This window comes from Emericellopsis cladophorae (assembly GCF_022114955.1).
Source record: "Emericellopsis cladophorae strain MUM 19.33 chromosome Unknown NODE_34_length_249702_cov_121_792324, whole genome shotgun sequence".
Classification (NCBI taxonomy): Eukaryota; Fungi; Ascomycota; class Sordariomycetes; order Hypocreales; family Bionectriaceae; genus Emericellopsis; species Emericellopsis cladophorae.
This window is the reverse complement of record NW_026250959.1, coordinates 1-66,080: the sequence shown is the minus strand read 5'-3', so window position 1 is coordinate 66,080 and position 66,080 is coordinate 1. Positions and strand designations below refer to the sequence as shown.

The following is a 66,080-nucleotide window of genomic DNA, read 5'->3' as shown; positions in this document are numbered from 1 at the left end:
GGATGCACACGCGGCCTGACACGTCGCCGACAAGCATCATGCTGGCGTTGCGCTGCTCCGTGTACTTGATGGGACGTCGTTCCTGGCGTTCATGTGAGCAGGGCGATCATGGTGGTGGGCTACAGGCCAAACGTACCTTGTGAATCAGAGCGAAATCAATGTCCAAGCTATCGCGGATGAGCGAGGCTCGCTTGGCACCTCCAGCGTCGGGAGAGACCACCACAGCGTCTCGATAGTCGGGAATGTACTGCTGGATATAGTTCTGGATCAGGGGCTTGCCGTACAGGTTGTCCACGGGAATGTCGAAGAAGCCCTGGTACTGCGGGTCGTGGAGATCCATGGTGATGATGTGGTCGGCACCGGCGCAGGTCAGGAGGTCGGCGACGAGCGTGCCGGCCAGCGCCACCCACTGCTTGTAGCCGGGTTTCGCCTGGAAGCCAACGCTGTGGGCAGGCTTCTCATAGTCGTGCGTCGTGAAGCTGGGTTGCGACGAGAGCGAGCCGTCGGGCTGGTGTCGGCTCGTGTTGGAGCTGAGACTCGAGGCAGTATCAGAGCGCTTGGGAGGATGTTGCTCGTTGCCATTGGGCTGTCTGTCCACGGTCGCTGTCTTGGCCAGCTTCTCGGCAAGGCCGTTGACACCATTCAACAGGCCACTGCTGCGAGGGCCGCCTGGCCGGGGAGTGGCCGGCACGCTCTCAAAGGTGTAGTCCTTCTTCTGCGCGTGGCCGTTGGACGAGCCGGACAAGGGCGCACCAGACTTGTTGTAGGGGAAGTCGGGTTGTCGGGAGTATGGGAAGAGCGGGACGACGGCGGTAACACGTTTCGCAGAGCCGGTCTTGCACGCTGAAATCATGATGCATAGCTCCATGAGGTTGTCGTTGACGCTGCCGGAGCCCGATTGGATAATGTAGACATCCTTGCCGCGGACCGAGTCCTTGATCTCGCAGCGGCTCTCACCTCCGGAGAACTTGCTCAGGATGCGATTGCACGGCGGGATGCCGAGGATGTTGCAGACACTGTCGGTCAGCTGCGGGTGGGAGTTCCCACCCAGCAGGCAGATGTTGCGAACCATGATGTGGTTGGTGTTTGTTTGTTGATGCCTCGGTGCTCGAGTTGTCCTTGACACACAAAGAAGGGCCGGTTCTTTTTCTTTGCGTTCACCCCACCCTGGCTGGAGGAAGGATTTGTAGCCGTCTTCTTCGTGACCGTCGTCGTCGTCGTCGCTCCGTCCTCGACTGAGCCTTGCGCCAATTGTCAGCGTCGCAGTTCAGCCAGCCTGGACTACTGGAACATACCTCTCAAAGTGACAAGCTATGCGACGACGCAATGGCGATTGTGTGGCCGGAAAAGGGCTCAAGAGCCGAGAACGATGGTGGGGGAGGTCGATGCGGACCTTGAAGCGACGTCAGGCGCCGTGCGCGTCGAACTTTTTTTTGTTGGAGATAGACCCGATGCCGGCGTGTCGAGATCGAGCCGGTCGGGGCAGGGATGTGCGTACAGTTACGATGAAGGACGTTTCTCACACCTTGTTCATGATGCAGGAAATTAATTGCGGTCTAGAAGAAGGTATCCAGATTGATGGTAGCAGAAGACGTTTTTGTCGCAACGGACTGAAACAAACTCCAAGACGGTGTGCTTGTTGATTGAACTGACGGCTGCTGCCGGGCCTGTAAGAAAAAGTCGGTCGGTTCGGCTCCAAAAGGGTTCCAGCCATTCTCTGTTTTTGGAGGAAGAAACAGCCTAAGAAGGGCAATAGCGACCATCTGATTCGCCCAGGCTGACCACTCAGACCCGTCAATTCCAGCATGCCACCGCCTGTCGCACAGCTGCAGGGAAACTGCGAACGCTGTGCTACAGTGGCTTGCGCGACGACTATCGACGTTAACCACTGACAAGCCGCCATCAGAGCCCTGTGGTGGCAGGTGCGGTCCCTGCAGCGTGATGCCATTTGGGAAAGGCCCGCCGATGATTGGGTACTGGAGCCTGCATTAATGGGTCCGAGCCGAAAGTGTCTGGTCCGTCAGACTCACTTCAATGCTGCCATGGTCACACTCGAGGAAAACTTGCTTCATTGAAACGGGGTGTGATCATTATCGCAAACTCAGCAGCAGCAGCAGCAGCAGCAGCAGCCTGCCATTAAACCACAATGAAGGTTCTCGAAGCCCAGTCTGCAGTACTCTCTAACTTTGAGGTCCATCAGCATGTCCTGCAACAGAGAGAGCAGTACAAGAAAAGTCGCCATCGTGGCCCACCCAACTACGAAACTGTCGTCAAAGAGGTGTGTTCCCTTGAGCGCGCGTCTTCGATCCTAGTAGCATACTAATGATACCCTGCTAGCTCAGCAGCTGGCTCGAGGCATCGCCCAGTCCCATGAGCCAAAAGCCCTCTCCATATACAGTTCAGTCCATCCCCACGCTACTGGAACGCCTGCGGCCCTATGATCTGTCCAAGGGAGAGGTGGTCATGATCCTCAACCTCCGGCCTGCCAATGTGGTTGCACTCAATGTCATTGTAGAGGACATGGCCGATCGTTTCGATGAGACCCAGCAGGAGGAGCTTGTCACCATCATCACCGAGGTGCTGGGCGCCTTTGAACCAGCCAAAGAGGCTCCGCAGGAGAATGGCGAAGGCGACGTTGCCATGGACGACGCGGGCCAGGCCGCTTGATGGGTGCCCGTGAGGCGTGTCAATCACAGTATTGTACAGCCACCTTCAGTCTGGCCGCCGGCTGCTGTCGATGTGTTGATGGCCGTCTTGCATATGTCCTCAAAAGCCGGCTTGATCAACTCCCCTGTCACCGCGGAGCACTCGACATATCGATCAGCTCGCAGCTCCTGCGCGGCTGCGTATGCCTCGTGTGGGTAGATGATGCCGTTGGGGTCGTCTTCTGATCGCAGGTCCCTCTTCAGCCCTACAATCACAATGGGCAGCGAGTCTATGCGCTCAAATGTCCGCTTGACCTCGTCAATCCACTGGTACTGTCAGCAGGTGCTAATGTCACGTCTGAGTGATGGCGCATGTACAAAGCGCTTCATATTGATGAGGCTGAGACGCTGGCTGATATCGTAGCAAATGATCACAACATCGGGGTCAAGCAGCCGCCAGCTGTCCGGTGACGACGTGTCGGAGAACTCGAGTCTATACTCTTTGACGCCGAGCTTGATTTCGAAGACAAAGGGCTGGTCAATGTTGCGTAGCAGTGGGATCGGGTTGGTGTGCTCTCCTGCGCTGAGGCGCCTGTGATGTTGGGTCAGCCAGTTTTCGTCGAGGAAGCGTACATCGCAGGCCGATACGTACGAAAGAAAGGTTGTCTTGCCGCATTTCTCGTCTCCTACTAGCAATAATCTGATGGTTTCGTGTTCCATTGTGTCTTGCTTGTTTGTAAGATATGTGATGAGAGTATCTGACAATGAACCAAACAGCGGACAGATTCCGTGGTACGTGTAGTATCAATTGTTACCCCACGATACAGCCTTTCCGGGACAAAGATAACGCCGTAATAGAGTTGTGTCACACTGCCAATTACCATCAAACAGGTGCAGGTGTGGTTATCAGTGCCACTCACTGCTACAATATTATTCATTGCTTATATGAATCATGGAGATATGCCAATGAGGTCCCCCAGAGACGACGAGGCTGCTGGTTTCATTAGAGTGTGACGACGGTGGTTTAGGGTAGTCACCCGTCAGCGAGCTTGGCGTGTGGCTGTCAGCCACACGCGCCACACCTCGAATTCTCAACCGCCACTCACTCACACACTGAAGGAGAGAGAGTCTCCCAAGGCGAGCAGGTGTATGAGGTGAAAGGCCCACCAGAAAAGCCTCTGTCACATATGCACCTTCCAAGCGGCAGCCTGCAGAGCTGTGCCAAACTGTTGACACCCAAGGTCCTTATTCGTCACTACGCGCGGCGATCTGTGCCTGCCATCATCACCACGATGGAGGCCACAAAACTGCCTGACGATTACGACAAGTGGACAAAGGATAGCCTCATCAAGCGGCTGCGCGAGATCGACGCCTATGCGAAGCGCCAAGGATCGAGTCTGCCCGAGGCGCCGCCGACGAAGAAGAGAAAGGATGCGCCGAAGCTTGACGCTGCCAACTACAACACGCGGTACATTGCCTTGAAGCTGGCCTACCTGGGACGCAATTATGGGGCGTTTGAGTACGCAGCGAGCACCGCTACGCCGTCCATCGAGGAGGAACTCTTCAAGGCCCTGACAAAGGCTTGCCTCATCTTCCCCAAGGATCCAAACGTGGTGGACTTTAGTGGCTGCGAGTACTCCAAGTGCGGCCGGACAGATCGCGGCGTGAGCGCATTCGGCCAGGTCATCGCCCTCCGCGTCCGCAGCGCACGGCCGGTGCCTGGAAAGAAGCCGAGAAAGGAGAAGAAGAAGAAGGCGGCCGAGCAGGAGGCGGCGTCGTCGCCTTTGGATGTGAGCCGGCCCGAGCCCGAACCCGAGCCTGAGCCTGTCGAGCGACCGCCCTTTGATCCCATCAAGCACGAGATTGCGTATGCCAGGGTTCTCAACCGTATCCTGCCGGCGGACATCCGCGTCATGGCCTGGTGCCCTTCACCACCTGAAGGTTTCTCGGCGCGGTTCTCCTGTCAGGAACGAGAGTATCGGTATTTCTTCACGCAGCCGGCATACAACCCGCCCATGACAGTGCCTCGCAAACAGAAACACCCCGGGTGGCTAGACATCGAAGCAATGAAAGACGCGGCGAAGCGGTTCGAAGGCGATCGGGATTTTCGGAACTTCTGCAAGGTTGATCCGGCCAAGAACATTACAAACTACAGGAGGTTCATCATGGAAGCGGCAATATACGAGGCGGACGACATGTCGTCGCATTTCCCCTTGCCCGGTCGCGAGATCCCCATAGACGTCGCCCCCGGCTTGCAAAAGTTACCAAAGGTGTACTACTTCAAGGTTCGAGGCACGGCGTTCTTATGGCACCAGATTCGTCATATGATTGCCATTCTCTTCAATGTCGGACAAGGTCTCGAGACACCAGACATTGTGGACAGACTTCTTGATGTCGAGAACAACCCTCGTCGACCCACCTACACCATGGCGGACGAGGTGCCGCTGGTGCTGTGGGACTGCAAGTTTGTCGGCGAGGGCGCGGCGCGGGATCCGCAGGCGAGTGAGAAGAACCTCGATTGGTTACACGCTGACGACGAGGTCGACAGCAGCAAGAACGCTCTGTCGGTGACGCTCGGCGACTCAGCGTGGCGGGTATGGAGGGACAGGAAGATGGACGAGATTCTAGCCAACGGCTTCCTGCAGATGCTCTCACGGAAGCCAGAAACAACCACCGTCCAGATCCCGGACGTAGCCGTGTCCAAGACGAAGCCCAAACCCTGGTCGACGCAGCGCTTTGAGGGCGGCAACGGCGCGCGGCTGATGGGCACGTACATCCCCGTCATGGACATGCTCAAGATGGAGACGCCGCAGGAGCAGTCAGATCGCTACGCGAAGCGAAAGGGGTACAGTTCCATGGCGGAGCTCAACGAGGCCAAGTATGGTAGCAAGCAGGACAAGATGGACCAAGACACGGGCGAGTAGACTCCCTCGATACCGCACAGCAGCGTAAATCAAGACGTAGTACAACAAAGGCCGCGCGTTTTCACCCCTTTTCCTCCGTCGTGTCGCCGCACCGACCTTCGTATAAGCACGCCCGTGCGCATCGCCAGACCGTTTCCACAATGGCCCTGCGCGGCAACAGCCGGGGGAACACGACGACGACATTCTCCTCCCCCTCGACGACGACAATCAGGTAGTACCGCACCTCGAACCCCCTAAAGGCCTCATTGACGAAAACGTCCCGTATCTTCTCCGTCGGTATGAAGCGCGAGGTGGCGCTGGCGAGGTACGTCGCGGGCGAACTGCTCGTCTGCATGCCGAGACCGCGCATCACGAGGAGAGACTCGGTCGTGTGCACCCGCAATGCCAGCAGGTAGCAGAGCGCCGCGGCCACGGGGAGGAGGACGACGAGCGGCACGTTTTCTACCAGCCCTCCCACGAGCTGTCCCAGGCCTGACTTGTGGAGCGTGTCGAGCGCGTACCAGACGGCCTCCAGGCTGAACCAGCCGTCACCCGTGGGGCACGTCGTGGACAAGGAATGCTGGGCGTAGGGGCTGCTGAGCCATCGCGCGTGGAGGGCGAGCGCCGTGAGCAGGACGAGGGCGACGCGCAGCGCGAGCAGGAGGACGCGTAGAATGCGCAAGGGGATCGTTGGTGGGGGCAGGGTGGTGACGGTGAACTCGGCCGTGGTGGGCGACGGTCGACGCGTGTAGAGGCGAGGCATCGTCGTGAGCATGGTTAGGAGCGCGGCAATCGAGTGTCGAATGTCAGATCATGATCGTGCCATCCATGCTAGAGAAGCTGAAGGTGAAGCTGTGATGGAGACAAGCGTGGGCGAGGTCATGGGGGTGTGTAGCTGCAGTGAGGAAGGTCGTGAGTGGTTCAATTGGAGGTGCTGGCTTTAGGTATATAGTCGGTTGTTGCAGGGTTTACTGTTGGCTGTCATGGTCTAATGGTAGGAGGCTCACAATTGCCTTCTCCGCTCAACCCCATTTCCATTTAGATCCCCCCCGACGGCGCCCAGCCCGAACGCTGCGGTGGCCGCCCACTCGCATGGGCAACCTGCGATGCTGGCGCGTGCCCTAAGCAGCTGGAGATGACCCTTCAGGGAGGTTTCACTCTGCAGAGACTTCTCCCCCGTCGCGTGGCGGGTTGGATTACGCACGCGGGGGGCTTGGGGTGAGTGGACTAGGTTGGTGATGCCGACTCCTTTTTTGCCCTTTCGCACGTTGGGACTGGTAATCTTCCTTGGAAATGCCACGGGGTCTTTGTTGGGCGATGCGCATTCTTTTGATGTATTGGTCGCATTCTTAAAAGACCGTGTGGCGTTGCAATGGCTGAGTCGAACGCTGACGGCTGCTACTGAGCGTGTTCGCGAGTGCCTCTTGATGTACGTACTCGCAGCACCACCCTCTTGAAGAATAGTCCTTGGACACACTTGTTACACTGTATTTCAATGTTCGATTCCACTATCTACACTAGTCCTGATCCCCCAAATATCTCAACAAGGTGCCGCGAGGCAGCATTGTAGTCGAAAAAAAGCCATAGGAGTCACGTTCTCCTGGGATGCTGCGAGCACATCGCCGCTCGCCCGCCCTCCCTCCTTTTTGCAATCATGAATCATAAAGTAAAAAGTAAATAGCAAAATGCAGTCGTCGCCAGGCATGCCTATGAAGGCATTGTACCGATGCCGAGAACCCCCTTTCATGGAACAAATCCTGTCCTTCATGCCCCCCATCCATCCACGCTGTGCACACAGATTCTGGGCAAAATTGCACTATAGAAGTAAAAAGAAGGGGGGAAAAAAGACAAACAGAGCAGAGCGAAAAGAAAAAGGCAACATGGTATCGTTTGTGAATAACCAAATCAAAACATTTCGCTCTTGTGAAGGCCCGTCGACATGTGCGACATCCTCGGTCCCTCCACAGGCGACCGGATCACATCAGGATCGTAGTGCACGGGCGGCGGCCCCGGGGTCTTGACGTGGAATGGCATCGGGACACTTTCGTACGGTGCCTCCGTGGGGGGAGACTTCATGCCACGATCCTTGCGTCCGCGACTAGCAGAGCGAAGGCGCTCGGTTGCCTTGGAAAATCGACCGGAAAGACTGCCCGTCTCGCTGCGACCTCGGCTGTGGCCCTTGAAGCTGGGAGCGGGCGGTGCAGGACCGGAAGCCACGCCGTCGTCCGGTGCGGAGGTCTCGTCCTCGTCCATGACGATCTCGATCGTGCCCGCCGGTAAAGCTGCCCCTGATCCTGGCGCCCTCTTGGCATGGGGCAACGGCGCAGGAGGTGGAGGCGGAGGCGACGCGAGATGTTGCAGCTCCCTCAGCATGGGAGGCGGGGGCCCTGAAGGCGCGGGAGGCGGCGGCGGCGGTACCAGAGCCTCCTCCTGCGATCTCCGGCGGCCTGGCACGCCAATCACCTCGTCAATGCCGCGCAGCTCGCCTACGCTGCCCTTGCGCCCATGTTTCGTCGACGGAGGATCGTCGGGGATAGGAGCAGACATGCTCCGGGGAATGAACGGCCTGGTCGGGGGCTGGTACACGGTCGAGGGCAACAGAGTCAGAAGCGACTCCTCCTTCTCCTTCTCCTTCCCCTTTTCCTTGTCGGGAGAGTTGCTAGGAGAGGCCTTGGGTGTGCGCCTCTGGGCGAACGTGGCCGGGATGGGAGGCACCGCGGGTTCAGACTCAGTAGCGGCTGGCTGCTGTTGCGCCCCCTGCTGGTGCCGGTTGCCATTTTCATGGCCGCTGCTATGGTCGGACTCGACAACGAGGCGCATGGCCTTTGGTGTCGCTGGCAGGCCGATATGAGGCCCGCGTGCGTACATACTCTTGGGGGGCTCCGTGGCACACCGAGGTGGTAGATGTTCCTCGTTCGGCTCCGACATCTCCACGCCCACCCGTGGGAAAGCAGGCGAGTACTGGCTGGGATGAGGAATCGAAGGTGTCCGCGACCGCTGCGCGAGAGACTTGCGGCGTTCCTCCAGCTCCTTTGCCGCCTGCTCCTTCTTCCGCTGTCTCTCCTCCTTCATGCGGCGCAGGTCGCCGGCGTGCTCCGTCGAGTTGGCTCGGACCGTCTGAAGAGGCGGAAGGATGTCGCGAGCCTCCGAGGCATCGCGCTGGCGTGCATCGGCGTTCTCACGACGCGACACGGCAGGCGACATGGGCCCGCGGCTTCCATTGTGCCTCGCGCGGAACTCCTCCTGCGCCTTGATGGCCTTCTTGTAGTCCTCCTCGTCCTCGGACCCTTGGTAGTGGCTGGCGGCCGTGGCGGACATGGGGACGGGCGAAGACGGTGAACGTGGCCGGGACAGGGAACCATCGCGGCCCTTGCTCCGGCCCCGTGTGTCAATGGCAAGCTGAGGTCGCTGTCTGCCTTCCGGGCTCTGCCGGCGGCTGCGGCTGCCGCCTCGGCTCGAGTTACGGCTCTTGGTGGCCTTGGGCTTGAAGCTGATACTGTTGCTCGCCTTGCGCACAGTCATGGGGTCACCAGCCTCGGACACTCGAGGCGTGCTCAAGATCGCCAGGTCCTCGGGCGACATGGGGATCGGGGATGTGGGCGATCTCTTTGGCTTGGCCCACGTCTGGATGGCTCCGCGACCACGGTCTTCCGACTGATCACGAGACACGGGCATCCTCTCACGACTGTGACTCCCATGACGGCCCCGGGAGGCATTACGTTCCTTGCTGTGAGCGCCTCTCTTCTTGGGGTAGCGCTGTGCGGCATCTAGGCTGTGGATGTAGTCATCTCGCTGGCGAGCACCGTGGCGCAGACTGCGCCCAGCGCTCGAGTTGGATGTCACAGAGCTAGCAACCGAGCCCGCTCCGCGACGACGCGTAGGCCAGTGGTAGCGTGTGGACGAGGCGGCAGAGTGATCGGGCGAGGTTACCTCTTGCTCGTACTGGTTGACAGCCGGCGCATGGAGCTCCAGGTTCAGGCCCAGTGGAATGCGGTCCCGCGAACCATTGCGGCGGTTAGCCCGAATGTCACGCACCTTGGCCATGAAGTCCTGATTGGGCGGTGGGGGACGCTCTCCATGGTCCTGCATCATCCCTTTCGAGCGCTCCCGCATCATCATGGGGCTTGCAGTGGCAGCGCGGTGCAGTGCCTTGCCTGTGGCAAGGTTGTCCTGCCCAGACGAAGCGCGACGCATGTGGCCGTGTACGTCGGCTGGGGCTGGCGGGGGAGGTGGCGGCACGTTGGCTCGCAGCTCGTCTCTGTTGAGGTTTGACGGCATCTCGCCAATGGAAGGGAGGCGGTTGCGCGGCCGAGCAGACGTTGGTGTGTTGAACCGACTGTTGTTGGAGGGTCGGAGGACGGCCGTCGCCGCCTCGTGCGTACCGCCAGGCGACACGGCGGACTCGGCAATAGGAGTCTGGGCCGCAGCGATGGGGGTCTGCACATCGTCGCCGTGCAGGTAGAACTTGGACTTCTTGGGCTGGTCGCCAAAAGTCGTAATGAGCTTCAAGGCAGACGTCTTTGCAATGCTGCGCTGAGGCCCACGCTGAACCCCTGGAGGGGACAGGGGCGGGCTCAGCACCTCGGGGATGCTGGGGTTCATGCTTTGAAAGTTTAGCTGGGTCGCAGATGGCGACGTCCACATCTCAGTCGGCTCTTGGTCGGTGCAGGCGAAGCAACGGATGGCTAGCTGCTGCTGGCGATGTTGAACTGCCCACTCGCCCCATTTACGGATGATGGCCGCCTGTCGCTCCCAAACGCTCGGGAAGATCAGGCACGCGAGGATCAGCGCCTCCATGTATCGTCTGTGGGAGACGTAGACTTCAATGGCGTCGTTGTGGTCGCCCATGCCCAGCATAATCGTCACGGCCACATGCACGTCACCGCTCTCGAGAAGCTTCTGCACGTAGGTACGGCCAAGCTTGTGCTGCGATGAGTGACCTCCAAAACCGCTGAGAGCGAGCAGCATCCAGTCTGACGAGGTCATGTTCTCGGTGCTGGCAGCGAGTATGTCCGTGTCCATATCCCCGAGCCACTTGGCCAGGAGAATGCGGCTTGGTGAGCCCGTGGGGTGTCTCGCCATCTCATCGCGAATCAGGGCATCCGCAGTGTCGTGCCAGCCAAAAATCGTACTGAGCATCTGCCGGCTCAGGTTATCGTTTGTGAGGCGCGACTTGTCCAACTGGGTAGGATGTTTGTAGGCCAGATCACTCAAGCGCGCCCGGGTGAATTTGAACAGGTCGTGCACCTTGCTGGCGTCTGGGCTCCTCGGCACCTCATTCCGAAGTCGTGAAGGGCGCTGCCTGGATCGCGTCGAGGACCCGGTGGCAATGCTGGTGCTGGTGGTCCCCATGGAGTATCCCATGGAGTAAGAATCAATGTCCGCCTCTGGCTGGTTGCGCCCAATGGTCGAGGACTTGAGCGAGGTGCCTGCTGAGATATACGTCCTCTCACTCATCCCGCGTGAGCGCAGAGATCCTGGGTAGCGTCGCGGCGTGCCGGATCCTGCCGAGGACATGGAGTTGGAAGTCAGTCCACTACGATTCGATACGGGACTCGCTGCCCCGTATGGTGTCTCGCTACCGGAGTCATGGGCGAGCTGGCGCTGGAAGCGAGCCATTGGTGGCATCTGGTCCTCGTCGCTCTCCGATACGCCCATCTCCAGGGGGATGCTGCTGCTCTCAGACTCAGACGTGTGGATAGTGGTGGTGGAATGTGCTGATTTGTCGGTAGGCTCCTCGATGGAGTTTGGAGGCGAGGGTGGCAGCAGATTGGCGGGATGTTGCACGTTGGCCACCATGATGGAAGGTGAGTTGAGGTCAAATTGCTGGACGGTGTTATTGGGGCCCAGGGTGAACAGGCTGGCACCGGGACCCCAGACAGCCAGACCCTTGACATGCTCCAATGTCGGGATGTCGTCTGAGGTGACATGTTTTGTTCGCACGTCCCAGGATAGTGTTTGACTGCAAGTAGTTTGTGTCAGCGAGTCGAAGCATGCCCGACACACGCGCACAGTTGGAGAAGAAGAAGAAAACTCACGAGTCCGAGTATTGGATAATACGCCCGTTCTTGGACCACCCCATCCAGTTTGGGCCTTCTGACATGTTCTCAGACCTTTTCAAGATGCGGACGACTTTGGCCGGATCATCGGCATTGTACGACTTTGCCACACTCCACACACGCAAATCACCATTGTACGTTTGCGTGGACAGCATGTCCGATTTTTGGCGAGATGACGATGCATGCCATGATAATGTGACGATGGGGGAGGGGGAACGAGACGTTGTGAGGTTGTGGAGAATCGTGAAGCGAGGCTGCAGTGTGGCGATGAGTAGAGACCCGTTTTGATAGCTGGCCACTGGTTAGCCTCGTCTTGCATCCCGTCCCGGACTTCGTAAAGCATACCCAATGGCAAACGTCCTGCAATCGGCGGACGGTGCCAGTGCGGTGACGGCGATCTGATCCAACGTCCTCGTCGAGATATGCTCCGATGTTTGTGGTTCAAACAGCACAATGCTGCCCTGCGAATTACCTACCATGACGATTAGCGATACGTTGCCCATAGAATTCCCCGACAAAACCACTCACCGAATGCGATGTTGCCGTTGCGCATCCATGCTACGGCTGTTAGATAACCGTACGAGGCAAACCGTGTGATCTCGTCCCCTGTCATCAGGTCCCAGACAATGGCAGTTTGCCCGGCATCATAACTGACGACATAGCGCCCGCTGCCATGTTCGCTCTGGTTGTCCACAGCCAGCAACAAAACCTCTTCCGAATGCCTGGAGAACCGCCTCTCGATTGATAGGGTGTCGTGATGGCAGCATACGATTGAGGTTCCCTGAGCGTATAGGAACATGGACCCCGTAGCGGCACAGGGATCGAAGCATCGGAGCTCCTGCGTGGACGGCATCGTACTGAACTCCTGCGCCTGAGCCTGTCGCGAGCCATTCGACCTACCAGAGCTCATCGAGACGGCGCGTTTCCTTGGTGCGGCGGGTGCAGACATGCTGGGCTTAATGTGGTACTGGCCTGCCCTCTATCGTTGACTGGGGTCTTATCCCAACAAGTATCGCTCAGTCGCTTAGTCGGGAAGCGGCAGAACCAAGGTGCACTGCGATGAGCCTCCCCTTGATACCGTCGTTCGCAACGAGCCGTGAGTGCAGATTCTGGTGTCCAGGCTTGTGAAACCGTCGCTGCCGGTTCGTTGCACTTGGCTGCCGGTGCGCTGCTGCCCGTCGCTCGGTCGGTACGCGATCTGAGTGTTGCTCAGATTCCGGATGCCGACTTGAACATGGAACCGCAGCTTTGCCCGCGCCTCCGAGCGTCTCCCAGCCGTCCAAGTGTTTCGACAACCCGAATCGGCGGGAAAATTCCTCGACGTTGACCCTTCAGCCAGTGTCGAATGTGTCAATTCTGCAGTTTTCGATGTTGTTGATATTATTGTCGAGCTGTCTCGACTGTTGAAGCTGTCTTGGTTGTGCGTTTGAGGTGTATCAGTCCAACAGCAACTGTCGTTGCCCACGGTCCGATGCACAGGTTGTCTCGGTGAATGTGCACTGGAAAAGAAGGTATGGCCGCAGCATGGAGGAGCTGGAAGAGTAAGGAGAGGCCAGCGACCGGCCAGGTGTGGGCTTCGTGGCGGTTTTGCAGGAGGAGTGACAAGCACAGCGCAAGACCAGACACGACGATTGCCCGATCGGGAGAGGTAGGGGTGGGTCGGGCGCTTGTAGATGCAGCAAGCTGGGGACTTGGAGGTGACCCTCGCGGCAAGGGTAGTGTGATGGGTTCCGTACCTAGTCAGTGACTGATGTGACTGTCGAGCCTCGACAGCAAGGCTGAGTTGTCGCACTTGATCGCTTGGTGGTGGGCGGAGAGCGGGGGGGAAGTGAAGGGGAGAGAAAGGCACGGCAAAGGCAGGAAGAGCAATAGTTAACTGTCAATACCATATTTCGAGGGCACTGCTGCATCCATGTCATGAGGAGGAAGGAGGAAGAGCAAGGCGCCTAGACGATGGCGAGGTGGCCTGCCAGTGGACGGAGGACATAAATTAGAGCTCTGTCTGCGGACGCCAACTCGTCAAGTCCAACTTGGACCAAGCCAGGGCGGATACAGTCCGGGAGCCAAGACTAGAAGGACGATGCATGGTCATGCATGACCAAGGGTCCCCCTCGCGAATCACTTTCGTCCATAGCAGATGGCTAAGACTGGAGAGCTTTGGGGGAGCAAATGTTTCGACGACGCACATCTGGCTATCCACGCCTCGAATTAGACCATAGCAGGCAGTGCCACCTCGCATATTGTAATGCCCTCGTGCTATTAGCGTCACCGTTCCCAGACATGTCACGTTGACTGCAGTAGCTGGGCTGGGCGCCGTATGTAATAATGGATGTTGTTGGCTGGTGCTGTGTTGCACTGCACTGCAACTCCGGACTCATGGCTCTGGCGGCGCACAACATGGCTTCATGCTCCACCATGGCACGCAGTAACAAAGTCGGCGTTTTCGCGGAGTAGCAGTCGCACAGCAGCATGCGCGGTCGAGCGAGCCGGCAACGTAAAGCAGTCCCTGGCATGACGGGTATCCTCTCGTGTCCAGTCCCAGCGATGCTCTACATGTGCTATCGCGGTGAACAGCAGTACCTTGGGCCATTGATAGAGAGGCTCGGTTCAGGCGCAATCGCCGCCCCAAGAGCCGAGTCCGCGCCGAGTCTACCGTCTGGGGCCTCTTCGGGGCCTCTTCGAGTCCTCGAGTCAGCGTTCAGGAGCAGCTCGAGGCGAGAGAGCCACAGAGCGAAGAAGCGCGAGAGCAGGCACAATGGCGTGTGGTTGGGCTGAGGTTGAGAGGGCGAGCGGGGCTGTCGAGGGACGACGTTCAATCGAAGCGGTTGTCGAAGCGCCGACCCCAGCTGGCGCCTGCCATTGGCCACGGCTCATGCAGGTGTGCCTGTTCCTGCCGCCAATCAGCTGCTCTATCACAGCTTTTGACAGGGGATCTCCCATCGCCCCGCTCCCGTCCCCGGCCCATCCTTTTTCCCGCCCGTTTTAGCTTCCAACCTTCCAGGGGTTCGATCGCCAGTCTCTCGACTCCAGTCTGGACTCTCTAATAAGTCGAGTCTCAAGTCCCTCACTCCATTCTCGACAGTCCTAGGTGCCTAGCACTGGCTCTCATTCAACCACTGTCAAGAATGTCCTTTCGTGCACTAAGTAATCAACTAGCGTGAGGAACCCACTGTCAACGACTAGCATGTTGCTTGCTTCGCGTCGAAAGCATACGTACGCTTCGCACGACGGTCTAATAACTAGGGCTAAATATGTGTAGTACAATTCATCACAGTTGTGACAGAGAGCGGCCGAACAGCTCTGGGAAGACCTTCAGGGTTCCACTTACCAGGCTACGGTTCATTGGCTTGCTCTGTTTATGTTAACGACATGATGTCTTTTCTGTCTCATCAACAGCATAGCACCCGGCCCTACTGTCATGGTTGACCATAGTAGTCATCGCGACTGTCCCGCTATAGTTGCACAGGAGGTATATTCGTCGAATCGTCCTCCATAAACATCGCGCATGTTTATGTTCCCGTCTAACCACGCCACACGTCCGCATGGCCAGACGCCCTCGCCTCATCGGCAGCAGTCTGGTCCTCATTGTTTTGTTGGAGGAGAAATTTTAACTCCCCGATTCACATTACAAATCGCATTTTCGGCGTCGTCGTCGCGATAGGGCCGGCTCCCCAGTCCTCCCTCGGCTATTCGTGGCAGAATGGGAGCGTCGGAATCTTCATGACTTCGCAGTGTGATTGAAACTCTGGAGACACTCGCATTGCAGGCGACCGACGGCGAGCAATCGAGAGGATGCAATATCGGTCCCAAGATCACATACAATAAGAACACATAGTATGTTGGCATGTCCAGGTGGCGGACGTCAGCTCCAAACCCAACGCAGCCCCTGAGTGGACGTATCTGGCTTTCAGAAGATCAGCTGACATCGAACACTGACCGCCCCGGCAGCCAGCAACAGCCAACGATATCCAAACGGCCTGGGTTTGCCTCATCTTGCGGTCTCTTTGAAACGACCGACCGCTTAGCTACTGCATTATGCTCAGTTCCCGCGACCTTCACGACTCCACATGTCACACAGCAGAACTCCTGGTGAATACGGGCGAGCAAAAGCTCTTTTGCCGCGAGGTGCGACGCTCTAGGTCTACCAGAATGTGCCAGCTCCCTACGTGGCTGTTTGGATCTGTCGAGGTGGTCGTGCATGTGATTGTGGGCAGAGTGAGGCAAGTTTCTCTTCATTATGGGGCACAAATCTCGCGATAACAGCCGCTTGCTTGGAAGCCAGACTTACTTATCCGAACAAGAAACTTCCCGCATCTATAATGCGGCCGTGCACCTTTAGTCTAGAACCGCCGGAGTCATGTGGCTAGCTCAATCACAGGTCTCACAGGTTGCTGGTCCTCGGTCACACATGGAGCCCCCGTGCACTCAACAATATTTCCGCATGATCGGGGGGGTCGCAGGAAGTGCGGCCTCATACAGATGTGAGATCACTCGTGTAGAACTTCGGCAACGTAGGTACCCGTCCGCATGCACAGGAAGCTGTAGCAGGCAAGTGCTGGGCATGAGGGACGGTGGAAGCACTCAAACCATACGCTTTGAAGATTAAGTTACTACAGGGTTTAGAATTGCTTACTGTTGGCTTCGCTAGTATGAAACTACAATCATCGAAGCAGCCGATGGCTGTGAAGCCAACGTGTCTAAGCATTCCACAGTTATCGGACACACGACTCCAACATGGAGCGTTGGCACTTCTGATAAGGTAGTACATTGAAGGTCTCGACTTTTCCTGGGCGTATCTTGCGCTTCTCTTTAGATTGATTTGGCCAGATACGAAATCAATGGTACAGGTAGAGGCATGGCACATGTGCCAGTGCTTGTATGTTTGTAGGCCCCCTGTTGTTTGCATGTGGACAACACCCATGAGGTTGAGACGCATGCCCGTCTTGCTTTTATGCCTTGATTGCGGTCTCGTCGTCGATGCGCAGTCAAGAATACAACGCCCTGAGCTGTATCGTCGGTTGGATTGTGGCTTCGATACTACCAGATGCCATTGATACTCTGTTTTGATGAAACTGAACCAGGTGGCCGGCTCACGGTTCAGTCCAGATGAGATTTAGATATTTGCACTACAGCAAATGCCAGTTTGAAGACGGATTGCAGTGTATAATTGAATTCGTTCAATCGACTTTTGAATTTACACCAACTTACACGCTTTGTAGAACAAATTACCGCCATGGCCACGTCTGGCTTCAAGTCGTAAAGTTTGACATTAAATTGAAGGCGCCATTGAGTTCTGTATGTATTTCACAATGCCTCGAAGCCATCGGGATATATGGTCTTTCTCTGCTTTCCTGATGGGCAAGGTCTGAGGGATGACGTTGTGTAGAGTCGACAGTATAGGGTAGGCGGGGCGAGACTCGTTCAGAAGTGGCATCATGACATCTACATGTATCAAGAACAACAGACTTGATCACCGAGTGTCTTACCATGGTTGAAACGATGAATGCCTACCAACAGGAAGCGAACAGCGCATTAGTCAATCCACTTCATGGGGTGGTCCCTAATTTGCTTCTTCTGGGTCCATTGATGCTGTTCAAGCGACAGATCATGGCCTCCTCGGCCATTTTCACGTTCCATGTTGTCTTGGGACGTGGTGGGTGACGTTCAGTGTTGAATAAACATTGTAAGGCATGATAGGTTCGGACCGGCTGCATAGACGACTCGTGACGCCACGCAATTACCTGAGTCGCATTGAGGCGAGAAGTTAGAACGTGTTAGCTTGTTTCCAGCGTGGACAAAGACCAATTAATCCCCATGATCCCGGATTCGGGTGCCCCGGAAACAAGCAAGCAATCGAATAAGCAACGAACAAACTTGCACATGTCAGTAATGTGTCGAAACTCAAAAGCAGACATGACAGTTGGTGATTCGGCTGAAAAGGCGCGGGCCTAGCGTGACCGCACAAAGTTGCATCGACCCCTGCGCTGTTCCCTCCCCAACCACCGGGGACGCTCCCGCCGGATCTCGCTGGCGTCGTCTGGATGCAGGCATGGGCATCCGCGAGATTTGACAGGGCTCGCAGGGATATCTAGGAAGTGATGCCGAAACTCTAGCCTCGCATGCTATGTACCGTCCTGGCTTCTTCACTTTAAACAGAGATTATCCGTACGGAGTACACCTGGGGCTATGGGTGTGATGAAGGGGAGTGAAACGACCATGAGACTGTTCGCGGGAAATCATACCGAGAATGCATTGGTGCGGTTGTTGCTATTGCTGCTACCCGGCGGCAATGCGGAGTAATAGGGCACGAGGCGACAGTGACACGTTGCTACGGAGTAATGGATGCACGTGGAGATGGAGAATGCCTGATGTGGAGAACAATAAGATTCGGGTATCATAATCAAAAAGGTATCTATCTATCCAATGTCCGGCGCTGATGAGTAGTATGAAAAATGACAATGCAAAAAAAGAAGCCACTGAGCGCCGCGTGTCCATGCATATGCGTATGCCTACCAACCGAGGAAGACCAACAATGAACCGAACATTAATGATGTTTGTGACTGTAGCACGAGGAGTGATCATCTTGAAAGGATCGCGGAGTGAAAGACTGTGATGACTGGATTGAGGCGAGAGAAGCCGATCGGCACGACTGACCGCCTCGGCTAAAGGGCCTTTGGGAGTTTCGACTCAGAGTCTCAATGGGGAAGTTCGGAGTTGCGTCCGCGAGACCGCAACCTCGGGTCTTGACTCCCTGTCGGGCCGGTGTTGCCCCGCAGAAAGAGTCAAGGCTCCACATCGGCGACCAGAAAGTGGTGCCGAGGGCTCGGTCTGTGTGCGGAATGACTCGAGAATTCGGCCATACTCCGAGGTCTCCCTCGGTGAAACTTAGCCCGAAAAGGCAATTTGCTTGCCCAGGCTTCTCGAAGGGTTCTGCTCTCGGTCGCCCGCGCGAGTGCTGGGTAAAGTTTGACGGGCGAGATAGATGCGTCATTCGTATCGAGTGACAGCCGCCCAGGAGTCATGGTGGTGGGCAACCATGAATGACGGCGTGGCAATCTATCATCTCGTTGTTGGCGGCTTGCTTGATTCAAACAACATGACACGTCGATCATTCCGTGATTGTCGTCATGTTGTTGAGCTTGGTTCTGTGACTGGTTTTCTTGGGACTACTCTTGCGCTGGTTGCTGTGCAGGGCAGCGGCAGCTTTCCTTGCTTGTTGGCGTTTGCGCTCCTTCTCGGTGACCATGTGCTGAATGTACTGCTTCTGTGCAAGAGCGCGCTCACGCTGCTGCTGGAACAGCTCGTCGGCAGTGGGTTCTTGGCGTGGTGAGGCATCAGCGGAACTGCTCGTACTGCTGATCGACTGTGTATCAGAGTCCTCAAAGGGGTCGCCAAGAAGTTCCTCGTCTGAGAGAAACGAGGAGGGACGCTCATTCTCCTCTCTGTCCAAAGAACTCCTCCGAGGCCATGAGGGAAAGGCGCATGAGGCACCGTACGATGATGAAGCCGGCGACGGTGAAATGTCCATAGCTGAGATGGAGGAGAGAGTCGAGCTCAGTGAGCCGTAGGACCCATATGAGGATCCCCACGATGAGTACATGATGGCGATGTGTTGTTTTGGTTGTGTTGAGTTGTGAGTATGTCGAGCTCGGGTCGAGCAAGGTCGATGTCGAAGCAAGAAGAGATGCCAGTAGTCTTTAGGGGTCTTTGTGTGGAACAGGCACAGGAATCTGGGGAGGTGGACTTGATATATGTTTTGAAGATGCGAGGCGGATCCAGCAGAGTGGGCGGATGGCTGCTCCGTCGGGCGTGTCGCGTTTTGGGCTCGGCAGGCAGGCGCAGGCGGGTAAGACAGGGCGACTGGAGTCAGACCCTGGAAGCCGGAGCGCTCAAGCGGGTGGACTTGACTAGGATTGGAGGCTAGCGTTGGGGGTGCGGATGAATGGAGGCGCAGAGTGGGTGGGGGGTGGGATGACTCGTCCTCGGGGGGGTTTCTTTCGTGGGTGACAGGCGTCCGTGAGAGCTCGGTGCGCCTCGGGAAAGTCAGATGCTCGGCTAGTTTGTACGAACCGACAAGTCAAGGTCGTGATGGTTCGTTGCAGTGAACCTTGGGGAGGTGCTCTTGCTCAAGTACCTGGAGATGGAGAGGCAGACGATGCTTCTGGTCAGGGGGCTTTCAGGTTGTTTGAGCAAACACCAGCTCGGTGTCGATAAAAAGCAGGGAAAGGGAGGAAACGAGACAAGATGATAGGAGCCTGTCTGGACCACCACGAAGATCATATACGAGTATCCGTACCTATTACAGTACATATCACAAGCAAGTCACAGCCGCTGGTTAATAAGAGTCATCCTGCCCACACCCGTGACAATGAGACCGAAACATGATGGATGGATGGCCAGTGGGATTCCGGTTGGGGGTTCGTATGCAGGGATGAGAATCATCTGAATGGAATTACTATCGGGGTGGCACCTTCCCGACGCCTGTGAGATGCTAACGTCAATACAAATAGCTGAGGTGGGCGCGCAACAGGCAGCAATACTCCGATTGCGAGGTAGGGCAGGCGGTGAAATGCCTGAGCAGTGGCTGGCAGGGCTTGCTCTGCGGTCCTTACACAAGCCTGACCGCCTATGTGTCCTGCCTCGTCGCACTGATTGGCCGAAGCCGGGCGCTGAATGGCGCTCGGACAGCTGCTGTCACAGGCGATGCTGCGCTGCATCACGCTCTGATTGCTTCTGACCGCCTCCCTTCACCGCCCAAAGAGAAGCAACATGCCATCCATCAACAATTGCAACCGCAAACCACTGCGCGCCACCACGAACAAAGCAGGAATCTCCTGCAACCACCACCGATTGGAGCTGAGGCATGTGAGTGCTCGCGACAACGTGTTTGTGCCTTTTGCAGACCGCTGTTGTCTTCCTTTTGACGCGTTTTGCATGCTGCGGCCCTTTTTAGACTATTCCCCGTGTCCTGTTCTTGCATTCACACTGTCGCGTTCGTCCTGCATCATCGATGTGTTTGTTTGCTCGTGCTGCTGTGCTGGATGGTTGCGAGCAATCAACATGCCAAACTCGACACGTCGCGTCGCCTTCTGAGTTGTGATTGTGACAAACCATGCGTACAATGACATTGGGTGACCGTTGGGTCCTCGTGCCGCCTGGCGAAGCTGACATTCAGCCACTTTGAAACCCGCGAGGCCTATTAATACATGTCTACAACAATCTCGTGCCAGTCATTGCTTCTCGGTCGTCCAATACGATAGCTGATGGCACACTTACCCTACGCAGCCTGGACGCCACTGCCACTCCTCTCTCCGGTCGCTGATGAATCACCACCACCAATGCATTATCCGCATAAGCATGCAGTACGTATTGTGACTCCTCGGTATTTGTTTGCAGCAACCCGTCTTTGTCATCTATTTGCTGCTGCTGTCGGTGCTCCGTGGCACGTCATTCTCATTTCAGCGCCTACCCGACGTGTCCCTGCAATTGTTTGACACCAGCCTAACGTTAGCCCAACTTCCCTGGCCTCCCGACAGATCGACTCCAACGGATCAAAGAGTGGCACCCTCGTCCCACGGCTGCACACAGCCTGAGTCATAGAGCTTGCTCTCCAACGGCGATGAGTTGGGAGAAACCACTCTCCAGCGAAGTGTTCGGCAGCAACTGCCATAAACCTTCTAGCTTGTTCTAAATCGCTTCTGGTTTCCGTCCGTGCGCTTCCCGAGCCACGATTTTCACTTACACTTACGTACTACAAGACCGAGCCACGGGAGGTGGATAAATCATCTTCGGTCCTTTCTCCCCACTGCCCTCGTTGCAGACTTCACATTTCGGTTGCTGATGTCGGCCTTCGAAATCTGCGTCGGGCTAGACGCTGCCAAGTCTCAAATCTTGCTGTACAGGTATGGAGTCTGCATGCCCGATGAAGAGTCAGAAAGGCGGTATGCCGTGTACGGCACCTGTCGAGGACACGATCTATGCATGCTACCCGTTGACCGCTTCGTGGCATATGCAAGCAGCAAGAGTGCCACGCCGGCACAACCATTCTGTTATGTCGCGCAGTGATTTTGTCTGATATCGATCTTGCCCGAGTTTAAAGCTACGGTCTGCTGAGAATTCCCATCGACTGCCACTGGCCAGTGGTAGCAAGCCAGTACCAGGCGCGGATCTAGTATCCGGACCAGACACTCATATTCGTTGTGACACCGCAATACCTGCTGTTTGTGGCAGCATAGTGTCCCTCCGTCCTTTGGTGCGGCTAATTAATTTACCTGTCAAAGCCTCTAGACCCCTGGTGGAGATCATCGACGGGCAGTCCGGTTGGAGAAGTCCGGAAGTGCCCCGATAATTAACCAATATCTGGCACCAAGCTCGGCGGAATTGTCTTGCCATTTCGCCATTAGTTATCCCCACGAGCCGAGTCAAGAAGTGTAGCACTGGCGCCGGACTACCTCCGTAGAGAAGAAGAGTCTGCTCCTCGCAAGCTACTATCTTTTACCCGCGGAGTTTGCTTCCTTCTTGGCGAGAACATCTCGGAGGGACATCGTCCCCCCTCAAGATAATTAGTCTCGGAACGATATGTAGCGCAGGAGGGGTTCCGTTAGTGTCCCCTCTCCCCCGTGCAACCCCACGCTCGCAATCATGCCCATCTGTCAGATGAGGACGACGTTTATCCGGCGGGTTGTCGAATTTGTCTTGGTCTGTGAGGCGGTGGTTGTTCATTCACGTCAGCTGCGGCGCTGTCAGATGCTACACAATGCTCATGTGCAAAGCTGACTCCTCCTAATATGTCGTCACAATCTCAAGCCGGGAGAGCGAAGCGACGGTCTATAGGACAAGAGTAATGGAAATCATGGGCATTCGGCGCGTTCCAAGACTTCCCTTCGTCATACTCTGCCGCTGCCTTACCCTATTCCCGGAAATACACGGCGATGGATTGGGGCCGCCCCCGAGGAGGGGCGTCTGTAGGATCTCCGTGGATGTGCTCGTCACTTGGCTCCCCACGAAGGATCTGAGCCAAGGAGGCCACTGGAATGGTGACCTCCTTCTGCGATGTTTCTATTGCGTCATTCTCTAAGCCTTCAAATGTGACATGTATCAACATGTATCAAGGCGTAGTTGAAAGACATGCACATAGGACTCGAGTGTCGAGCGGCGTGAAAGGCCCGACACACAACCAAGATTCCACGAAGACTTCGTTGGAAGATGCCACTCACTTGCCTAAACTCGGGATTTCGACGGCAGGCCGTAATCGGCTGGATGAGAATACTTGAAATCAAATAGCAAGGACATGTGTATCTGTGAGTCGTGAACAACTGCAGACAACTTTATAAGAGGAGGCATCGCATCATGACGCCTAAATCGGAAGAATCCAACACCAAAACGCCGCAAATGTGCATCGTAGCCTCATAAACACCTCAACTCCTGAGGGCCTGCAGTCGATCTCTCATCTGGTCCATCATGGCATCTGTATCCTCCTCCTCTTCCTCCTCCACCTGAGCGACCGCCGGCTTCTGCGGTTCGGGGACTGGTGCCGCAGGCAACTTGGCCGCCGGCTCTGTCTGTTTCTTGTCCTTGAGGATCTCTCCAAGAACCTTGTCCACCTCGCCCTCGCCCTCCTCACCCTCCAGCTCCATGTCAGCATCCTCGGGCATCACGTCTTCGAGCATCTCTTCCATGATACCGGCCTTTGTCAACTCCACGCTCAGCTCGCGCATCGTCCCAGCCAGCTCGGGCAGTTTTATCAGGGCGTTCACGTCCTTCATAATCCCCACACTTGCTTTGATCGAACCCTCAATCTTGCGCACGGCAAATGCCTCGTTGACCTGCATCTGGACGCTGTTGAGTTGCGCCTTGCTCGTGATCAGGCGGGCTGTCGTGCGCCGGGCACGGATGAGTTCGCGGGCAAAGTCGCGCACCTCCTTCTGTGCTTGCGCCGAGCGCGTCGGGTCACGCTGAGCCCGACGATCGGCTTGCTGTATGAGCTGCTTGGTCTTCGTTTCGACATTGCGGACCTGGACAATGTCGCGGTCGAGTTTGCGGAGGTTGGAGCGAAGGATTTGGTTACATTTTCGAAACTGCCAGTCCACTGTCAGTGACTCGTGCCGGAATAGCATTGCATGGCCGTACCTGCGCATTGGGGTCTGGTTTGGCGAACAGAGCTCTGACGGTTTCCATGGTGGGCCAACAGACTCCTGGCGATAACACTCGTATCGAGGGGCACAATTAGACAATCCAAGTGACCTCCAGAAACACTGGGTGTCTGATTCGACGTTCGATTAGACTCGACTGCTTGTGTCGAGCCGTGGTCGCGTGGAGAGATATGAGGCCAAGCGCGATGCTGGAAGCCTGGCAGTGACGTTGATTGGCAAAGTACAGCGACATTGGGGTCTAGCCACTCATTCTCCTGTGGCGCGGTGGTGGCTTGTCCATTACCCCGCCATCTATCCGTACAGCTTCCAACAAACCATAGAATTGAGTGAGTTCTCACGCTGCAAGCAAGCCAGAAATTGCTCTGTGGTAATTGGAAATGCGGGCAGAGTATAGTGGAAGCTTCTGCACCTCAAACAATCCAGTTCTCGTGAAGTTTGGCTCTGCTGTGCTAGGTGAGGTAGAGCTTGCTCTCTTGTGGGGGTTCGCTACGTCAAGCGTGGAGAGGGCGAGTGGCAATAGGGAGATACTCGCATCACCGCACAAATAGGGTGATGCACAGAGTCGCCCTCTATCGCATCTTTCTGGTTCTGAAATCTTCCATGCCCACTCTGGTGTCTTCGCCAGCCTTGTTAAATCGTCAGGTCACGACAACAGACCCTGCATCCTCAACACCGCTTTAAAATCTGCACCCTTCATCTACAGACCGTTCTAATCCACAATCACTGTCAATTACCTTCTCATCAGTCCCTTATTACACGGAACAACATGTCTGAGACCGCGACTCCTGAAGGTATGCGATAGATGCCCTCAAAGGCGCACAGCTCGCCGAACCTGTCATATTGCCACAACGAACCTGGTCACTAATGTGCAATTAGTTCTCTGGGCTCAGCGCTCCTCCGACTCGGACCCCGAGAAGAACTTCATCTACCTGACAATCTCTGTTCCCGATGTTCCCAATGAAGGCCTCACGCTAGACCTGAAGTCCACTGGCCTAAATTTCACTGGCACCTCGGGCACCCTCAAGCGCAAGTACCACGTCGAGCTCGAGTTTTACGCCGAGATCGACCCTGAGCAGAGCAAAATCAACCACACAGCCAAGAACATTGAGTTCAAGTTGCAGAAGAAGGATCTCAAGGAAGAGTACTGGCCCCGCCTGCTCAAGGACTCGAAGCGGTTGCACTTCCTCAAGACCGACTTCGACAAGTGGGTCGACGAGGACGAGCAGGAAGAGGCGCCTGAGCAAGACTTCAACCAATTTGGCGGCATGGGTAAGTTCTATCCGCACTATTGATGAATGGCATGTGCTAAGACGGTGACAGGTGGCATGCCCGGCATGGGTGGTATGGGCGGTATGGGCGGCGAGGGCGGCGATTTTGGCGGCATTGACTTCTCCAAGCTCGGTGCTGGAGGCATGCCCGATCTTGGTGGTCTTGGAGCTGGTGTCAACCCTGATGACGTTGGTGATGATGATGACGAGGACGATATGCCCGCGCTCGAAGGCGACAAGAAAGGAGCCGCCGCAGCGCCAGCTGATGCTACGAAGGCATAGGGGATCTTTCCAAGACCCTGGGGTCATGGCTTAGAAGGAACATTATTGATTCTACCTACTTGCGGTGTATGCCACTACACTGGCAATAATGACAGGCTTGAACAGGGTTGAAAATGAATTTACGATATCACAGGCATGCATTGCCTGGCTCAATAATTGTGCAAAAAGGACTCATGTTGCAAAAACAGGCACGATATTCTCTCGCTTGTGATTTGGTAGTATTGGTATCGACATTCTCATCCTCCTTCTGTTCCGGTAACGCCTGGGGCAATTTCCTCAATTATTTGAAATGCAAACCATCCCCCGTGTGCTGATCCGATTAAGCTAGGTTTACTGCGTAATGGTTAGCCGTAATACTTGTCCGTTTGGGGACATCACTACGCACCATGATCTCCTCCATAGCCTCGCCGTTGCCAGTAGCCGCAGGGGCTGGAGCCGCAGCAGTGTTGCCGGCGTTCTCGTTGCCAACAAAGTAATCGGCCATCTCGAGATCGAGCTCCTCGGCAGTCTTCTTAGTTGGGCGTCCGCTGCTGGCACGTCCCTTCTTAGCCTTGCCGGCCTTAGCCTTGCCGGCAGCGCCCTTCTTGTCGGCCGCGGCAGACTTGGGCTGGGATTTGGGTTGAGCCTTGGGCTGACTACTTCAGGTTAGCGACAGGACGTGAGTCAGAAAGTAGGTTACTTGCGTAGTGCGCTCAGCCAGAGTCTTGGCAGTAGGGAGAATCTTGTCTGCCTGCGCGGCACCAACGACAATCTCGATCTTGATTGGCCGTCCGTCAACGAGCAGGCCATTCAATTTCTGGAAAGCATTGCTGGCGCCGTTGACATCACGGAAGGATACGTTGGCGATACCGCGGCTCTGCGAATTTGGCCCGTAGACCAGTTCAACCCTCTTGATGGGTCCAACGGATTGAACAAAGTACTCCTGTTAGGAAGAATGGTTAGTGACGGTCAGTTTGTTGAGCTGATAATCGTTCGGCCAGTCGTCATAGTCGTTCCTTCAGCCGTTCTGCCGCATTCGCCGAGACTCGCTCTCGCGATCAAGATGTGACTTGGGTGAGCAGAACAGTGAGCTTTGCCGCAAGCCCCGCGACAAGCATGCGCCCAGCAGCCATGGTGTGCATTCGCCTCTCCCACTGATCCCATGTATTGCCAGACATGCCGTACCAGACCATTCTGTCACCAAATGGTGGCACCGAAGCATCGGAGTCCCCCAGTGCGAGCAATAGGATACACGGGGCATGTCGCTCACTGTTCTACTCGCTTGGGTCGTTCTCTCGAAAAGCCGACCATGACAGACGTGAGCAGAGTTCTGACCCAGCGAGCCTCCTGTGTATAGCATCCTCTAAGCTGTCTGCGAGCTCTGTCGAGTGCTGACCAGGCATGCTTGAGTGGCTTTCCGCGACAAGGATATCTCGACCTCTCGAAACGATGTAGTATTTCAAACAATCGCTCGTTTTCCAGAGAGGGTGGCTATAGGAGGACGTCTCGAATCGAAAGAATCTGAGCAACTCTCGCTCGTACTCGCTGCATCGGAATCCAAAGGTACACGCGAGGAATGATCGAATAAAGTCCGCAGGCGAAAGATGCCTCAGCGGAAACATACCTTGATCTGCTGCTCAGTGACATCCCTAGGCTGATTTTGTTAATAATGGGCCTTGCGTAAAGGAAAGAAAGCGCTTACCAGGTTGCTCACGATAACCTTGCTTTCGCCTTTGGCAGGCGCAATCTGGGCAGGCGCAACCTTAGCACCGGCCTTGTGGGCGGGCTTGCTAGTTTTCTTGACACCTCCAGTTGGGGCAGCAATGGCGACCTTGGCACGAGCGGCGGCGTTGCGCTGGGTGCGACGACGGCTACCGGCACGGCGCTGAGTCTTCTCGATCTCGCCGAGAGCCTTGTCGAGGTTGCTAGACATTGTGGTGATGGTGAGGGTGGTTTGTGAGGATTAAAATGTGGGTTGTCGTTGTTGAACGAAGGCTTCGAGAAAAGAAGCGGTATGAAGCTTGCAAAAGAGGAATGCCGCGATGGTCAGAAAGCGACGAGAGTGCAGGAGCGTTCGTCGCGATTGCGCAGCTGAAGAAGCAGTATGGTTTTTGGTGTGAAGGAATGTTCAAGTCCGTGAGCTTTAAATGAGACTTGCTGGAAAGAAGAGCGCAGCTTTGGAGTGCGCGATAGTGAAGTGAAGACTTTGTCGCTTTGCTTGGTTGCTTGGATGGGGTATGGTTGATGAACCAAGAGAGTTGAAAGGAGCACGGTGTTGTGAGGGAGGATGAAGGGTCTGTTCAGGAAAGGAACCTGTTCCTACGCGGGAGGGGCGACCGTGTTTGGCCCGCGACGGGACAAGCTTCGCTCTGAAAGCACTGTGAGGCGCGCCAAATTATGCCTGAGGCGCCAGCTGAAGTGTGAGTGCTGGACGTTGCCAGCCAATGATCCAGCCACACTGCCCCCGTCCGAGGCTCAAGCAGCTACGGTACGTGCCTTACATGCCAACTAATTCATCGGAAGTGCGCCTCACAGGATCGCGATTAAGGCGCAGGGAGCTATCTATACTATTTCCTATTATTGTGTTAGAACTGCCCAAATGAGACGGCCTCAGAAATGTATGACAGTCCTTCACATTGAGCTCAGTCGTTCCCAAGGACGTTGCAGAAGCCCCTGCTTGGCTCTCTGTCTCCGCGCTGAATATTGAAGCTTGAGTTGCCGCGCCCGACCATGGGAACTCAGACATAATTGTCACTAAGGTCAATTATTGCAAAAATTTCACCCATAGAACACACCCGCCACCGTCTCCGCTTTCCATCCAGACGACGAAATCATAGCGTTGAACAAATGGTAAGCATGATGGCGGGAAGAAGCTGCCACGCCCATCCCACTGGTTGCGTTGGGTTCAGCATGCGCCGTGAGGCAATCGAACATCGCATGTCAAGACTCCTATTCGAAAGCTCCTCACTGTGCTGGAGAAAGGTTGGGCAGGGCTAGATTTCTGAGTGACAGGGGTACTTTGTATATTTTCTTGGAGGGATTGCGGAATTTGATATGGTATAAGGCGCGGAAGAGGCCTTATGCCTGATAGTGTGACTGCTCTTCCCATCCATGTGGCCAGTGACATGCCAACATATACAGAAGATGCACGTTGCTAGCCATCGCTGTGCGATCGTTCAGCTAGAGCTTCGTTGGACCTTGTCGATGTCGTTGGTTCCGTCACTGGCTGTCTTCCACTTCTCAGGTGCCCCATGTTGCATAGGCGATACGCCGACGTTGGTGTCAGATAATCCTCCTTTTTCCTGGCATCTGTAGCACCGCCTTCTGTCGTATATGTCTCGCTGGGTGTGGGTGTCCTAGCTAGATCTTGCTTTCGCGAATTCGGGTATCAAAATCATCCGCCATTGGCGCTCGTACTCGCCGCTCATTGTGTCTTCCGCGAAGCATCTGGAACAGCGTCGGGGGCGTTTACTTCGAGATAGTGATATAAGACAATGAGGATCATTGAGGCGGAGCCCAGAAAGAGGGCAAGCGAGTAGAGGTCGTTGTCGGAAATCATCTTGTCGGTTGGCCTTGGGGCGGCAGCTGATCACGGAGGAGGTAACTGCCACTAGTAAGCGTGGGCTTATTTATGCAGGCGCCTTGACTTACGTTACCAAGATTTCAGAAAACCACAGGTCGCGATGCTTGTCGACTTGAATGGCAGATGTAAGTACTGAACAACTCGCAGCTTCATCCCAATGTCCCCGGGCGCTAGCTCCGGCCGAGTTGAAGGTCCACTTGATGCGGGCCAGTGGTGCTGAGAATCACCACACGTGACCTTCAGTGACCTCATTGGCGACAAAGCCTTTTGCCCACCACCATCTCCAGTCGTCGAGAGACAGAAGTTTCAACGCCCACGGCCGTCGAGAAAACGAGCGTATCCGACCCCCAGCGAGCATAACACCTGTTTATAAAATTATCAAACTCATCTGCGGCGGGTTATCTACATTTTCTAAACTACATCGCCTTCCCTTTGTACAGCGTTCGAACCCCGCCGCAGCCCACCATGGCACCAAAAAAGGACAAAACGCAAGGCTCTGGCAAGAAGCCAGGCGCCAAACAACAGGTTGAGGACCGGACTTTTGGAATGAAAAACAAGAAGGGAGCGCAGGCACAGAGGCAGATTCAGCAGATGACCAAGAATTTGGCCGCTGGTGGTACTGCCGAAGAGAAGAAGAAGGCTGCAGACAGGGCCCAGCGCGAGAAGGAGAAGAAGGCAGCCGAAGATGCCAAAAGGGAGACAGAGCTTCTACTCAACAAGGCAGCTCAAATTCAGAGAGTGCCGTTCGGCACGGACCCCAAGACCGTCGTCTGCATCTTCTTCAAGAAGGGCAACTGTGAAAAGGGAAAGAAGTGCAAGTTCTCCCACGACACTTCAATCGAGCGCAAGACAGAGAAGAAGAACTTGTACACAGATGCGCGAGAAGGAGAAGCGGAGGCTGAGAAGAAGAAGGCCGAGACGTCTGCTGATTGGGACGAAGATCAACTTCGAAAGGTGGTCCTGTCCAAGAAGGGCAACCAGAGAACGACAACGGAAAAGGTCTGCAAGTACTTTATCCAAGCCATTGAGGATGGAAAGTACGGCTGGTTTTGGACTTGTCCGAATGGAGGAGACAAGTGCATGTATGTGCACGCACTACCACCTGGGTAAGTTCTTCGAAGTTCGTACATTATCGCTTCAAAGCTAACGTGACCCAGCTTCGTATTGAAAACGAAAGAACAACGTGCGGCTGAGAAGGCGCTTCTGGACAAGTCGCCACTCAAGACTCTCACCCTCGAAGACTTTCTGGAGTCTGAGCGTCACAAGCTCACTGGCACGCTCACGCCGGTCACACCGGAGAGCTTCGCCAAGTGGAAGAAGGAACGGCTGGACAAGAAAGCTGCAGAGGAGCAAGCAAGGAAAGCCAAGGAAACGACTGGTCGTGACTTGTTCGAGAGCGGCAAATGGCGTGATGAAGATGACTCCGACGACGATGCTGACGACGATGTCTGGAACCTGGAGAGGATGCGCAAGGAAACTGAAGCCATCCAGGCGAAGAAGGAAGAAGACCGGATGCTGTCTTCATTCAATGGAAGCGCGCCGCCGCCCGTTGATCCTTCACTCGAGGCCGAGGCACCGGCAGAAGACGCTGGCAAAGAGGCTTCAGGTGAGGCGTCGGCATCTGCATCTGCATCATGAAACGTACAGCCACTCGTTTAGCACATTTCCGATCATAACGCCTACTGCGAAAGGATGCTGCGAGCAAGGCAGGTCCGAGCACTATCAGCCAAAAGCCCCAGAGGACGCTTCGCTGGCAGGGCCCGGGGAGACATGATTCACTCTGTCGCCAGGGATTACAAGCCCGGCTTGTACGGTGCTGTATCTAGCGTGGCATGTGGCCCTGTCCTGAATACACACCCACCTTGATTGTTCCTCTCAGCGACACTCAATGGCTCTGCGGAAGTAAATATCATAGCCAGCCTCATGTTCCAGCGATATGCACGAGATCAAGGTCTAAGGATTGCATGGGTTTTAGATGTCAAGATGCGGATCATTCCATTCCCCATGTATGGCCAAGTCCTCTATCGAGTGATGCAATCATGCGCAGCTGCTTCGATAAACTATCCTGCACTGTGTCTCCAGACCTGGCTGAGCGTGCTTCTCATAATACCTAGTAGCCACCTGCGAACGTTGAGCTGGGAATCTGCTCTTACACTTTGTAGCACCGATATTCCGAACTTTATTACGCGCCACAGCCGCAGTAGAGACTCACTTAGACGGGCATAGCAGACCCCCGCACTCTGTTTGCTGAGGGATGCAATTCCCCTGCTATCGATAATTGGCTGGGGGACGCCACCGAGTGGAGCAGATGCCGGTGTCCAGAGTGCCTTCCGTAGCGAACAGCTGCCTGGCTAGGCCAACTGCTGGATCCGGATCAGCCAATCACGGCCCTGACGACTGCCATCCCGTCTCCAACAGATGAACCGCTCAACGGCGTGTCATCACATTACCACAGTATCACGACCCTTCTCCGTTTGCCTTTGGATGGATGGTCGACTTAGGAGGTAAGTGAGTAGCTTGCACATTGCCCTGCTGTGCATGGCTTCCCATCGCATCTCAGCGCTGCCAACTCCATCGAGGTCGCTCGAGGCCTTTCCGGCGTCTGTAATCAATTCCATTCCAGGCCCTCTGAGCCTGCATCCCACCATCAACTCTCGACCGATCTACGACGTGACGAGCACATGCACGCCTGCTGCCAAAACACACTTCTCCATCTTCGTTTCGTCTAGATCAACTCAGCAAGGCGTCTTCCATCCCCGCCTTTACAACTGTGGACAAAGAAACATCTTGACTCTTGCTGATGCCCCACTGCGCCGTTGACGCATTCCCGATCGACCCTTCGAGCCGACGTCACGGATAGAGTCACGATTCGCAGCTGCCTAACGTCAAGCCTCATCCAACTGTTAAAGCTGCGGGCAACACCAACAGACTCGCGCCAGAGTTCCAAGACTTGTACAGGGTCTTGGTCGAGGCAGTTCAGCTCTCGCCGTCCCCGCCCAAGGGACAGGGCGACTGAGGGTCATCGCGCATCCTCGCCAGTCTGCCCGCCCTTGCCAGGCCTCGCGCGATTGCAGCATGACCATTGAGGCCAAAATTGCTGGTCAACAAAATGTCCCATTCGACCTCGCAGCCTCAGTCGTCATGCCTCGTTCCGACTCGGGAGCCGGAGGGGCCCAGAAAGACCGTCGTCAGCACGACGCGCCAAGCGGCACGGCTTCCGAACCTTTTGTCAAGAGATACCGAACCGAGATAGCTGCTAGCACGTCGAGCGTTTTTTCGACGCTCGCTGCGTTTCCGCTGGACAGCGTAAAGACCCGAATGCAGACATACCAGTATCGGGGTTTCCTAGATTGCGTACGACACACCTACAATACGGAGAAACTTGGTGGATTCTTTCGAGGTAGGTGACCGTGGGAGATCGCACGCGGTGTGGTTGTTAACCTCAAGTAGGCGTGGCAGCCCCGATGGCTAGCGTTACTCTTGTTCGAACCGTCTCCTTCTCTCTGTACCAACGCGCAAAGCATTCATATGCCGCCTGGGTGAAAAGGAATCTGAATTACGATATTCTACGCCACGTCAACAAGCCTGGCACATACCCGAACCTCTACTCGATTGGATGCTTTGGTGCTGCCGGCGCAACAGCTGGATCGGCCATTACATTCTTAGCCTGCCCTTTCGAGTTGACAAAGTTAAGTGCTCAGGTCTCTGTCCTCTTGGCGGATCGAGCAGGCACCTGCCCGCGAAGCCGGGCGGTTGCCGCTAGTTATCAAAACAAGGGCACCTTTCGGACTATGCGCAACATAATGAAGCACCGTGGACCATGGGGGCTCTACACGGGCTTCAGGCTTCATCTCTGTGGGTTTATACAAAGATCACGCTAGGCAAGTCAATTCGCTGACACGAGGACAAATAGTACGTGATACTCTGGGGACGTCCATCTACTTCATGGTCTACGAAAGCTCCAAACAGCTCATCACAACATTCGGGGGAAACGATCCTAACACGAACCGTGTGGCAGTTGTGGCAGCGGGTGGCTTATGTGGGCTCGTATCATGGGCCATGATCTGTGAGTTCTGGATCGCTGCCTGTAATGGCTCCCAGAGGTGCTGATAACTACCACAGACCCAATTGACTCCGCAAAAAGCATCTACCAACGCAACGCCCTCTTGTATTCGAAAGGTGAGAAGGTACCGGCACCGAGGATCGAATTCTTCAAAGGTCACATGTATCGCGGCTTGGGAGTATCCATGAGCCGCTCCTGTGTCGTCAATGCCATTTTCTTCTCGTCATTCGAGTTCATCAAGAAGCATATCAAGACAATGGATAACGATATCGCCTCCTGAAAGTGCCCCAGGCTGCCAGGGGTAGCACTGATGGACTGTTATTTCTCTTACCTGTACCTAGGAACAATGCTGAACCAGGGGGAAACATGGCACTCTGGTGAATGTGTTTAATGGCGTTTATTTGGCCGGACGGGATACCCAGGGGCATGGTTTGGCAAATGCACTCTGAAGGTTTAGGGATTGGTCAGGGGGCGCGGATCTTACTTTGCATCAATCAATGAACACGCACATCAATTTTAGTTTTTGGCGTATCAAATCAATTCGTATTCATCGTCCTAAAGCGACCAGAAAAGGGGTAAAGGGGGGGCCTGAGAAATCGCGTTGTCGACCCCGTGCACTGAGCCAACGACACTGCAAGCCTCACAATGGCAGACTACCTGTCCTTTCCACATCCACGTCCAGATGTTGAGTTCCAGTCTGCTGTCCCCCGTGAATTACTTTTGCTTGTTGCCAGACTGCTGAGCCTTAGCCTGCATGTTCTGAGCATGCTGGTTCTTGTCAGCCGCGGACTGGGCGCGGCCAGCGAAACCGGGGTCGTTCAGCTGCTTGGCCTGGCAAAGTTAGCATCAAGTCAAACTGGACTGTAGCCAACTCACTCACGTTGGCCGACATGATACGGAACTTGTCCTCCTGACCCATGGGGTTGGCCTTGTCGTTCTGGTTGTTGCCAGACATGTTGAGAGCGTAGATGGGTTGTGTAGGAGCTGTTGTGAAGTGGGCAAGTTGGTGCGTTTGTGCAAAGAGTCTGTGGTGTTGTGTGAAGGTTTTGAAGTGTTCTGAGGAGAGAAGAAGAAAAAGAAGAAAAAGGGGTGTGTGGTGTAGGGGGGAGAGCATGCCTTTATACCCGTTCCCTGTGAAGCCAGGCGAGTGATTGAAGCCCGCCAAACAACCTGCCAATGTGGACTTTCTATTGTTTGCTAGAATCATTTGATTCATCCAGCAAGCCCGTGGCGTAACTATCATCACGCGTGCGGGTCTTGTCCAACAGATCTTTTTGATTATTTGGATGGCTGGAGCCGATGGGTGCTGGCAGCTGCCTCATTCCGCGTTTGAGAATATCTCAGGCGAGCCCCCGTTGCATACAAACAAGACTGCAGACGTCATAAACACTCGGAAACCACTGCTTTGTGCATCATCGGGCAGCTATTTCGGATGGTTTTGCTTCTCTAGGGCGAATTATCTCGACAATCTAGATGAGAAATATATCAATCATTGAGCAATTTCGTCTCGTGATACCCTTCAAACCACTCCAGCAACAATCGGGATGCACATCATTTGACAGTGATAGCTTCACGAAAGCGAGGCTTGTTCCTTGATGCTTACATTCACAGCCGCAGGGCTTGCTGGTGCTGTCGTATGCAGAGGACACATTGCTTGCACACGAGTGATCGACGCTTCTTTTCCCATAAGCAACAAATACAAAGGGGGCGTTTTGTTAATATGACGGATGGTACTGTCGTACTACCATAAGTAACCTTGCAGTGATGCGAGTTGGCACTCAGACTATGCATGCCGGGAGCAGAGCCAAGGCATCATTGAAAACACAACGTGGACCACGTCTTCATTGCAAGTGTGCTCTGCCTTGCCGAGATCTCAACAAGAGCCTTGTTGGCGAGATATTACAAGAGGAAACTCACAGACCCAAACACATACAGGACAAAGATGTAGATTTTCAATCATTTTGTTCTGTGCTCGAGCAACTCGCCTCTTGAGCGTCTAATTACTCTCTTTGAGCTCCTGCTCGACCTGCAGCTTGACCAGCTCGCGAACCTTGGCCCAATCATTCTCCGAGTCGGTCACACGCTTCTCCCTCTGCTCCAAACCAACAAACTCTTTTGGCAGGACGTTCTTCTCAAAATTGAACCCCTCTTCACCACGTAGAGCCATATCAACAGCCCCCGAGAACTTGGCTGGATGCGCCGTGGATAAGGCAATATGGGGGTGGGCCTTGCCGTCCTCCGAATCCAAAGAGCGGTGGGCAGCCGTAACACCGACCGAAGTGTGCGGATCAAGCACATATCCGATATCCTTGAAGGTGTTCTGGATGGTCTCAATGGTCTCTGGGTCAGTGACACGCTCGCTGTCAAAGTCGCGCTTGGCCGTCTTGAGAACATCCTGGTACACAGGGCCAAATGCGCCTGTTGCCTTGAGCTCTTTCAGCCACTTGCTGACTTCCTGGCCGGCCTGTCTCTTGTTCCATTGGTCATCCATATTGGCAGTCTTGGCAAACTCATACGCCAAGAACCACAGCAGTCGCTCAAAGTTGCTGGAGACGAGAATGTCCATGGCCGGGCTCAAAGTCTCCTTGACACCATCAGGATGGGCCATTGCGCCGTCCACAGCAAGCCCACCCACAGCGTCTGCCCCGCGAGCCTTCTTCTTCTCGTATTTCCCAGTCTTCCAGAAGCGATCCAGAATGTCATTTTCGTTCGTAGAGATGACCAACTTTTCTATGGGGAGGCCCATGCGCAGGGCAAAGTAGCCAGCAAGAACGTCGCCAAAGTTACCTGTTGGCACGACGAAGCGAACCTTGTCGCCCACCTTGAAGGTAGAGGACTTCTTGGCAAGTGAAAAGTACGAGTGGAAGTAGTAGACGATTTGTGCGAGGATACGGGCCCAGTTGATGGAATTGACGGCACCTAGGTTCAAGTTCTCGTTGGCGTCTTTATCGGCAAAGAGTGCTTTCACAATGTCCTGCATCTGGTGAGCGTACGAAATGCGTTTGATAGGGAACAGCAACTTACCTGGCAATCATCAAAGGTTCCTGTCACGGCAAGATTGTGCACATTGTTGTCAAGAACAGTGGTCATCTGTGCCTCCTGGATCGGGCTGACGCGACCCTTGGGGTGCAATATGAACACAGAAACATCCTTCTTGCCTCGGAGACCGTAGATGGCAGCCGATCCGGTGTCACCGCTCGTTGCGCCAACGACAGTAAGATGATGACGCTCTGCTACCTGTCAGCTAAGCTACGCCACGTGCTGTGTACTCCTTTTTTCTTACCACGGCCAGTCTTTCCTTGGTTCTTCCTCACCAGAAAGTACTCGAAGAGGTTGCCAAGAAACTGGAGTGCGACATCTTTGAACGCGAAAGTTGGGCCGTGGAATAGTTCGAGAAGGTAGAGGTCGTCGTGGAGATGAACCAGAGGCGTGGTCTGGGGGGATCGGAAGGTGGAGTAACTGCGATCGATGATATCTTTCAGGTCCGCTGGAGGGATCTCCGAAGGGGAGATGTAAAGGGAGAGAATCTCGTAGGCCAGTTCCGGGAAACTGAGATCCTTCCAGCTTTCCCATGATTGCGGTGTGGGGATCGACTCGGGGATGTAGAGACCGCCATCGTTGGCCAGACCTTTGAGGACGACTTCCTCGAAAGAGAACTGAATAGCATCAATTGATCAGACAATGTGTTAAAGGAGAGATGCGCAAGGATGGTACTTACACCCTCGTCCTCGCCTCGAGTGCTCAAGTACCGCTGCGACGGGGTGTGACTGCTTGCAGAGCCGTTCTGATCAACGCCGTTGGAAGCCATGGCTCTTCCTGCGAGGTTGCTGCGTTTGCTTCGCAGCGGTTTCGGAGCCGTCGAGTAGTTGTGGGCCGGCGCAGGCAGTGAACTGTGGAAGGCTGTCAGACACGACCAGAAAAGAGACGCAAAATCGCCAGGGCTCTCAAAGAGCTAGGTAGGTATGTGGTAAGTATAGGCCGGCGGTGGGTTGACGTGGAGGGAGTACCAACAAGGGTGCAAAATAAGTATGGCAAGGTAAGGTAGGCAAGGCAAGGCGCGGTGTACGGACTATGGAGTAGCTCTGACAGCCAGACACGCACTTTTCTCGGCCTCTCTGAGACGTACCTGAGGAATCACCAACGGAAACCACCGTAACCAGACGGAACTATTTCACAGGTAGGTCTCGACCGTGTCTAGCAAAGCGAGTGTGAATTGGAGCGGCTGCAAATTCTGCTTCCGATCCAACAGCAGCCACCTCAGCCAGCGACAATAATAGCGCGCTTTTTTAAGAGTCAGGATGGCTTCCAAGTTGCCCAGACCGGTGGCTCTTCTCGTCTGCACTTGCCCGGCATCGGTCACTCTGACCAGCGCTGCCCCTCTTCCCGAAAGCGCCTAGTGCGGGGTCTACCGACTTTGCCAATTTCCAGACCCTGTCTGTCTGCTCTTGTGCAGGGTAGGTAGGGGGCGTTCCACAACAGAGGCTCCGAGTCGAGCCATTGAATATACCAGGCTACTGCGAAGTCAATAATTAACCTAGCAACGACACTCTGTCACGCCGTGCCTTCGTATCGTAGCGATGTCGCGGAGGCTCCCATGCGCTCTCCTTCTCTTGTTTCCAACCAGTGAACCCGGCTGTTGACAGCCGCATATTTGTCATCGTCCCATATGACATGCTCGGACCGGGTCACTGAGATCGGCGCCTGTCTTGGGTTGTCTCCGGTACCAATTCAGTGATACGCCAAACCTTATGCTTGGCGAAGGCGGTCTGCTTGCCTGCCGACAACCTTGGCTGGCGCATGAAAGCCGTGGTTGCCTTCAGCCCCAGTCGTATTGATGGCCTGAGGTAGCATTGCTGCTTCGCGCGTGAGCATCCGCCCATAAAAGGAGTCAGCTTGTATGTGCGGAACAACTGGAATTGCTGCGTCTTCGCGACCCATGTATGATTTTGATGAGCATAAGTTGCCAGTGTCGGACGCCCGCGACACCAAAAGCTTCATTCTCTATTCGTGTATCCAAGTAGGAGGATCGGCATTCACTCCTTTCGCACAACTTTCAACAGAGGAGCTATCCTTGACCGCTTGCTCAGTCCAACTCTGTAGATCGGTTTCCCTGTGCTCTGAGGGCCAGGTACTGGCTTCGCTCTGGCAGCCTCTTTCTTTTCCTGGGGGGTCTCCTGCTTCTGGGGCGTCATGCGTTTGACCTCGGCATCTAAGAGGCTTTTGTCTTTGATGTCTGCATCTTTATTCTCCAGGTCATTGCGTGGTGCGACAGCTTCTTTGGTAGCACCTTGTACGTCTGGATTGGCCGGAGCCACCGTGCCCGCATCCACGTGCTCAGTTGCAGTGTGATGCTCAAACTCCGGCTTCTCATGGAATGCTGCGTTAAGTTCCGGAGCAGGATCACCGATGACGGGAACATCCGCTGCAGCCCGCTCTGCCTTAGTGTCCTGGCGACCCGATTTCTTCGGCCTGCCTCGTTTCTTCTTTGGTTTTGTTAACTTCTTACTGCTTGCGGTCTGGGGCGGATCGGCGGGATCCGTTGCCATGGCAGCTCCAGCTTCCGCCCGTGATACATCAGGAGCAGCAGTTTTTCTTGGTCGACCGCGCTGCTTCTTCGGTCTAGCCGGTTGTTCCACAAACTCTTCATCAGAGCCATTATTGATGACGGGGGCAGCGTTATTCTGTATTGCCTGGTTCTCGCCCACGAGAGGCAGAGCTTCAACTTGACTGAGTGGTTTCTGAATGGCGTTTGTCTCATTGGGAGCAACCTGCGAGTTGCTTTCTTCTGCCAAAGGACATGGACAGTGCTCAACGCTTGGACTCTTCTTCGGAGAAGCATCCCGATCACCCCTTGTACCGCTGGTCATTTCGGCTGGTTCTGTTTGAAGATGCTGAGACGGAGCCGGTGATGGCATGCTCGGAGGGAAAGGTATCTCAAAACTCGGTGGGAAAGGCATCTCACTTCTCTGCGTGTTGATGTTCGTAGCAGAGCCGCTTGACCGTATCAAGGCACATGGCGCAACCTGGGGCCCCTGATCCTGGCTAAGATGATCGGTGGCAGAATTTGTCCCCGAAGAACCGCCGTTCTTTTCATTGCCGTACAGTCTAGCTTGCTCGACCATCAGACTGGTCTGGACATCGGGCAGCGTTGGGGGCGGCATGGCGAGCGATGATTGCTTTTGTGTTCTTTTGTCGATGTTTTCTTTCCCGGGCAACTCCACCAGGCTCATTTCGTCATCGTCGGCGAAAGAAGGGAGCATACCAACCTTTCTCCTCTTCTTTGCTCTGTCGCCTTCATCAAACTCAGTTGACCCGTTGGACCTAGGCGGACTACTGGGCATCTGCAGTGAATAGTCGCTCAGTCCATGGGGAGCAGCGATCCTCATGCCATGTGGTCTGGGGGTTTGTTGAATGTGGCGAGCATTTCCACCAATGCTCGTTTGCGCATGAAGCGGATCGGTTGACATGGGAGAGTACCGGTGGGTGTTTCGCTGACCAGTCTGCACCATATTGTCGCGCCGATCTGAGGCGTTACGCGAGCCTGGTGTTTCCACTGGGCCCATGAGGCTCACATAGCCCGAGGAGTGCGCCTCATCACCACAATTCGATTGTTGAGGCGAGCTATGTGTTTCAGGTGCATACACGAGGTCATCCTCGTCATCTGAGTCAGCTATAACAAGGGGTGCCATAGCAAAATGAAGCCCTAAGATGGAGCAAGTGCTTTAACGTAGAGGTGGGTTATACGTGTGTCGTGATAAGAACGGTGTCGTACGCGACCGCGGTATCAACAGGAGGAGAGGGATACGCGAGAACACGTGACCTTCTTTACCTTTGAATCCTCGTTTTGAATCCTCGGGCCTGCCCCGATTTTCCTCACACTCCGTTATTAACAATTGTCCAAAGGCGAACCATGTCATTAATATCATGGAGCACTCCCGGGCCTGCAACAAGGCTGTCGTGATACGTGTATATCAACCGCGTGCCGCCTAAGGACCCCTAGTTCACCACTGCGCAACTGCTACAGAACTGAGTAATTGGTGATCCCCCTTTGGTTCGTGATCACAAGGTGGAATAGCCTGGTCGACTGTTGTGGAAAGTTGCAATCTTGGTGATTCTGGAACTGGATCTGAAATACTTAATATGTTCATCATTAATCATCTATGTTGAATGCAAGCCTGGCCGCATCCTTTGACCACAGGCTAAACTTTTTGCATGCTTTGCTGAATATTCAATCCCCTTCCTTGGCCCAAACGCCGATGTTGAAATCGTAGCCGCCGTTGAGGCAGCTGCTGTCAAATTGCACACTAATTGTCACAGTCGTTTCTCTTTCTTCAACGTCCCCTATGCACGTGTGACAGCACACTTATTTGGCGTATTGGGCACGGAAGGCCTTGGCAGCGTTGACCATGTTGATCAAGGCCTCCTTCGTCTCCTTCCACTGGCGGGTCTTCAGGCCGCAGTCAGGGTCGATCCAGAGCTGCTCAGGCTTGAGGTGCTGAAGCATCTCAGCGATGCGGTCCTTGATCTCCTGCTCGCTGGGGACACGGGGCGAGTGGATGTCGTAGACACCGGGGCCAATGTGGCGGGGGTAAGCCTCGTCGACGAAGACCTTGAGGAGCTTGGCGTCGGACTTGGAGTTCTCGATTGACAGAACATCGGCATCGAGGGCAGCAATAGCGTAGAAGAAGTCCTGGAACTCCGAGTAGCAGAAGTGGGAGTGGATCTGGGTGGCATCCTCAACACCCGAGGCACTGAGACGGAAAGCCTTGACAGCCCAGTCGAGGTACTTGGTTCGCTCCTCACCGGAGCGGAGAGGGAGACCCTCACGGAGAGCAGGCTCGTCAATCTGGATGACGTCGATGCCAGCCTTCTCGAGGTCAATAACCTCGTCGCGGAGAGCGAGACCGAGCTGCTCGGCCTGGACGGACTGGTGAACGTCGTCACGGGGGAAAGACCAGCGCAAACAGGTGACAGGACCAGTCAGCATACCCTTCATGGGCTTGCTGGAGACTGACACAGCGTACTTGGACTCCTTTACGGTCATGGGAGCGGGACGCGAGATGTCACCAACAATGATTGGGGGACGGACGCAGCGGGAACCGTAGCTCTGAACCCAGGCGTGGGTGGTGAAGGCATAACCGTCAAGGCGCTCACCGAAGAACTGAACCATGTCGTTACGCTCGGGCTCGCCGTGGACGAAGACATCGAGGCCAAGCTCTTCCTGGATCTTGACGTTGTCCTGGATCTCCTTCTCGATGTACTTGTCGTACTGCTCCGCAGTGATCTCACCCTTAGTGAGCTTGTTGCGGTAGCCGCGGATCTCCTTGGTCTGGGGGAAAGAACCAATGGTGGTGGTGGGGAAAAGAGGGAGGTTGAGCTTCTTCTGCTGCTGCTCGATACGGGCAGGGAACTCGTTCTTGCGCTTGTAGTCCTGCTCGGTGATCTTGGACTGGCGCTCCTTGACCTTGGGGTCGTTGGTGCGGCTGGAGGTAGCACGGGCCTGCATGGACTTGGCGTTGGCCTCAAGCTGCTCGCGGACGGCAGCAGGGCCCTCGGTGACAGCCTTGGCAATGATGGCGATCTCAACAGCCTTCTCCGAGGCGAAGGAGAACCAATCGGCAATCTCGGGGTCGAGCTTCTTCTCGCTGGCGAGTGTGTGAGGAGTGTGGAGGAGCGAGCTAGAGGTGGCGGCGATCACGCGGTCCTTGCCAAGCTTTTGGATGGCAGCCTCGACTGTCTCAATGGCGCGCTTGAAGTTGGTCTTCCAGATGTTGCGGCCGTCGACAACACCAGCAGAGAGGACGGTCTTGGGGCCAAGAGCACCGACAACGGTGTCAAGCTGCTCAGGGTTGCGGACGAGGTCGACGTGGACACCGTAGATATCCTTGGGCAGGGCCTCAAGGTTGTGGACGATATCGCCAAAGTAGGTGGTCAGCACCAGGTTGGGGATCTTGGCACCCAGGCTGGCGAACTTCTCGTAGGCAGGCTTGAAGGCGTTCTTGCTCTTGGCGGGCAAGTCAAAGACAAGGACGGGCTCGTCAATCTGGACGGTTTCGGCGCCAGCCTCCTTGAGCTTGGCGAGGAGCTGCTCGTAGACGGGCAGAAGCTTCTCGAGAAGGTCAATGGGGTCGACAGACTGCTCACGGTCGGCCTTGCCGAGGTGGAGGAAGGTCACAGGACCAACAATGACAGGGCGGGTCTTGATACCGGCCTCCTTAGCCTCAAGGAAATCGGAGACAACCTTGGGGGTCTCGGCAAGGCTGAAGGTCTGGTTGTCCTGGAAGGTAGGCTTGACGTAGTGGTAGTTCGAGTCGAACCACTTGACCATTTCCAGCGAAGGAACGTCAATGCCGTCCTTCTGGTGGCCACGGCCCATGGCAAAGTACTGGTCGACGGTGTCGAGGCCATCCTTGGTGTAGCGAGGAGGAACCGCCTGTAGAGCAACGTTAGCAACACGTTCGGTAAATGTTGGTGAGAGGTTCTTACGCCAAAGTCCTGGATGTGGTTGAGGACGTGGTCGTAGAGGGCAAAGTCGCCGCTGGGGATGCTGTCGACACCAGCAGCCTGCTGGATCTTCCAGTGCGCCAGACGCAAGCGCTTGGCCTCGGTGAGAAGGTCAGACTTGGAGATCTTTCCGCCCCAGTCTTCGGCTAGTCAGCAATTCGGCGGTCAAGACAATCCGAAAACGGAGCACTCACAAGCCTCGGTGGCCTTCTTCAGGTCACGGAGCTCACCCATGCGGGGGAAACCGAGAATGGCGGACTGAACCATCTTGCCGGCTGGGTCAGATACGTGCAGCGGATCGGTCGAGAGATGGGGCTGGGGATAGAGTCAGAAAACAGCCATTGAAGGTGAGTTAAGTTTAGAGTTTTTTTGGATCAGGTAGAGGGGTAGCGAAAGCGGCGTCAAGGACAAGGGCACCTGCGATGAGACGTACTTATCTGGGAGAGAAAGGTTCTCGTACTCAAGACGGCAGAACCTGTGAAAGACAAGGAAAAGATAATTCCACCCGGTAGAAGACGAATTGACGGGTTAGGAAAGGGTTGAGGAGGATGAGAGAGGAGGAAGAAGGGAAGGGACAGAAAAAAAGATGCCGGCGGGGTGATTTAAAGCGCCCAGTGCATCTTCGAAATTGGGGCGGGCCTGAGGACTACTAGAGGCGCTGGGACCGACAGGAGAGGAGGGGTCTCTCAGAGCCACTGCATAGTGCATACTACGTACCTACACTGCAGGCAAAGCGCCAGGCGTTGAGCGTACGTAGAGTGTGCAGCTCCATAGCACATCTGTTGGCCTGATAGCTTCACTGACCAGCGCTCTGATTGGCGACTGACAAGAAAAGGCGCATTGTGCTGCGCTGGGCACACACGGAGGTGAGGTGAGGTGATGCGAAGCGGGGGAGGGGTAGTCTCGCTGCAGAAAAACATCCCACCTCCAGCCCAGTCCAGTCGCCCACCTCGACGCACAAGGCCTCGATCTTAGAAGCCTATTAGCCCAGCAGCTGCTCGAGACTGGAGCCAAGGTTCGTTCCTTCCTTCATGGCTCACCCACAGATACGCCCCTGCCCCACCTGATGCGATCGAGTCCGCCTACCTAGTCCGAGTCCCTCCAGTCCCTGACCTGATTGCCCCTCGAAAGACGGAACCGGGCACGCCTTAGCAAGAGAAATGCGTGCCCGAGCCGAACGCAGAGGGTGGACGTCCATAGGGTGACTAGCCCACGGTGACAAGCCCATATGTCCCGAACCGACCGAGCTCGTTTTACTAGCACATCTCTAGTTATTCAAGTGGTTGATAACTTGCAAAACAGTCGCTGAACTTGCGTTGGTCTTAAGAGTTTGATATGTGAGAGAGAAACTGAAAGCAACCGAATGGAGCACGTGCAGCCAGCGTCAGACGTGACCAGCCTGTTAATCAGATACGAACGACATCTGCAATGCCAATATCATGCCTCCTGACCAAACAGCCTGGATCGACCGGGCGAACCGCCTAAGAATCCTTCGCCATCACGCAACCGTGAGTTTTCGGTCATTTCTTGTCGAGCCTGGGTCGAGGTGGACACTGTGATAATATGGCGCAGCCCCGCTATCGCCGTTCGTCGGAGCCTGAGCCTGACGTTGCACAGGGAGAGTCACGTGATCAGAAGCATTAGACGACCTGGACAACGTAATCGCTGTTGGCGGCAGCGAATGCTGAGCAGAACCCCGAAGAAGTGACGTTCACACATCGAACCCGAACGAAGAAGCCAATCTGGGGCTCCTTGTGCCTTTCAATGGCGAAAGCAGCTTCAATAACTGCATGATTGTGTCGTAGCAGGAACGACCGAAGCCAGACATTCTAGGGGCTTCACTCATGCATTGTCGTTTCTCATGAGAACACGTCTTATTAAGTTTAGTATTATGTCTCCAGTTCTCCACTAACACGGCCACTCACTTTCGAGAAGGTCCAGCAGTGACGAAGTGAAGATTGCGGGTCACTTGCTCTCTTCTTGTGCGGCACTTTATATTCCTTTGGCCTGCCTTCAGAGCTAAGTAAGCGCAAACAGTACAAGAAGTTCTTTAACTTCGTTTATGTCGCGTCGGTTGGATGCTCCAGTATTATCTCCAAGAAACATAGTCAGGGCTCTGGGCTATCCCAGCACTAGATAACCGAAATCATTTAGAAACGCAATCTTTCTGACAAACTGACTCGGGATTGCCTTGTACCACAGGCATGGCGCTCTCTGCTGCGGTGCCTTCCTGTACGCTGTTGGGAATAGAAGTAGACGATGAGCTTGTTACACCCTTCACGGGGTCCTTGCTCCTTCTGTTTCTGTACCTATAGGCGAGGAAGACACCAATGAAAGCCAAAGCTCCAGAAACAATGCCTGAAGTAGTCCCGATAATTGAATGCACGCTAAGCCCCTTGCCCTTCTGTGTCTCGAAGCTGGCAAACTCCAGTTGAAACGGGTCCCCGCTGGCAAAGGTTCTGGACAGGTAGTTGATATGCCCGCCGTCAGTGGCGTAGAAGTACTCCAAGTACCTCCCGGTGCCGTCGGCGCTGCGGGAGGCGGCAACTGCGGAACCAGCCTTGATTCCGTTAACAAGTGGCTGAGCCAGACTTCTAGTTGTATTTGCCCAGGCGCCGTTTTCAAAGGTCCACTCACCGGGGACCTTGTGCTCATCGATATAGAAGACTCGGATAATGGAGGGGTCGGACCAGGCTGCTACAGCGAAGTTGATGTCAGGCCCCGAGGCAAAGCCGTCAATAGCAGGCATTTCTGATGGCGAGCCAAATCAGCATGAATCACTTCAGCGACGGAATCGGAGGGTTTCTTTTCCGTACCTTCAATCCATACTTTACCATTGAACGTGATAGAACTCAGGGCCTTATCCGCGGACAGGAAGAAAACGTGGATATCACTGGTCCCCAGAGGAACTGTTGCTGCCACCGGGGACTTCGGCATTGCGATGGGTCCTAGGCGGCTGACTTCGCCACCAACCTCCTGCACCACAAAACAGTCCGTGTCGAGGAAGAATCGGCGAAGCGTGGTGTTAGTTCTGGCCATGGCAAGGCCGGAAGACGACTCAGATCCCGTGGATGTCGTGGTCCAGTCGAAGTACTTGCTGTCCCGGTGATTGCACATCACGGTTACAATGGCGTTCTTATCGCTGAGGTAGGATATTGCAATCTCCTAAGCCGTGGATGAGAACTTGACGCAAACAAGGGAAACTGAGCAAACATAAAAAGAGAATCTGGGGTTCATACCCGACCACCCTTGCCGTTATCCTGCCGACTGTAAACAGCCGCAAGAGGGGAGTTTTTTTTGGGCGTTATACTCCGCTCGACCGTGATCAGACCAGGAGTCCCCTCGCTACCATCGCGGGACTGAAGCATGATGGTCCGGTTTGGGTGCTGCCAGATGATATAGCGTGCCCAGCCATCTTTGATCGCAGGGTCTGAGTTGTAAGCTGCCGCCAAGCTGACTTGTGACGACTCCGAGTGATGGGCCGTGATACCTACGACCATCAGGATTAGAATGTTTATGAAGATAGCAGTGAGTGCAATCATTGCAATGTGTGTTGATGATCGGCGAATTCGATCAACGAAGACCGTAAACGCTAAAGGTCTGCAAGCTTAAATACTCTTCGTACAGATCTAGCGAGCCCAGAAGTCAAAGTACTGTTCGTAGGAGCTGCAGTGCGCAGGCGCAGTCTTGCATAGGCTGTGGTATAAATAACTTTTCCTGCATTTTTTTTTTGTTGAATACAGTGTGTCCATTCGTTCGCTGTGCTGGAAGTGCCTGCGGACACAGCGCCAACCGAAGCTGAACAAGTGTGTCTCATGGAGCTGATCGACGGATTGGCTGGAGGAACTGGCCGATCTCTGGGCGACCTCTCAGCTGGCCGGGAGGGTGGTTTTGGTGGCTTCAGCCCAACAGGAGGCGGCAGCGGTCTCCCTTATTACCCGACAAGACCCTCTTCTACGTTGCAGCCTTGCAAGATGCCTCTACAATGGGCGATGACCTGCCTAACCATCCTCATACGCTGACCGGGAGCGTGGCTCCAATCGGCAGCGCCGACTCCAGGGGAAGGTTATCAGTTGTCTGCCTTCCACCGTCACGCAAGCAACTCGAGCGGTCGCCAAACCTGGCCAATAGGCGAAAGACCCAACTCCCAGTGACATCTCCAGGCACTTACTAGCACGAAGATGAATCAGACGTGCGGGCGTCGGCTGCTCCATACCCCAGATCCTGTTCAAGACAGATGCAGCAAAGTATATAAATGATCGTGCGGTCTGGCCGTTTCGAGGCTCTCAGTACCTTACATTCCAGCGGCACAACAGTGGCTGAATTCGTCCACGCAGACACCCACCGAGGTCTCTGAAGACTGGCAGCTTACACATCAGGCAAATCTCCAGCAGTATCATCGTTCTGCTGGTGAACGCCGTTAACCTACCCTGCCGTCACAAGAACATATTACGGACACCGCTCAGAAAAGGGGCCGTGGTCCAATCTGATGGATGGCCATGGTACTTCACTAATATGTTCAGACCATCATAAAGGATCACCGACTGGAGTCATGCAGTACATCTAGAAGTAAGGCAGTTCTTCAGCTCCTCAGTACCGCCATCACCGGGAAAGGGGTCGAAAGACGCACCACCGAATTTCCAGCATCTCCCTGAAATCCGCACTTCAAGGTTGTGCCACAGCCTTGGGGCATCGAGCTGCTAGTCTAGATGGAGACCATCTCGGCGGAATTTCTCCCCAACCAAGCGTCTGGAGCTCAGCGCCTCTAAACGACTCAGTCATGAGGTTGGGCTCCCTTAGACGGCTGCCATTTCATACACAGGGTGATGAGCTATTACACAGGGATTGGCGACAGTCAGCAGTGCGTCTAGAGACATATCCAGAGTAATGGGTCAGGCATCCTTCCCATTCCCGCGCTCAAACATTTCAGTGTTCGACATCAAGGGCAGTCCGGGGATTATGTCGCGCCGTCTACAGTCAAAGATGCACGTAGAGCCTGTCCGACATGCATTTCTCGGACAGCGGAAGAAAATTTCGATGATATTCGGTCATTTCACTCCAGGGGCGAGTAGGTCACTTGATCAAGTCGGGCTTCGGCAAGCTGTTGCCTACTGTCACAGGCTATAAGGAGGGGGGGGCTCTCACGGCTGAAGCGCATATTGCTACACAAGATAGTGTGGCCTCACATTCTTCCTTGTGAAACCTACTAAGTGGGCTGAGAAAGACTCAAAGAAGCATGCTACAAATACGTCGTGATAGCTCACGCTTGCGGCATGACACTCAGTATCCCGAGCTCGAGATACTAACTCCTAGGGTCGACTATTTACCGGAGCGTGGGAGAGTCGAAGAATTCTTCTGAGCCGCTATTGGTACACTTGACCTTGGAGATGGCATCAAATGTTGGAAGGTAGTCAACTATACCACGGTTGCCCTGTCCAATGCGCCAACAATGCACTGGTGAAAGAAAGGAAGGAGAAAAGAAGAAGGAAAGAAGAAGAAAAAAGGACAAGGAAGAGCAAGTCCGAGAAGTTGTGAGCAGACAAAACAGCACATTCTCCCAAGGCACCATGGCGAGGTAGTCTGTACCTAGGTTTCTTTTTTTTTTTTTTTTCCCGCGACAGATCGTAATCAGCGTATGGATAGGCACTTACACAATGTTATATTCAGACTGCCTGTTCCTTTTCGCGCTCACCAGAATGCTCGGCCCTAAGCCTCTCTTCTTCCGCTTTTCGAGCCAATTCTTCTCTTCTTTCACGCAAAGCAATACAAAACTTGGACCTGGCCCTGATGCTGGGTCCTTTCCAGATGAACACAAATGGGATTGCGCACATTACCGCAGTCAGGCCGCCGAGAAGAGAGCACGCCCCAGAAATGCCAAGATTGTTAAACATGTGGCTCGTTGCCAGCGGTAACACCACCGCGAGCAACGACCGACACATGCCTGCCACGGCGTTCGCTGACGCTGCGAAGGTATCGTAGGCATCGGTCAGATAATTCAGCATCGCCATGAAAATGAGTTGGAAGCCAAAGCCAAAAGGTATGCCTGCCAGCATAGGCGCAACGAACGAGGTTCCCTCCTGCGCAGACCATCCCAACCAGAACAGTGCGATGACGAAGGATGGCCCACCAACGCAGGCCAGCGGGAGGCGACGCAACTCTTCACGCTTGGTCCACGTCTTTCCCCTTGAAACAGCGAGAGCGAGGAAGTGATCCCAATACCAGAATACGGGCAGAGACAATATTGCCCCTACGCCAATCGGAAGGTAGCACAGTCCCGTTACTCCGGGTGATAGACCATACAGTTGTTGAAAGATGATGGGGAACGCCTGGAAAGACATGTAGAATATGCTGTAACACAATGCCAGGTACGCGCAGGTGGTGCTCACAATCGGTTCCGAGATTAGCATCCTGATTGGCCGTGTCAGCACCACGGTGAGAAGCTGATTCAAGTCGGTCGACTCGAGATCTCGTGGTGCGACCACCCTCGCAGGCGGGTCAGCGGCACGCATGCGAGCTGCACGTCTAGCGAGGAGTATGGGTCCAAAGGTCTCGGGCAGGAGAATGATCATGACAAAAGTGACACCACAGACAATCAGGGCGATCCAGAAAGTCCAGCGCCAGCCGATACTGGAGGAACAGAAGCCAGAGACAATGGGTGCAAAGAGCGGACCGAACACGGTCGTCTGGGAGTAATTAAGTAATTAAGGCTTGACGACGAAATTTTGGCAAGGGGAACTCACGACCATGAAGATGGCGAAGGCTCGGCCCCTTGTCCGGGGTTCACCGTAGATATCAGCAAGAATCCCAGCCACGACGGCGATGGGACAGCTCCCTGTAATGCCGCAAAAGAAGCGGAAAATCAAGAATGAGGGCCAGTTGGACGCCAAGGCACAGGCCATGGTGAAGAGTGAAAACACGGAGAAAGCGCCAATGCTCAAGTTTCTCCGCCCGAACTGTTCACTCAGGGGCCCCCAGATGATCGGGCCAAAGACGTAGCCGATGAGATACACGGAGATGGGTAAAACACTCTCTTCTGAAGACGTCACACCCCACTCGTCTGTGATCTCCGGAATGGCCATGCTGGGTAGAGCTGAGCCCATTGTCGAATTGATAACAGTCATGCCACTTATGAAGACGACGGTGCTTTTCTTAGCCTGCAACGACGTTAGGTACAACATACAGTGGCAATAGCCAGCACTGACACTTGACCAGTTCTGGGGATTGTCAGGGTCGTTATAAGCCCACCCAATAACTGTCTCATTTGTTCGGCTTCGTGTCCTGGAGCGAATGCTGTGGAGGGCTCCCAGTCCCTTGTCGCTGTTTTCGTCGTCACATATCGACATTGCATGGATAGTGTCCAGGCGATCGATTTGATCCTCGGCTGCAACGCTCCTTTGCCGACCGCCTGTACCACGTTAATACGTATGCAATACCGTGGGGCAATAAATGTATGCCTACGATTCTCGTGGGCCGTCGTGTCCGTCATGGTGTCGCTCGTCTCACTACTCGCCATGACGACAAGGGGACTTGTGGTTTAGCACAACGAATGGTGGTATTGGCTGGGTTCGCTACACTGATCCAACTGTGAGGACATGGCAATTCGATCCACAGCGAGAATAGAGACTCTGGCGACGCCAATCACCGAAAATGAAGGTACAGGACAGTTCAAGACTTCAGGTGACGATTGCTAAATGATGGCGAGGACGTTACCCCAGCTGATGGGCCACGGGCCGCCCAGGATCGTGGGGTCAAGGCTCGGTTCGCTCATTTAAGTAGGCCCTCGTCTATGGTTGAGCAACAGCTCCGTTTCTCGGCTTGATGGAACGGTACGTGCGTAACGAGGGCGGCGGCCGGGTTTAAGCAGTAATCGTACGGCCGGCCGGCCTCCAACTTTCTCAATGGCCGCAATCCCAATTGGCTGTGAGAGGACCTCTCCTGAGTCGGGGGGATTCGTATATCCGGGGTGGAACGAATCAGGTATCAAATGTGACCTGGTGACTAAGCAATCAGTGGAATACTGAGGCTGCGATAGATGATCAACCGTCGTAGCCTTGCGGCGCGCATTGTCTTGACGGCTCTCTAGCTCAATGCAACGGATCTTATCTCGCAGTGCGCCGGCATATTTGTACATACACTGATAAGCTTACGCAGTCGTGACATGAAAGAGACATGATCATGTTTGACATTATTGCATTATGTCTCCAGGTTGATCTGTTTGCCAAATCTTGCGTACAGATCGACCTTGAGTTGCTTCATCTCGTCCTGTATTGAGCTCAGCTTCTCCTCGAGCTCCCCTGTTTCTTCTTCGCTGCGCGTTGACGCTGCTTCCAGCATCTCCTGAGCCTGCTCGAGGGGTAGGTGGAAGAAGGAGTCGCCGATTCGATACCTGGTGTATGGGTGAGCGCTATGTTTCTTGATTTGCCTGGATAGTGGAGGGCTCTCACTGGATCTTATCGTCTTCGTCTGCGAGTTCAAGTTCGGTAGAGATATCTTCGAGCTCTTCCTTTTCTTTCTGCAGCATACGGTCAGTGTCTGTCGTTGACAAAAATGCCGCGCACCTACACTTCTGGCCTCCAGCTCCTCTTTAATCGCCAATTCGCGTTGATGCAGACGACTGAAACGGTTGATCTTGTCCTGATCCTCTCTGCGCACCTCGACTTCGTCACTGCCCTCCTCCTCTGCTTTCGAAAGCTATCAAGAAAATTAGAACCAGACTATGCGCTTCAATCGTATACATACCATACGGCGGCCAAGTATTCCCGACATGTTGTGAGCTTGCCAACTTGTCTTAGAGGATACGAAGACGTGCAATAATGTTCATCCAGAATGTTTGAGCTGCGACGGCTTCATGGTGGGGGAACAGTGTCTAGGACAGTGCGGGGAAAATACACGCGGTGCAGGACAGTTCAGACGCGACCCACTCTGATGTTGACAGTCAACGCGCATGTCATCGCCTAATCATCACCAGACAAGGCACGGCGAATAATTTCTTAGGACTATGGCCGTCGTCGGCAAGAAAGCTTATCCAAAGGCGACTTTGAAGAAGATTGTCAAGGCGCATGCCAATTTGAACCTGAAAAGGAACGCCGACGTCACGGTAGGCCGCTCGCTGTTCCTGCTTGCACACGTGCTTACAGAATGTCAGATTTACCTGAACTATGTTCTGTTCATGGAAACGTAAGATCATAACGCATGGCGTCCCATTTTCGTCAACTAAGAGCGTTTAGACTGGTGAAAGAGGCGGCCATTGACTCGAAGCTGTATGGTGACAAGAAACTCGCTTCGCGCAGCGTGAAGAAGGTGACGAGGGTAAGCCGCAAAGTACCAAATCTTCGAGCGTATGTCTGATCGAACTCTACAGGATACTCTAGCAAAGTTCAAGGGCTGAAGAGGTCTTTTTCCTCCACATATACTAGGTCCAGTACACGCCTGTGATGGCGATGATGTCCATTGAGCCACGGCAGCCTCGACTAGAGCTTCAGGCCTGCGGTCTAGGCATCAAAGGACCATACGGACTTCGACATGGTTACCCACTGGTTGCTGCCACGAAGTGACGGCGGGTGTGCGCTTGCGCGGGCGTTTACTTGCTAGCGTGGGAACCCAGAGGAGTGCTTGTGGAAACACAAACAAAGCTCCCTGCATGCGCCTGCTACAGTAGTGATTTCAGCAATGTTGCAAAGATTGGATGCACTATCAAAAGAACCTGCCCGTGGTACCTCAAGCTCCCGAGCTCTCGTGCCGGATGATGTTGAGTTAGGTAGATGTGGCGACGTCGACGACAGGGGTTGGTAGACGAAAATGGAGGAGTCATTCGTGCATACCGGGACGTTGTTATCAATAGTCCAGATTTCAACATTGGTTTTGTCCGTGATTCTAGAAAATGCTTCCCCTCAATGTTCTAAGCTAGCGCGTGCCACGGTTGTTGGAGTCTTATTGGAGTACTAGGTGTCAACTGCAGGGCTGAGCCAAGCCAGGAAAGCCCCAAAAAAACGAAGCTTGCCTGACGTGCATTGATCGACCCTCACCTTTTGTGCTTCCCTGCCTGACCACGGTGTAACGTCAAAGTCTAATAATTCCCCTCGCGCCCAAGCACGATTCCTTTCAATTCCTTTGCCCTCTCAATCACAGGATCCGTTGAGCAACCGTGCCCCCCAACGACCCGTTCTTGACCTTGCTTGTGACGACCAAACGAACCCCCATCGACTCACCTCGGATCGTCCTCCTCCTTCCCACCAATACTCCCCGTCGAGCTGTCAATATGTCTTCTCCAGCTGCTCAATCTGTTTCCAAGTCGGCCAAAAAGAAGGCTGCCAAGGCTATCGAGCGTGTCAACTCTCCTGCCCCCAGCGCTGCCTCAGGTGCAACTGAGAAGAACAGCGACGACGGTCCCGCCAGTCAATACATCAGGGAGCTCCAGAAGTACGCGACAAACAAAATCTGTCCCGCAAGTTGACTAACTCTCGTCACAGGAACATTCGCAATCTGAACAAGAAGATTGTAGGTTCTGGCACATCAGCTCTACGATATACGACTGACAAATTTGTAGACAAACGCCTCGAAGACTGATAGCATTCTCAACGAGCACCCCAAGAAGACCCTCGATCAACTCGTCAGCGAGAAGATCATCAACGCTGACCAGAAGGCTCAAATCGAGAAGAAGCCAGAGCTCCGGGCCCAGCTTCAGCAACAGGAGGAGCAGCTGAACCAGTACATCAAGATCGACGAATACTATCGCTCACAAGCCAGTGCGGACAAGGCTGAATGGGAAAAGGCTCTCGAAAAGGCCAAGAGCGATGCAGCCGCTGAGGTAGAGGCGAGCTTCCGAGCCTCTCAGCGCAAGGATCTGCTGCTGCTGTCCCAGTTCCTGCGGTTGGCTGCCTACCGCCGTGAGGAGGGTGGTGACGCAGAGTCGGACGAGTCCCAAGCCATCGAAGGCATTCTGCTCGCCATTTACACAGGAGATGACAGCGCAGTCGAGACTATGCTGAAGCTCACCCAAGGATCGTCCGACGCTCCGCTTAGTGTGCCTGGGGAGCAGCTGCAGACTCCATGTGCGTTCTTATTCTCTGTGCTCGGGCCGTGCTGGACTAACCGCATAGCAGATTCGCAGATTAAGACCCTCGCCCAGACCTATAAGAGTCCCTACGAAATCGATGCGGCGGCCGAGACATCTGTCGAGACTGAGGCTGCCACTGACCCCACAGTTGCGCACGCGACCACGACCGAGATTGAAGCCGGCGACGCCACACAGCTCAACGGCCAGTCTGTGGAGACAATCACGAGCGGTATTGACAATGTCAATGTCACCGACCAAGCTGCCAACGCGGTCGGCCAAAGTCACTGGGACAGCACCAAGGACGTAGCTACCTCGCAGGACGAGTGGGTGCAGGTACCCCGGGACCCATCCGAGACCGACACGGGCCTGAACGCGACGCCTGCCGTTGCTGCCAACACCCAGTCGTGGGCAGACGACCAACCTGAGCAAACGCCTGCTCCCAAGATTGCTGACCCGAACGAAGGCTTCCAATCTGTGCAGCGTAACCGTGGCCGCACTGATAGTGGCCCCAGCCGCGGAGGTCGTGGACGCGGTGATTTCCGTGGTCGTGGCCGTGGTGATGCGCGCGGTCGCGGCCGTGGTGGCCGAGGTGGCCCTTCGCGTGGTGGACCTCGCCGAACTGAAGAGTCGTAGAACTCCATCTCTCAGGGAGGCTTGGTTCCCATGAAGGCTTACTCCTAACATGTAACCTTAGCATCGTCCTGCTCGAAGCGGCAAGGACGATTGTACATCAGTTGTTGAAGGCGTTTTACTGAGTCACCGTGGCATAGCAAGGGGGTTCATGACTGGTTTCCAGGAACGGAAGATACACGATGGGTTTGTGTGGACACGGGTTTTGGAGGGCGGTCGTTCAGGTGATTGTTAGATATGTCCCATTGCTGGACACGTACAAAATGATGCATTACGACCTCTCAGCTTAAACCTACCACTGTTTCTAGCTATCACAATGTGTCAAAGAACGCTGCAGATCCCCACCACGCGATATGCCAAGGAGTCCAGGACGACATATCAACGTCTGCCTTGGATAACTTGAAGTCGGATCCCATGTCGCCAACAGGGTAATCCGGCAGTTGAGAACATTAGATGGCTAGCTGTGGCTGAAGCTACCCCTGCACGTGCACTAGCCACACCTAACCAGCCTTGCATTCAGGAACGGATAGAGCTGCCACAATTACTTGTGCATTTGTGTAAGAAACGCAATGGAATCAAATCCCTTGTGAATTCTGTCAACCAACCCACCCTGGGTTTTATTTTATGTACAAGTTGTCCTCTTCTGTGACCGCATTGCTCCATAAGTAGGCTCGACCACACTACTTCCTAGTTGAGGCCACCTTTTGCTGACCTCAACTTTGAAACGATCGCCTAGAAGCCATTCACTTGCGCTTCAACGCTCTTCAGAGCCATTATACTCGATACCTGTCATAAGCAGTGCATTGTACCTGTCTTCTGCGAAACACTCCCACAGCGCTGCAGTACCAGCGCACCCCACCATCTGACATGGTGACCTTCCGCTCGAGGGCTTCGCCCCTGTTAATGCTCCTCGGAGCCGTTTCCTTCTTTTCTTCCCAAGTTCTCGCTATATCGGCCGTTTTGGGCGTCGACTTGGGCACCGAATACATCAAAGCAGCACTTGTCAAGCCTGGCATTCCCCTCGACATTGTCCTGACCAAGGACTCCCGACGCAAAGAGACATCAGCTGTGGCCTTCAAGCCGTCAAGAGGCGGCGCGCAAGAAGGCCAGTTTCCCGAACGTCTGTATGGATCCGACGCTATGGCCCTGTCTGCACGCTTCCCCGGCGAGGTTTACCCCAACCTGAAGACCCTCCTCGGACTCACGATCGACGACCCCGTGGTACAAGAGTACGCTGCCCGATATCCTGCTCTCCAACTCCAGACGCACGATGTCCGTGGCACGGCTGCTTTCAAGAGCAATGCGGTGACGGCTGACCAGGAAGCATGGCTGGTTGAGGAGCTTCTGGCCATGCAACTCCAGAGCGTGCAAAAGAACGCCGAGTTGGCTGCCGGTGATGGGACGACAGTGCGCTCCATTGTGCTGACTGTTCCTCCCTTCTTCACCACCGACGAGAAGCGCGCCATACAGTCTGCGGCCGAGCTTGCAGGTCTCAAGGTCCTCAGTCTGATCAGTGACGGTTTGGCCGTTGGTCTCAACTACGCCACGAGTCGTGTCTTTCCCAACATCGACGAGGGTGCCAAGCCCGAATACCACATGGTGTTTGACATGGGTGCGGGATCTACCAAGGCGTCTGTCATGAAGTTCCAGAGCCGCAATGTCAAGGATATTGGCAAGTTCAACAAGACAATTCAAGAGGTTCAATTGATGGGCAGCGGCTGGGATAGGACTTTGGGCGGAGACAACCTCAACACGCTCATCGTCAACGACATGGTCACCCAGTTCGTCGATTCCAAGGGCGCGAAGAAGGTCTCTGCCACCGAAGCCGGCATCAGGGGCCACGGTCGCGCGATGGCCAAGCTCAACAAGGAGGCCGAGCGTGTTCGTCACGTTCTCAGTGCCAACCAGAAGACTGGCGCCAGCTTCGAGGGTCTTTACGAAGACGTCGACTTCAAGTATCAGCTCTCGCGTGCCGATTTCGAGGTTTTGTCTGAGGCACACGCCCAGCGCGTCGCGGTGACCATCCACGGTGCTCTCAAGAAGGCTGGTCTTGATATCGGCGACCTTGACTCTGTCATCCTGCACGGTGGTGCTTCCCGCACACCCTTCGTCCAGAAAGCTCTCGAGAAGGTTGTAGGCTCGCCAGACAGGCTCCGCTCCAACGTCAACTCGGACGAAGCCGCTGTCTTTGGCGCCGGCTTCCGCGCCGCCGAGCTCAGTCCCAGTTTCCGAGTCAAGGAGATCCGTGTGTCCGAGGGCTCAGCCTATCCTATAGGGATGTCCTGGACATCTGATGGTAAAGGGCAGAGTGAGCGCATCTGGTCGGCCGTTTCCCCTATCGGTGGCCCTGCTAAGGAGTACACCTTCAGCGAAGACAAGGATTTCACCGCTGCGTTCTGGCAGCAGGTCGGCGATGATCACAAGAATGTGAAGACCTTCGCGACCAAGAATCTGACGGCCACCATGGCCTCTTTCAAGGAAGCTCACCCTAACTGTGCCGATAAAGGGCCTCAGTTCCGCATCACCGCCAAGCTCAACAGTGAGAACGGCGAGATAGAGGTGACTCGTGCTGCTGTGGAGTGTGAGGTGGAAGTCAAGGAGGGGTTTGTGGACGGTGTCAAGAACCTTTTTGGCTTTGGAAAGAAAGATCAAGAGCCTTTGGAGGAGGAGGAGGACGCCAAACCAGAGCCGGCCGATGACAAGGACGCAAAGGCCGACGCTTCGTCTGCTGCAGCTGAGTCTGCCTCGGCCGAGACTGCGGATGCTGAAAGCACTGGCTCCTCGGAAGAGATGAAGCCCGAGGTTCAGAAGCTTGAGGTCGTGTCTATTCCCGTGGACATCACCGTGTCCAATCTTGGCATTCCGGAGCTTACCAAGGACCAGTTGGCCGAGGCCAAGGACCGTCTTAAGGCCTTCACGGTGTCCGACAGGGCCCGCTTGGCGCGCGAGGAAGCTCTGAACAAGCTCGAGGGCTTTACCTACAGGGTGCGCGATCTTCTCGAAGACGAAGCGTTTGTTGCCGCCTCTACTGAAGCCGAGCGTACCAATCTGGGTACCAAGAGCAGCACTATCAGCGAGTGGCTCTACGACGATGGTGCCGAAGCAACAAAGGACGAGCTCAAGGCGAAGCTAAAGGAGCTTCAGGATATGGCTTCGCCGATTCAAAAGCGCAGCGAAGAGAGCGCCAAGCGCCCCGAGCTACTGGCCCAGCTCAAAGATACCCTTAACAAGACCTTTGAATTTCTCGACACGACACGCAAGTCCATCTCTGACTACGACAAGTGGCATGCCGACCACTCGACCGCGTCTGTAGATGCGGCCTCAAGCGCCAAGGACCCGGCTGAGACGCCTGCTGATGATTTCGTTGGCCTCGAAGACGACGCCAAGGCACCCGCAATGGAAGATGTGCTGGAGGAGCGAGGCCCTGTGCCACCTCTGTTCAAGCTGGAGGATCTCGTTGATCTGGAGAAGCTGTCCAGGACCACCGACGAGTGGCTTAAGGAGCTTGAGCCCAAACAAGATTCGCTTCCCTCCACGGCTGATCCAGTCCTGTTGATCAATGATCTGGAGGCCAAGTTGCAGAAGATCGAGGCCGTGGGCAAGGAGCTCAGTCTCAAGAGCGTCAAGAACTTTGCGGGCAAGTCGAAGGCGGAGAAGGAGAAGAAGAAGCCAAAGAGGACCAACAACAAGAAGGGTCAGGAGAAGCAGAACATCAAGGTGGGAGATCAGTCCTTTACGGCCGAGGAGCTGGAGGAGATGATCAACAACATGAGCGAAGGCGATTGGGAAAGAGTAAGCGAGGACTTCAAACGAGAGGAGGCTGCAAAGCATAAGCCCGAGGAGGCTGGTGGTCATGACGAGCTATGATTTTAGTAACGACGCATATATGTATCCCGCGCAAAGTAGATGGTTATCCGACAAAGATTTTATATGCCTTCACGTCTTCGGTGATGAATCTTGGAGTGTGACAAGTACTTACTTGATTTACCTAATTAGTCCCCAGATCGACAAGAACAATGATGCCCGCATTACTGGCAAAGTAAGATCTCTTATTACAGCACCAAAGGTGTTACATATCACGAAATCTGTGCTAATGAGACTTGGTCCCGAGCTATGGAAGCAGAGGGGGTGTCCCCCCTTTTCAGTGTCATTCTGAATGCAATTGCCTCCTCGATAAAAGCATGGTATATTCAAAGCTCCACTCACCGCATCTTGCGGCATCGTCCCGCACCAGCATATCTTCGTCCAGCTGTCGCTCCTCCTCTGCCTGCTCATAAGCCCTGTGTCCTCCTAGCAACTGCCATCTACCGCGGACTAGCATGTAATTACAAAGTTGTATCGGCTCCGAATGCGCGTACAACGCTCAAACAGACACCATCCCATCAGGGTGAGGTGTAGCAATCGAAGATGAATGGTATAATGGCTTGCCGTGGAGAATAAGATGATGAAAAAGGAGACCGTTCAACGCCGTAGAGGATATGTGTATAAGCGAATGACACCGGGACTTCCTGCCTCCATCCCATGCAATGTAAGTTTCTGGCAATAAGAAGAAATAATAATCAAGGGCTCATTCGCGTAAAGGACGTCGAGGCATCAGGGCCGCCTCGAACAAGAGAGGGAGGAGCACAAAGAAGTGGTGGGTTGTGGTGGTGGCTCCTCACGATGCGCGCTCGCTCGAAAGAGTAGCCGCTCCAGGTTGGGGGTTTCGAGTGTCGTTGTGCGCAGTCAGGGGGGTGGGGGGGCTTATTCGCGGTCGCCATCTTGACAAACGTCAGCAGGGCGGCTCATCTCACTCATCGAGCTGTGGGAAGCGACTCACCCTCGCTAGCTCCTGGTGTAGGAGGCATGTCGCCCGAGCTTGGTGCCTGCTGCGTCGCCTTGGCCGTGCCGGGTCGTGACCGCGCCTTTTCTTCTGCTGCTGCCGATGACTCGGTCCTTGGGTTGAATGGGGGAATGCCGTGGTTGTTGTCGGAGGGCGTGCCCTCGGAAGGGTGGAAGCTGGTGCCCGAGATGGACATGCGAGCCTGGGAGTGCTTGAGACGCGCCTCCATCTCCTTCAGGCGGGCTTCGAGCGATGCGAGTTCTGTGGTGGTCTGCTGGACAGTGTGCTTCCTAAGCGCGTCGCATCGTCAGCTCCTGTTCTCCTGCGGCTGCCATTGTTGTCGTGAGTGAGACCGAGAAGGAGAGAGACGAACCTCTTGTGGACTTGAGAGTCGAGATCGGATACCGAGTTTTCGATACGGAAAATGTCCATGAGCTCGGCAGAGAAGGAGCGCGCCATGGTCCTAGCATTGGCATCACCGTTAGCTGGTGTGTTCTCATAGTCATGGTCCTTGTTCTGGCCACCATTATATGTGGTGATACTCGAGCATGTCGGGGCGAGGGACTGGACTCGAGGTGAGAGGAACAAGGGACCGGGCGGGCACGTACGACTGTGGCCGACGACCGTTGGGCTTCCAGTCGCGGTCGAGCTCCTCGTCGGTCTTGTGCTGGTCTGTGTGAGGGTCCATGTTGCGTATTGGTTTTTGTTCAACGTGTAAAGCTTTCGAAGAGCAGCAATTGTTCAACAGTCAGATATAATTGGTAGTGAAATCAATTTGGGGAAGGGTAGAGAGAGAGTAGAACAAGATGTTCGAGGAGACGATGGGCTGGAGATTGACAGCATGCCCTTTAGCGGAGCTGTCTGTCTGTGGCCTGGGGGGAGTTTACTGATGGAGGGCTGGGCACGCATTGGGCCATTTCAGCAGTGGCCAGGGGGGGAGGGGCAGCCTGCAGGGCAGGGGGTCAGGGGGATATGGACTGCAGATAGTCTCAATATGGTCAGGGGGAACGACATGGAGCACGAGCGCCAGCAAACAGATGGATGTCTTGATTCTTCCACCTAATATTATCATGTCGCCGGGCGCGCATGATTCTCACGCGCTTCTATGTCCTTTCGTCACTCACGCTCCATGCCTGTCCAGCTGCTCCTGCACGAGACGTGGCGCTGAGAGGTTGGTCATTCCGGAATGCCCGTGTCTCGGTCACGCGTGTCCGCGGTTCAGCCCTCGATTTGAGTACCGATTGCCGTGTAAACACTCATCAATGTGCTATGACAGACGGTGGTTTCTTTGTTCGTTTCAATGGCTCGTCGACAGCACACGCGACAGTCGCCTCAAGGCCCGCCAACCTCAAGATGATAATTAGCTGCCGCCAAGGAGAGCCTGTCAGTGAAATATGTCCAGTCGCGCCCGGTAATTAGCAGTTAACACGGAGCCTGACCGTCAATCAGGGACCAACCGGCCGGCGTCATTAGTCCACAGTAGCGTCACGCCGTCGCCAGGGGCCGGTCGGGTGGGCATTAATTCCAATCCACTCATGCGGGTATACGAACGACTGGAGTCTGACGTTTGGTAACGAATTTGATTTAATCGGTCCAGCATGATCATCGTATTCAGCAATGTTCCAGCCAGCCAGCCGGACAAAGTCGTCACGCGGCAAGGACGCTCTAATCTGCGCGTGCGCCGGCGATCATTTGGCCTCAGAGAGATGACCAAATTGCCGTGGGACTCTATGGCAGTCGTCCCCATGCAAATCTCATTTGCCCACGCACCACCGGGCTCGGCATTGCCTATCATCATTCTGCCAAGATGCAGTCAGCAGCACATCTCATTCGTACGGCCGACCCTATCCATGCCCGTACGCCTAATACCGTAGCAAGGGCGAGGCTGGCCGCTGGCCAGAAGACGTCTACTGCGACCCATGGTGAGTAATTGACAATGATGTCAGATCCATCTCCATCATTTCCTTCAAGTGCTGAGGAGCGTCTCAATTTTCCCCCGTGAAGTGCCGTCTTTGCAAAGAGGAGAGCTCACCGTGTTCGGCTGATCAGTGCAAAGGACTTGGGACCTGTTTGTGGTCTCTGAGACCCCGTCAACTGAAAGCGTATTCGTTCGCCCTCGACCAGGCTCTTCCGATGCTTCAGACACCATTTTCTTACTTCGAACGGGCGAGTCTCAGTTGGAGGTCTTCACGTTCGGCCATTGGATCTCGCCGCAGTCTTCGTGCTCCTTTGTCCAGGTCATGATCCTAGCCTTGTGCCAGCCGCTGACCATCTTTTCACCGTCGCCGTCGTCGGGGATGTTGGGGTTGCCATGCATGATCTTGCGGCCCATGTAGCACACATTGCGATGAAATCGCCATTGCATACACTGATCGGATTCCAGGCACGCAGCGCGGCAGTTCGTGGCGCTGGTGTGTGCCCCTTGCTCGACCTCGCTCAGGTTGTCGAACCGATACTTGTCATCCGTCGAGTCGACCCCATCGGCATCGCGATCGGCGTAGCGTATATCGTCACTGAGATTGTCCCACTCCGCCCTCGTGTCGCCGAGGTGGGGCTTGATAAACTGGTGGTACAGGTCCTTGATGCGCACGGGTTGTGTGTAGTTGCGGCTGCGCTCCCACTCGTAGAAATCAGAGACCTCTTCGCTCCCAATGTGGTGCATCGTCACCAGTGGCTGGCACCACTGTGCGTCTTCGTATGACAGAGTGTTCGGCTTCTCTCCATTGACGGTTGGCCACTGCCACAGGTTAGCGACCGGGACTCATTGGCTGACAAAGATCGGCGGATGTACATACCACGTTCTGGACCGATACGTCCGTCTCCTCTTTCAAGGCCATTGAGAAGAGGGCGTCGCCGCAGCAGAGCCCAGTCGCGTTTTGATCAAATCTATTGGCCACATTCTCCTTCCCATCGAACATGGCGGCCATCATGCCCTGGGACACGAGATAGCCGCTACCGCCATGGGCAAAAGAAAACCCGCCAAGCATAGCCACGCTGCCCATGTATATCTTCTCCTTGGCGTCGACCCTCGAGAGCCATTCGACGAGCGTGGACCAGACGACATACGTATCCGCATCAACGTACAGATACCAGTCGAACCCAGGGCTGCGCGCGTAGGCCTTCTCGGCCATGTGGACGTTCTTGTACTTGTCCAACGCCCAGCCCTGCTTGGCTACATCGATGCCTTTGTTGCAGGTCTCTTGATCGATCGGGCACGTTACTTGATTGTGGTACAGCTCAAAATCCCGGTGCTCTTTCACCTCGGGAAGGACCGTGTCCAGCGTGTCGATGATCTCTTGGCCAGCGATGGACTGCGCCATGTCGCTGAATATGAGAAAGTTGGACTCGGGGACGCATCGAAGATTGGTGAGCATCTGCGTCGGGATCTTAGAGTAGGCTTCTGAGGCTCCCGTCTTCATGACGAGTAAGATGTTCGACATATCCGGAAAGCCGTGACAGCTTGAATCCTCTTCGACAGGGACTCCTTGTGCCAATTCCGGCTCGCTTGGCGCCGTTGTCTGCTCGGGACTGGCTACGGGTTTGTTTGCGGTTGCGGTTTCGACTGCTGGTGCGCTCGTCACTTCACCTTCCTCGGGCTCCCCTTCGCCATGTTTACCTTTACCCCGTAGGTAGTCGAGTGTGTTCATCGCGCCGGCCCAGGTGCATCGACCACCACCCTCAGGGCAAATATCCCCGAGTTGGAAGGCTGCGTAGAGTATCAAGCTCCCGAGAACCAGGGCGACTGATAGTAGAATGATCGCAGGCCGCCGCCCGCACATTTTGGGAGCGAAGCGCGACGGATATTGCGCCCATGAGGCCATGACCGGATTCTGATTGTTCATCATGGCATAGTAATGTGAGAGAAATTGAGGAACCGCAATCCAGGGACAAGTAGAGGGGAGAATGGGCGTAGAGAGATGGACGTTGGGGCCGGTCGAACTATTAGAACCTTGACGTGTCCAGGATGCACGGCAGATGAATAAGCGGCGTCTGGACTCGGATAGCGCCTCCAGCAAACTGATAGCACAGCGCAGAAATAGAGTTGGCTCGATAGGTACGGTATGCAGATCAAGGAAGGGCTTGATAGGAACGACCTGGAACACGAGAAAACCGATAGCTAGCGACCGCGGGCCAGGCTCGGCGCAGGGCTGACCCGATGTTCAGGGTGAGTTTCCGTAGCGCAGAGACATCTGGAATGATAACGACGGACGCCCTGTCCAGGCTGTCCGCTCGCAGCACACAATGCAGTCCAGTCCATCCCTTCCAGTCTGTCTGTCAGTCAGCAAGTCTGCAGTTTGCGAGACCCGGGCCCTCTGTAAAGTGGCGGGAGGGATGCGCTTCACGGGGATGTGGGAGGAAATTAGGGTACCCGTTTGGCGAGATAAACCAATAGGAAACCTGCATTGCTCGCCTTCGGTGTCCCAGTTTCCAGGCGCCAGCGATGGCAATAATAGCAGTGTTTCCACGTGATGCGGGACGCGATGCGATTGGTAATTGGACTGCTCGTATCCGTACCTAGGTATCCGTCTTGTCCTGATGTTTACGAAACACGATTCATTAACTAAACACCCCTAATTATCCTATCCCTTTTCAGCTGCAGACTCCGGCCGATCTTGATTTGCCGTTTCTACTTACGGTAGCATGGGATCGTTGTCTTGAATCACTCATCTCCGCCTGCTCCTTCTTCAAAGCTGCTGGTTATCGGTGTGGCAACAGGGTAGGCTGTATCGTGAACTATTCATTCTCTCCATTCGCTGTCGTCTTTGGTGCTTGTACTACTACTGACGTACACCATCATTTTTTGTTCAATCAACAGCTGCTAGCTAGGGGAATTTAGAACATGATGCAATCAATCATAGGTTGTTGTTCCAGATTCGTGATTGAAAGGCCTTGCTCAGCGCCATACATACATGTACAGTTGAACCAGGTTTACAGCGGGGCGACGCTGGATGCTAGTGTCAACGGATTGTCCAAGCACCAATGGCGAGCATTATACCAATGCGAGTCACGGCAAGAACAGAAATAGCCTGTCCTTCTACGCGGAATATTGCTATAATCATACTTCATCATCAACCTGCAATTCTCAGGCACTTCGGCGTGCGAAGGCGCGGGCTTCAGCAGCTGGATGGATCACGTGATGCATCAAAACAACATCCCCCACCACCAGTGCAGCGCGTATAAGAGGTGAGTCTCATCGCGACTGCGGGCAATCACACACTACGATGGACAATGTGCACAGGAATTCTCGCAATGTAGCAGCCCCCAGAAGCAGCACGGGCGCAAGTCCCAGTGCCGACGCCCGGCGAACTCCAAGCTTGCAGCTCCCAGCGCCCACAGGCGCCGCTGGCCAAGGTCAAGGCAGGCGAGTGACGCCTACAGCTGCCATGCCACACCAGCGTAGGCATGACACGCCGGAGCAGTGGTCTGGCAGGCGCAATCGAAACCATCAGACCCAGCGTCACCCTTCGCAACAAGTCAGCGGCAACCCGAACCCGGCGGCACCACGGCCCAATCCCTTCCGACTACATCGAAGTAAGTCTTCACTTCTCGTTGCAGTCGAGCCTTCCCATCTCTGAACGCCGTACATTCGATGCCTAGAGCCCAAAGTACCGTAAAGACGGCGCACAAGGTCAAGAGGCACCTGCTCGTCCTATGTTCCTGCCATGATCGCCAGGTCTGTCTCCATCGCTTAAAAGTTCGTCATGCCTTGATCTAGTGGTCAGAAGCGCATTGCAGCTCGATCAGGGTTGAAAAGGGAGCAAGTCCCGGGCTTGCTGCACAGTGACAGTTCTGCAAAGAGAGGATTTTCATCTCGTGTGCTGCCTTAGCTTGATAGGGTCATACCACTGGAGCCTGTTCAAAATGTACTGGTGCGCCTGTATTTGACATCAGTCAATGATCAACCTTCGCTGAGGCATGCCATGCGGCAAGAGCCCGAACCCAGAGCAGTGGACGTCGATGCAGGAGCGACTGGATCTGGCGCAGACCAGGACGAACGAGTTCATCCCCCTGCCCTTGTACAAATGTCGAGTGGCCGAAACTGCACTCTTTTTGAAGATCCTAAGCTGGCAAAGGAACGCATCTACTCATCAAACGCTGCTAACGACACCAGATCTGCCCAACAGTCGATTAAGCATGCCAGAGATATCGGATGACTCTGGAAGCGAACCAGATCAAAGTATTGTGGACATGAGGCGCGCGAACACGGCTCAGCGACAGGAGGCCCCTGCACCGACACCTACTGCCACGATGGTGGATGATGACGCACAGACCCAGGTCGAGGCAGATGATACGAGCGTTGAGGATGAGTACGAGGAGGAAGATGAAGACGAGGCGGACGAGGACATTCCAGGAGACGAGGAGGGCGAAGATGACGCCGCCGTACCAGAGCTGCATGCCGAGCCGCCGACACTAGGTCTCAAGGAGATCTCCAACCTGGGTAGACTCACCGTTAGCAGTCATAAACTAGGAAACGGCGTCGAGTCTCTGCGGAGCGACGATCTCGGCTTGTTCTGGCAGTGAGTCAACACACTCAAGGCGCCCGGCACGCCGTATTAACACTCCTAGGTCAGATGGCCCTCAGCCGCACCGGCTGACGATCTACTTTGTCAAACGGGTCGACATTCGAGAGATCCGGTTCTACGTCAACTACAACGAGGATGAGTCGTACACCCCGACCAACATTGTTTTCAAATCCGGCACCAGCGAGAACAACCTCATCGAATTCGCCCACCTCAACCTAGAAAGCCCCGTTGGCTGGCAACAGGTCCCTCTCGCTGGTGCAGGCGGTGGTGCCGATGGGAACACTCTCGTCTCGTATGTTCTACAGATGCAGATTTTGGAGAATCACCAGAACGGCAAGGACACGCACCTGCGGGCTCTCAAGATCTACGCCTTCGATCCCGAATCGGCGCAGGTGCCGAGCAGAGAGAACAACCCGGTTGACGAGATGGTGGAAATGATGGTGGCCAGCCCACGCCAACCGGCCGGTGTGCAGCCCGCGGAGGAAAACGTGAGACTAAGTCTTTTGGCGCAACAGCTGGCCGAAGCAAACACGGAGCCGGGCGATGGGGGCTTTGAGGTACCTGACTACATGCGTATACCTGAGTTGCGATGAGAGTAAAGGGCTTCAGG

At 54.9% G+C, this 66,080-nt stretch overlaps 23 protein-coding genes across 23 annotated transcripts in view; 9 read left to right on the top strand and 14 right to left on the bottom strand.

Annotated features, from left to right (window-relative positions):
• Positions 1–1,072, bottom strand: part of J7T54_005398 (Ribose-phosphate pyrophosphokinase-like protein) — a gene marked incomplete at both ends in the record, with an annotated part of 1,371 nt that extends 299 nt beyond the window's left edge. The window contains 2 exons of the mRNA XM_051507614.1: positions 1–82; positions 137–1,072. The exon at positions 1–82 is cut by the window's left edge and continues 299 nt beyond it. Of these exons, the coding sequence (XP_051361152.1) occupies positions 1–82; positions 137–1,072 (1,018 nt within the window). The remainder of the gene's footprint in view (positions 83–136) is intronic.
• A 1,074-nt stretch (positions 1,073–2,146) lies between these two features.
• On the top strand, positions 2,147–2,667 carry J7T54_005397 (RNA polymerase Rpb4; the record flags this gene model as incomplete). Its single annotated transcript, XM_051507613.1, has 2 exons — positions 2,147–2,278; positions 2,338–2,667. 2 exons carry the CDS (start codon positions 2,147–2,149, stop codon positions 2,665–2,667), a joined length of 462 nt encoding a protein of 153 aa, XP_051361151.1.
• A 23-nt stretch (positions 2,668–2,690) lies between these two features.
• J7T54_005396 (Ras-like GTP-binding protein-like protein) lies at positions 2,691–3,365 on the bottom strand (the record flags this gene model as incomplete). The annotated part of the gene is made up of 3 exons (XM_051507612.1): positions 2,691–2,972; positions 3,024–3,237; positions 3,298–3,365. The coding sequence occupies 3 exons, from the start codon at positions 3,363–3,365 to the stop codon at positions 2,691–2,693; spliced, it is 564 nt and encodes a 187-aa protein (XP_051361150.1).
• Positions 3,366–3,832: 467 nt separating this feature from the next.
• J7T54_005395 (putative tRNA pseudouridine synthase-like protein) lies at positions 3,833–5,569 on the top strand (the record flags this gene model as incomplete). Its single annotated transcript, XM_051507611.1, has 1 exon — positions 3,833–5,569. One exon carries the CDS (start codon positions 3,833–3,835, stop codon positions 5,567–5,569), a length of 1,737 nt encoding a protein of 578 aa, XP_051361149.1.
• A 61-nt stretch (positions 5,570–5,630) lies between these two features.
• J7T54_005394 (Gpi-c transferase complex) lies at positions 5,631–6,323 on the bottom strand (the record flags this gene model as incomplete). Its single annotated transcript, XM_051507610.1, has 1 exon — positions 5,631–6,323. The coding sequence occupies one exon, from the start codon at positions 6,321–6,323 to the stop codon at positions 5,631–5,633; it is 693 nt and encodes a 230-aa protein (XP_051361148.1).
• A 1,130-nt stretch (positions 6,324–7,453) lies between these two features.
• Positions 7,454–12,556, bottom strand: J7T54_005393 (uncharacterized protein; the record flags this gene model as incomplete). The annotated part of the gene is made up of 5 exons (XM_051507609.1): positions 7,454–11,510; positions 11,587–11,898; positions 11,953–12,079; positions 12,136–12,289; positions 12,377–12,556. The coding sequence occupies 5 exons, from the start codon at positions 12,554–12,556 to the stop codon at positions 7,454–7,456; spliced, it is 4,830 nt and encodes a 1,609-aa protein (XP_051361147.1).
• Positions 12,557–18,715: 6,159 nt separating this feature from the next.
• J7T54_005392 (uncharacterized protein) lies at positions 18,716–19,207 on the bottom strand (the record flags this gene model as incomplete). Its single annotated transcript, XM_051507608.1, has 1 exon — positions 18,716–19,207. The coding sequence occupies one exon, from the start codon at positions 19,205–19,207 to the stop codon at positions 18,716–18,718; it is 492 nt and encodes a 163-aa protein (XP_051361146.1).
• A 3,817-nt stretch (positions 19,208–23,024) lies between these two features.
• Positions 23,025–23,784, bottom strand: J7T54_005391 (charged multivesicular body protein 3; the record flags this gene model as incomplete). Its single annotated transcript, XM_051507607.1, has 2 exons — positions 23,025–23,684; positions 23,737–23,784. The coding sequence occupies 2 exons, from the start codon at positions 23,782–23,784 to the stop codon at positions 23,025–23,027; spliced, it is 708 nt and encodes a 235-aa protein (XP_051361145.1).
• A 741-nt stretch (positions 23,785–24,525) lies between these two features.
• Positions 24,526–25,309, top strand: J7T54_005390 (uncharacterized protein; the record flags this gene model as incomplete). The annotated part of the gene is made up of 3 exons (XM_051507606.1): positions 24,526–24,550; positions 24,636–25,028; positions 25,080–25,309. The coding sequence occupies 3 exons, from the start codon at positions 24,526–24,528 to the stop codon at positions 25,307–25,309; spliced, it is 648 nt and encodes a 215-aa protein (XP_051361144.1).
• A 330-nt stretch (positions 25,310–25,639) lies between these two features.
• J7T54_005389 (mRNA export protein-like protein) lies at positions 25,640–27,221 on the bottom strand (the record flags this gene model as incomplete). Its single annotated transcript, XM_051507604.1, has 5 exons — positions 25,640–25,642; positions 25,695–25,940; positions 25,989–26,231; positions 26,913–26,942; positions 26,991–27,221. The coding sequence occupies 5 exons, from the start codon at positions 27,219–27,221 to the stop codon at positions 25,640–25,642; spliced, it is 753 nt and encodes a 250-aa protein (XP_051361143.1).
• Positions 27,222–29,336: 2,115 nt separating this feature from the next.
• On the top strand, positions 29,337–30,509 carry J7T54_005388 (uncharacterized protein; the record flags this gene model as incomplete). Its single annotated transcript, XM_051507603.1, has 2 exons — positions 29,337–29,953; positions 30,029–30,509. The coding sequence occupies 2 exons, from the start codon at positions 29,337–29,339 to the stop codon at positions 30,507–30,509; spliced, it is 1,098 nt and encodes a 365-aa protein (XP_051361142.1).
• A 2,153-nt stretch (positions 30,510–32,662) lies between these two features.
• On the top strand, positions 32,663–33,214 carry J7T54_005387 (putative mitochondrial carrier-like protein; the record flags this gene model as incomplete). The annotated part of the gene is made up of 3 exons (XM_051507602.1): positions 32,663–32,726; positions 32,785–32,937; positions 32,994–33,214. The coding sequence occupies 3 exons, from the start codon at positions 32,663–32,665 to the stop codon at positions 33,212–33,214; spliced, it is 438 nt and encodes a 145-aa protein (XP_051361141.1).
• A 1,716-nt stretch (positions 33,215–34,930) lies between these two features.
• Positions 34,931–36,742, bottom strand: J7T54_005386 (Threonine synthase-like protein; the record flags this gene model as incomplete). The annotated part of the gene is made up of 4 exons (XM_051507601.1): positions 34,931–35,914; positions 35,959–36,164; positions 36,218–36,590; positions 36,653–36,742. 4 exons carry the CDS (start codon positions 36,740–36,742, stop codon positions 34,931–34,933), a joined length of 1,653 nt encoding a protein of 550 aa, XP_051361140.1.
• A 1,225-nt stretch (positions 36,743–37,967) lies between these two features.
• Positions 37,968–39,320, bottom strand: J7T54_005385 (uncharacterized protein; the record flags this gene model as incomplete). Its single annotated transcript, XM_051507600.1, has 2 exons — positions 37,968–38,719; positions 38,897–39,320. The coding sequence occupies 2 exons, from the start codon at positions 39,318–39,320 to the stop codon at positions 37,968–37,970; spliced, it is 1,176 nt and encodes a 391-aa protein (XP_051361139.1).
• Positions 39,321–40,297: 977 nt separating this feature from the next.
• J7T54_005384 (methionine synthase) lies at positions 40,298–45,806 on the bottom strand (the record flags this gene model as incomplete). The annotated part of the gene is made up of 9 exons (XM_051507599.1): positions 40,298–42,367; positions 42,421–42,584; positions 42,633–42,753; positions 43,364–43,408; positions 44,163–44,224; positions 44,619–44,675; positions 44,767–45,189; positions 45,255–45,603; positions 45,678–45,806. 9 exons carry the CDS (start codon positions 45,804–45,806, stop codon positions 40,298–40,300), a joined length of 3,420 nt encoding a protein of 1,139 aa, XP_051361138.1.
• Positions 45,807–48,101: 2,295 nt separating this feature from the next.
• Positions 48,102–49,538, bottom strand: J7T54_005383 (Polyamine transporter-like protein; the record flags this gene model as incomplete). Its single annotated transcript, XM_051507598.1, has 2 exons — positions 48,102–49,121; positions 49,179–49,538. 2 exons carry the CDS (start codon positions 49,536–49,538, stop codon positions 48,102–48,104), a joined length of 1,380 nt encoding a protein of 459 aa, XP_051361137.1.
• Positions 49,539–50,631: 1,093 nt separating this feature from the next.
• Positions 50,632–51,204, bottom strand: J7T54_005382 (Prefoldin subunit-like protein; the record flags this gene model as incomplete). Its single annotated transcript, XM_051507597.1, has 4 exons — positions 50,632–50,824; positions 50,883–50,950; positions 51,001–51,129; positions 51,178–51,204. 4 exons carry the CDS (start codon positions 51,202–51,204, stop codon positions 50,632–50,634), a joined length of 417 nt encoding a protein of 138 aa, XP_051361136.1.
• A 232-nt stretch (positions 51,205–51,436) lies between these two features.
• J7T54_005381 (Histone-fold domain-containing protein-like protein) lies at positions 51,437–51,826 on the top strand (the record flags this gene model as incomplete). Its single annotated transcript, XM_051507596.1, has 3 exons — positions 51,437–51,615; positions 51,666–51,747; positions 51,800–51,826. The coding sequence occupies 3 exons, from the start codon at positions 51,437–51,439 to the stop codon at positions 51,824–51,826; spliced, it is 288 nt and encodes a 95-aa protein (XP_051361135.1).
• An 870-nt stretch (positions 51,827–52,696) lies between these two features.
• J7T54_005380 (uncharacterized protein) lies at positions 52,697–54,127 on the top strand (the record flags this gene model as incomplete). The annotated part of the gene is made up of 4 exons (XM_051507595.1): positions 52,697–52,857; positions 52,908–52,935; positions 52,985–53,489; positions 53,541–54,127. 4 exons carry the CDS (start codon positions 52,697–52,699, stop codon positions 54,125–54,127), a joined length of 1,281 nt encoding a protein of 426 aa, XP_051361134.1.
• A 900-nt stretch (positions 54,128–55,027) lies between these two features.
• On the top strand, positions 55,028–57,991 carry J7T54_005379 (Hypoxia up-regulated protein-like protein; the record flags this gene model as incomplete). The annotated part of the gene is made up of 1 exon (XM_051507592.1): positions 55,028–57,991. One exon carries the CDS (start codon positions 55,028–55,030, stop codon positions 57,989–57,991), a length of 2,964 nt encoding a protein of 987 aa, XP_051361133.1.
• An 876-nt stretch (positions 57,992–58,867) lies between these two features.
• J7T54_005378 (uncharacterized protein) lies at positions 58,868–59,634 on the bottom strand (the record flags this gene model as incomplete). The annotated part of the gene is made up of 4 exons (XM_051507591.1): positions 58,868–58,884; positions 58,944–59,236; positions 59,320–59,409; positions 59,555–59,634. 4 exons carry the CDS (start codon positions 59,632–59,634, stop codon positions 58,868–58,870), a joined length of 480 nt encoding a protein of 159 aa, XP_051361132.1.
• A 1,485-nt stretch (positions 59,635–61,119) lies between these two features.
• J7T54_005377 (uncharacterized protein) lies at positions 61,120–62,386 on the bottom strand (the record flags this gene model as incomplete). Its single annotated transcript, XM_051507590.1, has 2 exons — positions 61,120–61,683; positions 61,742–62,386. The coding sequence occupies 2 exons, from the start codon at positions 62,384–62,386 to the stop codon at positions 61,120–61,122; spliced, it is 1,209 nt and encodes a 402-aa protein (XP_051361131.1).
• A 2,749-nt stretch (positions 62,387–65,135) lies between these two features.
• On the top strand, positions 65,136–66,027 carry J7T54_005376 (anaphase-promoting complex subunit 10; the record flags this gene model as incomplete). Its single annotated transcript, XM_051507589.1, has 2 exons — positions 65,136–65,464; positions 65,514–66,027. Coding segments are annotated over 2 exons (843 nt in total), but the record flags the coding sequence as incomplete, so codon positions are not given.
• Positions 66,028–66,080: the final 53 nt, after the last annotated feature.